We start from the raw sequence: 72,089 nt of genomic DNA, 5'->3' as shown, positions 1-72,089 counted from the left end.
TGGGCCGGCGTGATGGGGATGCGGAGAGGTGTGATCAGCCATGGCATGTTGGGATAGCCAGCGTCCCCTACATGGAAACCACATGGACATAAGTAGGACAGGAGAAGCAGTCGTGCTGGAAGTCTACGCAAAATACAGGACAGACAGAGTGTACCCACCAACAACACATGCTCGTTCGTTGCGCAGCTGCGTCATCATTTCAGGCACCCTGCTACGTCTCATGATGTAGGCATCGTGTGCTGATCCTGGAAAACGAGCACAGACATGTGAAATCACCATGTTGGACAGACACACCACAAGGGCATTGATGGAGTGGTAGTGCTTGCGATTCCTGTACGCTACCTCCTGTGCCTGTGGTGGTACCAAAGCCACATGTGTCCCATTTATGGACCCAATGACATGGGGCATCCCTCCCAGGGCATAGAATCCACGCTTGACCCCAGTCAACATTTCAGGAGTTGGGAAATGGATGAACTCATCCAGGTGAAGCAACATGGCCTCTAAGAAATCATGCAGCACACGGCTGAACATGCTCTGGGACATGCCACCAACATGAGCTATGGTATATTGAAAGGTACCCGTGGCAAGAAAATGTAGGGCTGCCATTACCTTCAGCTTGGGTGTCAGTGCCGTACGATACCTGTGCAGCGGTTGCAGGTGTGGTGCCAGCCTCGCCGTCAACTCCTCAATCAACGGTTGGGGGAAGCGGTAGCACCGGATACAGTCATTCTCCCGCATGTCAGCCAAGTCCGGAATTTGTCAGGGAAGAGGCAGCGCTCTGCAGTAATTTGGAAGTGACAAGGTAGAGTGAGTGCACTACAACAATTTATTTGTACTGAGCACATGTTAATCTGTCAATACACATATGCGACATACGGAGTCGGGTATGTGCCACATGCCCTGGACACGTATGGCTGCCAGGTGACACTCCTACCAAGACCCAGCTACACACGGAGATTGTGAACCTCCACATGCCATGGCATGGGATTAGCTGTGTCCCAGTGTAAGTGAACAGCCAGACGCAACACAGGAGTGACCTACATCAACACATCAGCAGAAGTAGGATGTCGATTTCAGAGACTGGTAGCGGAACACTCGAGCCACAGGTCACATGACATGACACTAGGACAGCCCACACACCTTGCCAATAATGTGTACATGTAATGACTCACCACACATTCATTGCGAGGATGCAGACATGTCCTTGTGACGCTACTCCGTGTCCCATGCATACATAAGCACCTCACATCCGATACCACATGTGGCCTGGTGTGCGTAACAGTGTGCCATGTCCGTCTACACACAGACACATGTTGGTTGCTGCAACAGCTGATGCTTTTGAGGGAGCACCAACATCAAGCTAATGGTAACACCCCACACATACATGACGTAGACACATCGTGCACCGTGTGTAGTCACATGTCTGGTATGGTAACCCCTGTAGCGGGCATCAGGGGACACTTGCGTGTGTTGACTGTGCCATGCCAGTGACGCTCATCCCAAGTGTGCAGTACGACATGCACGCATGTCAAAGGAGTTAAGGGCATGCCTGGCACACATTGCACCGTCACACATGACATCTGTACACATCTCATCATACATCTGGTGCCTTCTCGACTCAGGAGTAATGTGCCACATCACAGCCTTTCACACCTGTGCCCCACACATGTAGTACTACCCAGACAATGCCTTGATGTCCATCCATGGACAAGTATGTCAGCCCTATTCCTTCCTGTGTGCTGCCTGTCACCACTGTGTTGTGTGAAAGGCACCGTACATTCGCTCAGAGGGCCTGTGTACGTTCCCTATCACTATGGGAGTGCTGCCGTATGTGTACCCATAGTGATAGTGAGCATACGCACGCGTGTACGGTCCGTACCACTATGGGTGTGCTCGCGTATGCGTACCCATAGTGATAGTGAGCGTACAGGCGTGTGTACGGTCCGTACCACTATGGGTACGCATACGCGAGAACACCCATAGTGATAGTGAGCACACGCCTGTACGCTCATTATCACTATGGGTACACATACGCGAGCACACCCATAGTGATACGGACCGTACACACGCCTGTACGGGCCGTTGCTATGCTTTAGGGGTGCCCTAGGGCCCTGGTACGCACCGTACATGTGTGTGAAACTCCAAATTACATAGGGGACACATGAGGGACAAGTATAAAGGCCTACATGCATGCTGGTTGTCATGGAGACCAAGTTTAAAGTTTGAATTTTTTTCGGCAGGTGCACAGCAGAAGTCAGTTTGAATAAATCTACTTTGTTGCAATGTGGTTCTGGAGTTGACATCATGCTCAAGAAAAAAATACAATCAGAACCCACTGACTGTGCTAGGTTTGAAGGGATTGGAGGAAACATAGGATGCAAATGTGAGTGACCAATCACTCTGTACTCCTGTGCATGAAACAGGCCAGCAAGGCAGATATAAGGCAGCCAGGTCCCATGAGGGAGCACTTGCCTGCACATCTTTGGATTCTACGACCCAGCTGCTGCTACTGATTCCCTGGAACCATGTCAAGGTCTGTGGAGAGGTCACAGCCTTTCACCCTGGAGGAGAACCAGGCATTGCTGGATGTGATCCTCCCACCGTACCCCCTGCTGTATGGGCGACCAGGGTATCAGGTGAGTGCAGAGTCTACTAGCACAGACTGTGTCCCTTGTTTGTGACTGTGACTTCTGGCATTGTGTCCAGGTGTGACACACATGCTATGTACTGTAGGGGGGGTCCCAGGGGGGGGGAATGCCTGAGGTCTCCCAGCCAGAGCATGCTGTGGTGCATGTCTGCCGTCCTCACTTGCATTGTGTTTACTGTGACAATCACTGCATGGTGCATGCCACATTCTGCCTGTCTTGTCCTCCTGGGAATGTAGCCTCTACAGTCCTCATGCGATTATGTGGTCAGCCCAGTGTGACAGGTGACTGTACCCACATATGTGTGTTAGTTCTGTGTACCTGTGCTGAGTGTCCACATGGTGTTCGTACCCACACCTGTGAGCCCCCCCCCCCGTCTAGTGGCACATGTGCAGAGTGAGGTTTGTCGCTGCATTTGGCAATGGCAGGTGAATGTCCTGTGCCTGTGTGTGTCTGTGTACTCTGCTGAGGTAGCGTCAGTGGCCTGTGGCATGTGACTGCTTAGAGGTGCTGCATATTATCTTGGTGTAGCTTGTGATGCACAGTGTGAGCCTGGATCATTGATTGTGTCGTTGCCCTCATTCCACCTGTGTACTTTCAATGGCACGTACTGCTTTTGCCCTTCCCCAGAGGATCATGTCCCTATGACAAAAGTGCAATGCGTTGGATGCATACTATGCCTTGTTGTGAACAGCAAATTGGTTCTAATATGTGTCTCTGTGACATGTGCCAGGTGTATTGATGTAGTGTCACTTGTTCATCCTCACAGGTAGGCGCCTCTGCCAAGAAGCAGATCTGGATGAAAGCCGTCAGTGCCGTGAGGAGGATGGACGGTCGCAAGCGGCGCCTGGCCCAGGTGAGGAAACGCTGGCAGGATATCCGGTGCTGGACGCGGAGGATCGCACGGGTCCTGCTGGGGGACTCACCTGAGACCCATAAGAACCGCGGGCGCCGCCGTCTGACCCACATCCACAAGCGTGTGCTGGCGGTGGTATTTCCAGACTTGGACAGGTGCTTACAGGAGAAGCAGCAGCAGGAAGGGGGTAGGTACCTGTGTGTTTGTTGTGTGTCACCAGCATTTGTAAGTGCACAGTTGCATGGATACACTGCCAGGGTTTAAATGTGCTGTGCAGATCCTGTTACCCACAGTATAGCGGTGCTCTCCTGCCTCCCTTCCCCTCCTTGCAATGTGTTCCCTGGTCTGTGTGTAGTCACTCCTTCACAAGGTTATGTAGGCTGGCACTTTCTCCACGTGAACTATGCCTGTAGCATCATGTGTGGGGGTGGTGTGTAACAGGTTTTGGGACCTTGCCTGTGCCCTGTCCAGTTCAGTACTTGTGGGTTCCATGTCAGTTGGCACTGATGCTGAGTCCAGACATGGGAGTTAGTCTCCCAAGTGTCATGCCTTACAGCACGCATGTCCTATGTTGTAGCCTGTGACATGATGTGCATGAGTGTGCGATACGCATAGTGCAGGGATGGTGGCGTGTGTTGCAGTCATTCCCATTCAGGACCATGGAGTTGTGTGGCCACTACTGTCCCCTGGGGCATATTTTCATAGGTGTCATGTGTGTCATCACAAAATGTGGACACTCTCAGTGTCTACAGCATAGGTTGTGCTCTGTGCCATTATCCCCTGGCACCATGTATATTGACGTAATATGTAGTACAAGTGTCCACTGTACAGCCTGACCTGATTTTCCTTGTTCATACTCGTGGTGGCCAGTGCCTGTGTGTCTTGTTACAATCATCTGATGATGACCATTTGTACATGATTATTTGGACAGGCACACCTTGGGTATTTGGTGTCCAATCTTGCATTTATGCAGCCCCTGTGTATTTCACCCAGACTAAGAGATGTAAGTGCTTCCTGTGTCTCAACAAATTGTCTCATGTAGGGGGTGGTTGGTGCGGGCAAAGCCTACATGTCAAAACCTGATGTCTCCTTGCTAGGTCTGGCCAGTGTGTGATGTTTGTCTGGACATACACTCAATGTGCAGTGAGCCAGTCATGGTGGGCATGTTTTCAGTATTACCTATGCAGCATGTGCCTCAAGTTCATGGATATGGTCCCTGCTCATCCCTATTTTCGGCAACGCTGTGTGGTGCAGATGCAGTGCTGGATTGTCCCCAGGGCCTGGCTCCTCTGTCAAACTCCATTTCATGTCATTTGCTATTGTGTCATGCTCACCATGGTTTTTCAGTGGCATGGTGGGTCAACCAACTGTGTGTTGCATGCCCTACATCTGTACCTTGTTTCGTAGATGTTACTGATCTTTCTTTTTAGGCTATGCACTGTAACCTATGTAGATTGGACTCATGTGACATATGTATACAGGTGTATGATTAATTGCTGTCTCTTCACCTTGCCCACAGCATCGTCGGGGGACACGGAGGGAGACATGAGCACAGACGGAGCGGAGGGACCGAGCACCAGTGCCAGCGTTGACATCGTGGCTGGCACATTGAGTGGAACTGAGGCGGAGGAGAGTGAGGCCGAGGACCTGTCCACTGGCACGACAGAATATGAAGCTGACGGGTCCGAGGATGATCTCTCCGAGTGGGCGGAGGCTGCACCAGCAGCTGACAGCAGCACAACATCTCACCCCGCCCCCTCCATTGCCATCAGCCGCCTCCCACTTGCTCGTGTCCCTTCCCAGCGTGCCCGGTCACCACATGTCTCCTTCCTGCCAGGCACCGCACCCCCTGCCCCTGTCTCCACTGCTGCCGCCAATGCCGAGTCTGTGGACATCCAGCGGCAGTTGCAGGTTGGTCAGGCTGCGATGCTTAATGTCCTCCATGGCCACAGCCAAGTGCTGAACAACATGGAGGCATACTTGGAGGGCATTTTCTCATCGCAGGCTGACCAACGCAACTTGCTGAGGTCCATTGACTCAACACTGACTGCAGCAGTGGTTCTCCTGCAGCGCTACGTCCAACCCCCTACCCCTGACCCATCCACACTTCCCACTCCCATGCCTGTCCCACGTACACCCAGACGTCAGCATGCACCCACCACAACAGACACAGGCACCACACCAGCAGGGAAGGTCATACGCACACCTCCTGGCACGCGCACACAGGGTGAAGTAGGCACACCCACTGGGTGGGGGGGCAAACGTAAGCCACGCAGCCAGAGTGGGAGTCCGCATTCCACCCAATCCACTCCCTCCAAATCCCCTCCCCTCAGCTCTCCTGGACACATATCCGGCAAAGACTCCTTCATGGCCGCTCTGTCCCTGAGCCCCACTGTGACACCACCCCGCAAGCGGTCAAGGGAGTCCCCGGTCAGGGTGGTTGAGTCCCCCCCCCCTGTCCACACCCTCCCCCAGTGGCGCTGCGACCCATCCCTCCGCCTCCCCCCTCCTTGGGGCTTGTGGTTCCTTCGGGTGCAGGGGAGTCTCTGGAGGACCTTGCTAAGGTGTGCAGCGACATCCTGGCCTCCGCCTTTGGCCCTGCCCCACCCCCTGTGGTGGAGTCCTCCATCCCTGCACCCACAACGCCTACCCTTCGCCCTCATGTCCCTGCGGTGCCTGGTCCTTCCCCCCCCCCCCCCCACATGATGCCCTCCCCGCTCTGGAAGACAAAGGAGTCTGACTGCAGGCAAGCTAGGGGACACGCGTCCCACTGTGTCCCCCACCTGGATTCGAACTTTGGATTGCCCTATGGGCATTGTACATTTTGAACTTTCAAGGGACAAACTGATTTTTGGATGCTGAATAAAGCAATTTATTTTTCCTTAGTACACTACTGTCTGTCTGGTACTGCTGTTGGTCGACCTGCCCCATTATTTTGGGTGGTGATAATGTGTTGGGTGTGTGGGAATTGTAGTATTGTGCTGGTCATAGGGTGGATCCTGGTATCTGTGTGCCATCACAAGCTGTTGGCTACATAACTTTGTTCATGTAAGCAGTTACTGCATGGTGACATCATCCCAAGGTGTGTTCCTTCCTCTGTGTAACCTGACATCTTCCCTGCAGGGTCTTTCCAATATGTGGTGCTGAGCTGTGTCTACATTGGCTGGGTGTGTGACGGACTTGTTAGACTTGGTCCATGCATGCTGAGCGATGTCTCCACCTGCATCATTCGTGGCGTCCTTGGTGGTCACTGTACTTGTGTATGTAGACTTGTCATGACTTCATGTGTACATGTTTTATTTTTGGCGCTATGCATGTGTATACTCCCAGCCTCGCACACATATGGTACATGTACTGCAGGATCTTTGTGCACCTGACTGACATTTGTGGGCATTGGATCTGTGGGTACTCCACCCTTTTCTTTGCAGGGGCACTGCTGGGAGTGTTGGGCACCCACCCCTCCTGTGTCTGGGCACTGCTGGGAGGACTCTGCACACACCCCTCCTGTGTCTGGGCACTGCTGGGAGGACTCTGCACCCACCCCTCTTGTGACTGGGCACTGCTGGGAGGACTCTGCACCCACCCTTCCTGTGTCTGGGCACTGCTGGGAGGACTCTGCACCCACCCCTCTTGTGACTGGGCACTGCTGGGAGGACTCTGCACACACCCCTCTTGTGTCTGGGCACTGCTGGGAGGACTCTGCACCCACCCCTCCTGTGTCTGGGCACTGCTGGGAGGACTCTGCACCCACCCCTCCTGTGTCTGGGCACTGCTGGGAGGACTCTGCACCCACCCCTCCTGTGTCTGGGCACTGCTGGGAGGACTCTGCACCCACCCCTCCTGTGTCTGGGCACTGCTGGGAGGACTCTGCACCCACCCCTCCTGTGTCTGGGCACTGCTGGGAGGACTCTGCACCCACCCCTCCTGTGTCTGGGCACTGCTGGGAGGACTCTGCACCCACCCCTCCTGTGTCTGGGCACTGCTGGGAGGACTCTGCACCCACCCCTCCTGTGTCTGGGCACTGCTGGGAGGACTCTGCACCCACCCCTCTTGTGACTGGGCACTGCTGGGAGGACTCTGCACCCACCCCTCCTGTGTCTGGGAACTGCTGGGAGGACTCTGCACCCACCCCTCCTGTGTCTTGGCACTGCTGGGAGGACTCTGCACCCACCCCTCCTGTGACTGGGCACTGCTGGGAGGACTCTGCACCCACCCCTCCTGTGTCTGGGCACTGCTGGGAGGACTCTGCACCCACCCCTCCTGTGTCTGGGCACTGCTGGGAGGACTCTGCACCTACCCCTCCTGTGTCTGGGCACTGCTGGGAGGACTCTGCACCCACCCCTCCTGTGTCTGGGCACTGCTGGGAGGACTCTGCACCCACCCCTCCTGTGTCTGGGCACTGCTGGGAGTGTTAGGAACCCACCCCTCCTGTGTCTGGGCACTGCTGGGAGGACTCTGCACACACCCCTCCTGTGTCTGGGCACTGCTGGGAGGACTCTGCACCCACCCCTCCTGTGTCTGGGCACTGCTGGGAGGACTCTGCACCCACCCCTCCTGTGTCTGGGCACTGCTGGGAGGACTCTGCACCCACCCCTCCTGTGTCTGGGCACTGCTGGGAGGACTCTGCACACACCCCTCTTGTGACTGGGCACTGCTGGGAGGACTCTGCACACACCCCTCCTGTGTCTGGGAACTGCTGGGAGGACTCTGCACCCACCCCTCCTGTGTCTGGGCACTGCTGGGAGGACTCTGCACCCACCCCTCTTGTGACTGGGCACTGCTGGGAGGACTCTGCACCCACCCCTCCTGTGTCTGGGCACTGCTGGGAGGACTCTGCACCCACCCCTCCTGTGTCTGGGCACTGCTGGGAGGACTCTGCACCCACCCCTCCTGTGTCTGGGCACTGCTGGGAGGACTCTGCACCCACCCCTCCTGTGTCTGGGCACTGCTGGGAGGACTCTGCACCCACCCCTCTTGTGACTGGGCACTGCTGTGAGTGTTAGGCACCCACCCCTCCTGTGTCTGGGCACTGCTGGGAGGACTCTGCACCCAACCCTCCTATTTCACGATATGTACGCTTAGAACATACACGGGTGTGGGTTCGCTCCATGCATACGAGGTGGGGTTACGGTCCGTACGTACACTGTTGGCATGGGGGTACGCTCCATGCATACGTGGGTGAGGGTACGAGTCGTACTTGCACTGTTGGGGTGGGGGGTACGCTCCATACGTACGCGGGTGAGGGTACGGGTCGTACTTACACTGTTGGGGTGGGGGGTACGCTCCATACGTACGCGGGTGAGGGTACGGGTCGTACTTACACTGTTGGGGTGGGGGTACGCTCCATACGTACGCGGGTGAGGGTACGGGTCGTACATACACGGTTGGGGTGGGGGTACGCTCCATGCGTACGCGGGTGAGGGTACGGGTTGTACTTACACTGTTGGTGTGGGGGTACGCTCCATACGTACGCGGGTGAGGGTACGGGTCGTACTTGCACTGTTGGGGTGGGCGGTACGCTCCATACGTACGCGGGTGAGGGTACGGTTGGTACATACACGGTTGGGGTGGGGGTACGCTCCATACGTACGCGAGTGAGGGTACGGGTCGTACTTACACCGTTGGGGTGGGGGGTACGCTCCATACGTACGCGGGTGAGGGTACGGGTCGTATTTACACTGTTGGCATGGGGGGTATGCTCCATACATATGCGGGTGAGGGTACGGGTCGTACATACACGTTTGGGGTGGGGGTACGCTCCATGCGTACACGGGTGAGGGTACGAGTCGGACTTACACTGTTGGGGTGAGGGGTACGCTCCATGCATACGGGGGGTGGGGGTACGGTCCGTACATATCCGTACCCACGCTATGGAATGCTTGTGCGGGCCGTACCCAGGCCTTTGCCACGTGGGTACAGCCGTCCCGCCATTGTTGGCGTGACGTAGGTGTGGGCGGGGTACGACTCGTACCCACGCTCTTAAGGCGTGGGTACGGGACGTACCTGTATTGTTGTGTTGCCGGTTCGCGTCGTCAAGCACTTCCGTTGTGGCGGACGCTGGCTTTGCTGGACACGCCCCCACCCCCTCGTAGTGACCAGGGCCTGGGGGTCAGGTATGTCCAGGGCATGTGTGCTGTGTGACTTTGGTGGGGGTTTTGTGGCCTGCCCCTGGTCCTGCCCCCCCCTTTCCCCCCTCCCTTTGTTGTTCCACCGCTAACTTTTGAACTCTTCACTAAGATAGCTAGAGGGATTGTGTCTGGGTCCCCATTGGACCCAGTGCCGCCTACAATCTGGAAAGAATGCGAAGCTGAACTTTTCCCCCCGCTCCATTTAATCTGTCAGCAATCTCTGCTGACTGGCAGTGTCCCTGCCCTCTGGAAACAAGCTTTAGTCTCCCCGTTGCTGAAAAAGCCCTCCCTTGACCCTGACTGTTTGAAAAACTACAGGCCCATTTCACTATTGCCGTTCCCTGCTAAGATAGTGGAACGGGTGGTCAGTAAAACCCTTTCCTACCACCTGGAGCATCATCTATTACTGGACAGAGACCAATTCGGATTCCGGCCTGCGCATGGAACCGAAACAGCCCTTGTTATCGCCATGAACGAACTACAAAGGCGAGCAGACAGAAGCCAGGCATCATTTCTGATACTGCTCGATATGTCTGCCGCCTTTGACACGGTGAATCATGAGATTTTACTGAGACGCTTATGGGAGGCAGGAGTGAGGGATACGGCACTGCATTGGTTCCATTCTTTTTTGCAGGACAGGCAACAAGCAGTATCTCTACCTCCTTTTCAATCTGCTTTCTCTCCGGTAGCGCATGGTGTCCCACAGGGCTCTGCTATCAGCCCAATACTTTTTAATGTCTACCTTAGGCCACTAATTCTGTTGATCAAAAGCTTCGGCATTAAAACCATCAACTACGCAGATGACATGCAGATGATCCTCTCCCTGGAAGGAGAAGACTCTATCTCCATAGAGACCTTCCACAACTGCCTGCGGGAGACCTCAAGATGGCTGAAGAACAATTCTCTTCAGTTTAATGCAGGGAAAACGGAGGTGCTCTTTAATAGTGGCTCGAGGATTCCCTGTTCGTTTCCTAGCAACTTCTGGCCCCTGGAAACAGCCTCTAATGTACAGCCTGTAGACTCGGTCCGTAACTTGGGGGTCATGCTTGATCACAAGCTCAGCATGGAGACACATGTCCAGAAAACCTCTGCCTGCTGCTTTGCCATCCTGCGCTCCCTAAGGAAAGTTCTGCCCCTCTTGCCCACCCAGGCGCGCGCCCAAATAGTTAGATGCACCATCTTGAGCAGGTTGGACTACTGCAATGCCCTCCTGTTAGGGGCCCCGGAGTACCTATTAGACAGGCTCCAAAGAGTCCAATCTGCGGCTGCAAAACTAGCCCTGGGGCTTCCAAGGAGATCCCATGGACCATCCGCCTTGGCACAATTGCACTGGCTCCCTCTTAGACAGAGAGTGCAATTTAAGGCCCTCTGTATTGTTTTTAGGGCCCTCCATGGCTCTGGCCCAGTCCCTCTTCAATCTAAGTTTACGTGGTACGTCCCTACTAGACTACTCCGATCTTCGGATGCCAAACTGGTGGTCATTCCCAGTTTCAAGAAGGTCAGATCCGGAGGTAGATCTTTTGAGGTCACCGCCGCTAGACTTTGGAACACCCTTCCAAATGAGATCAGACACACTGATGAACTTTTACCTTTTAGAAAAAAGGTCAAAACTTGGCTTTTCCCTGGCTAGCCTTTCGTCCTCTTTGTTCCTCTTTCCTCCTCAGACTCTGTCAGCGCCAGGATGCCTGTAACTGGCGACAGTTCGTGCTCTATAAGATCTTAAATAAATAAATATAAATAAATTCTGCGGCGTCTGCGTCGTAACCTGTAGAGGAGGTCGACAGCTATGAGGGCCGGGATGACACGTAGGTTCGGGTCCATGTCTGTCCGTCGCGTGCAGGTACTCCTTGTTCGCGTCGTCCTGATTTCCCGGCAATTTTTGGCTGCCGGAAAATATTGTCCGTGCGGGATGACGTCGGTGCGAATCGTAATGCCTGGTTCGTGAATGGCAGGCTGCGTGCGTCCCGACGTCACGTCGGCGCTTTCCCGGATCACATTTGTATGTTTATTTTCGTCGGTCGGGGTTTTGTACGATTCGTACGGAAATGGTATTTCCGTGCGAATCGTACTTCCATGTTAGTATATTTTGACGACCGGGTACGCGTTGGACGGAGAATATGCTCTGTCCGACGGTTCGTACCCGGTTTTTACAGGATCGTGATCGGCACCTTAATTTGTTGCCATCAGATAGTATTAAATATGAATTGCTTTGTAACTCTATTCTTGACTCCTTCCCGAATGTTTTCCCTTCCATTGTGTTTTCTGATTTAGAAGTGTATCTCCAAACAATTGCATCTTTTTCTCATACAGTGTCATTATTATACACAAAGTTAAATATATCTGATGAGGATAATATCAATTTCCTTTATACCTTCTGGAACGCAGAATTAAAATTGTCCTTACCTTTAGATACATGGAGGAGGATTTTGCTAAATTCTATTTCGGGTTGGTTGCCTGTAACACTAAACCAGGCTAACCCCTATATTATACTTAATTGTTTTTAGACCCCTTTAAAATTATATAATGCCAATCTTAACTTCTTCCATTAGTTGGAATTGTTCTTCAGGAGTAGGATCATTAAAACATATATTATATGATTATCATTTTGTTAAGAGGTTTTGGGATGAAGTTTGACAACAGATCAATTGTATATTGAATATATTTGACACTTTATCATATGAGTTAGTTATTTGTAAAGCCTCTTCTCTCCCCACTAAGTTGCCCCTGTTTGATAATAAGCTTTTTGATTTTTTTAATCTCAGCTGCTGTAAGATTGATTACTGCTAATTGGAAAGATTCACCTTCTTTATCTGTTCATATGTGGTGGGTTTGAATTATTTTTACCAGAAAAGGTGCTAATTTGACTTTTATCGGGTATTCTTCATAATAATTCAAATTATTTAAAATTTTGGAAACCAATTGATGGCTATCTAATGTTGAATCCCTGGTTGATACAAGTTTAAGTATTTCTATTTATGAATCTATTTTTAGCTTAGTACCTCTGAATTTTATTTTATTATAGTATTGTCCTTTTTATTTTTCATTGCGGAGATATCATTTAGTTATGTAGATACTTTATAATATTTTATTGAAGTTCTTATTTTTAATACTAGAATGTTTATCTTAGCTCATATTGTATTTTATGGGTTAATGTTTGTACCTTTTCGAAACTCTTTTGTGTATGTCATTTATTATCAAAATTCTAATAAAATATTTTGAATGAGAATCATAAATAATAGACTAGAGTAGCAAGCTTCAAACCTCTTTACTCCAGCGGCTCCTTAATCATATAGTACAAGAAGATGATCACAACAGCTACTTTAACTAGAATAAAGTCCAACTAGAGCATTATCCAAAAATCATCCACAGAATAGCTAGGCCTATGTTAGAGTCCACTGTCCTATCAGAAGCCAGACAGTAGTGTTGCATGACCGTGCAGTCTGACTTTCAAGTGGCTGCTTTGCAGGTGTCTGATAACAGAATGTTTCTGAGACTGGTCGTACACCTCTTTTCTTCTAGAGGTATGAGCCAAGAGGTTCCCTGGCAACAGTTTATTGTCGAACTGATAACAAATAAAAATACAGGAAACAATCCAGTAAGAAAAAGATTGTTGATAGTACACAGGTAAGGTCCTGTACGTAAGGAAACATAGTTAATAAACAATTGGTTAGATGTTTGCAATTCTTTGGGTCCTGATCAAGGAAATATTGGGAGAATCCTGGTTTGGTTGAGATAAAATTCCAAAAGTTCAGTCAGAAGGAAAGACGGATGGGTCCTCGTGACTACCTTATTGGAGTGTAAAATGGTATAGGATCCACCACTGACAGTGGCTGAGTTTCACTAATATTACAAGCTGAAGTCATAGCAAATAAAGCAAGCTGCTTTTCATAACAGGTGCTGCAATGTAGCCTTCCAAATTGACTCAACTTGTGGACCCAAAAGTTTTGACAGACTGAAACTTTTGAGTCAAGGGCATTCTTATGGAGGAAAAACTTCCCAAGGAGGTGAGGGCATTTATTTAAGACAAAAAGCTTTCTTTGCTCCTTCCTGAAAGTCTTTAATCACAGGACTATTGAAAAAGGATGACTGATGAGGGTCTTTTCTATAGTTTATATTAGCTACAAGACAGACGTAGAGGAGAATTGCAGCTTGGCTTGAGACAAACAGCAAATCACTTCTTTCTGACAAGTGATAGGATTGTGACTTGCTGTAAGCCTCACAAGCAAAATCTTTTTCACTGAGGTCCGTTTGGATGGTCGTTTATTCTCTTTTAATATGTCCATACATGATTGAGGTAAATACATATGACTATATTGTCTGATTTCAGGAGCTATGCTGCCAACTTCATGGATGTTAAGTTTGGGTGAAACAACTGACCGTGTAATCTGGTCAACAAGTTTGGTTTGCATGGCAGCCTCTTTTGTAGTTTTAGGATTAAATCTGTTTCAGTGAGCCAACTCAATAGCAATCTTCATTACATTTTACAGTACTTAATTTCAACCTATTGCTTACCTGAAGATGACTTGTAAACTAAAGCGACTAACAACAATTCAACTTCCTCTGTAGAAACAAGGAGGAGGAGCAAAATCAATTGTGTTCGAACTGTGTCATTATCATCATTCGTTATTAAGTTATGGCAAGCAGTCGCCACCTCTTTCATCCCCTCCCTTTTTTCAGGACAACGCAGCTCAAAGGATTCTGTGACACATGCCTAACCATGTGGTATTTGCTCTGAACCCCAGGTCGCTCCGACATTTGGCCTCCAGGAAGTCTTGGGCTGTGTGTACCTGGGTGCACATGTAGGTTCTATCACCCTCAGTTACTCTCAACTTTACTGGGTACTAGAAAGAGGTCTCTCTTGATTGCCTTCCTGGTGTCTCCATATTGTAGTCCTGCTCAGTTCGTGGAATACAGTTTTGCTTACATTGGAATTGAAGATTCCTCTGTCCTGTAGCAGCCAGAGTAACCGTTTCTCGTTGAGTAGAACTACTCAATTCCACAAGAATTGTGCCCACTCCCTTGGCTCCAGAGATATTCCTTCCATTCCTCTTTTGGGAAATCACTCAACCTATATAATGGATATCTCAGTCTGCATTGCCTCTCAATAAAGGAAGTAACGGGGTTACCATATCCTCCCCTTGGAATCAGGTGGAATCCTAACACGGATATGAAAGGCTCTCATTCCGTTCTTGAATCTTTCTATCTCCGACTCCAATCTTTACAGGATTGTTACAGCAGTTCCTCTGAGTTTCAGTCTGACATTTCTCATATTGACACATCTGCTTCTGCATCTCTAACACAGCATTGTTCTGTTTTAGTGTTGACGCTCTGTTCCACCCCTGTAAGATGTGAGGTTCTCCAGACAAGCCTCCATTATCACTAGCTTAATGTCCTCTAAGTGTTCCTAATTCGGACCTTCCACTGAGGGGGGGCTCCCTTCCCGCTCCAGTTTCAGTCTGGACACTAGTAAACTTTGTTGCCCGAAGTAATTCTACTTAAGTTTAACCCCTTCGCTGCTAGGCCTCCCCCCCCCCCCCCCCCCCGTGCTAAGAATTTTTTGGGCTATTTGGCGTAGTTTGCGCTTAGGCCCCTGTTCCTTTTTGACCACAAAAGGAATCCACGCCAAATTTATGTCCTTTTCTTCCAACATCATGGGGAATTCTAAAGGTACCTGGGGTTTGTGGATTCCCCTGGAGGGGACCCAGAAATTAGCCAAAATACAGCTAAATGTTTGTTTTTTGGGGAAAAATGGGAAAAAAGTGCTGCAAATGAAAGTGTCTGGGGTTTTCCCTGCAAATGGTATCAAAAAAGGGTTTGTGGGGCTGAAATCACAATTTTCCCAGCTTTTAGGGAATGACAGACGTTTGTCAGAAAACCAACATTTTTTACAGTTTTGGCATTTTTCTGGGACATAACCTATTTTTGCTATTTTTTGTGCTTTCAACCTCCTTCCAGTTAATGGTAGAAATGGGTATGAAAACAATAATGGATCCTGGAAAGCTATAGATTTTTGAAAAGTAGGCAAAATTCTGAATTCAGCAAGGGGTCATTTGTGTAGATCCTTCAAGGTTTCATTATAGAAACTAACGGTTAAATATAGGAAAAATTTAAAATTAGTTGAAAAAAACAGCCTTTTGTGTCAACGTTTTCACCTGTAACTTCTAATTATGACAGCTCTTTAAAAGCAGTATACCGTTACATCCGCGAGACCTTACAGGTTGTGGGGATATACAAGACTTGTAGGTTCACCAAGAACCCGACGAACCCAGAGGCAAAAACTGAGCAGCGACTAGCAATGGTCTTTTATTATGTAGGGGGCATATAGCAATTATTCTGGGAAAATGTATACATGGAAAAATTGGTATGAAAGACACCTATGTATTTCTGAAATGGTAACAAAATATAGAGTTTAGAAACAGTAGATATTTGCACATTTCCGAAATGGGGAACACTCATACTAGCATGAGAATTATCGGTCATTTTTCAAAATGACTTATTTTTTACACATTGTCTTTCATTTGGAAGGCAGAAATGCATTGAAAGTCAATAGGTAATAACAATTGCTTTACAAATCTGAATTACCCTAAGTCTCCCGATAGAAATGGTACCTCACTTGTGTGGGTAGGCATAGTGCCCACGAAAGGAAACGGCTCAAAACACAACTTGAACACACCACATTTTCGCAATGAAAAATCGCCCTTTTTTTTGCAAAGTGCCTAGCTGTGGTTTTGTAACCCTAGCTCTGCCGGCACCTAGGGAAACCTAGCAAACCTATACATTTTTGAAAACTAGACACCAAGGGGAACACAGGATGGGGTGACTTGACTGCCTTTCACAAGGTTCTGTTACCCAGAATCCCTTGCAAACCAAATCAAAAGAATTGTAAAAACAAAACACATTTCCCTCACATTTCTGTGGTGGAAAGTTCTGGAATTTGCATGGATCCACAAATTTCCACCCACGCCGCGTTCCTCAAAGTCTTCTGAGAAAAATGCTACCTCACTTGTGTGGGTAGGCCTAGTGCCCGTGTCAGGAAACGGCGCAAAACGCACCGTGGACACACCATAATTTCACAGTGAAAAAGGACCCTTTTTTGGCAAAGTGCCTAGCTGTAGTTTTTGAACCCTAGCTCTGCTGGCACCTAGGGAAACCTATAATCCAACAAGGAGCTATAGAGGGGTAGTAAATGCCAGGCCACCCTCCACACACAATTATAAATCAGTCATTCTTTTCATGAACTCTGAAATGATCCCCCGTGCCTTACAGATGAATTTTTAATAAATCCCACAATGTGAAGAGAAACCAGCCAATAATTAAATCACTCAACCATCACCCATCTATTTCGAAAAGTGTAATATCACATAAATTATGATGTGCCAGAAAAAAGTGTGGAGAAATGAGAAAGTATCTCACGTGCGCACCACAAGAGGAGCTACTGGCAGGTACTCACCAATTTGCCCACGTACTTATCATTGAAAACTTCCTCATGAAAAGAAAAAATTTGTCCAGTGTAAGAGAAGTGTACAAGTAATTTGAAAAAAAATAAGCAAAAACCCCAAAAGAAAGAAGAGACGGATATAGTCTCAGATAAAATTGGGTTCAACTCGCGTACATACTTTCAACGTCTTTATTTCACTACGTGAATTATCCCCAAGGTTAAAAACACAGCATGTTAACCACATCAAGGATGGCCAACATGTTGCGTTGCCTATTTCAAAAGTAATGGCAAATTCATCGGGGCATCTGAGGTCAGCATACATGAGTATGTGTGACGTTATGTTGTGGCTCGGCAGGGTTGTGTGTATGCTTAAGCTACGGGCAGAGATTTGTGCACTTTCCACAGTAAATGGAGATAATTGATTTTGGACTTCAGAGAGTAAATGAAATAGAAATTGGGTTGAACTGAATGGGAGTTTTAAACAGTTTAGGATGGTTGGCAATTCTCTGTTTGGCCATTCATAAACTCAATCCTACACGCTGTTGTGACGTAAGGTATGAAAGATGGATTTGTGACGACTGTATGGAATTTCAGTTTGTCGCATTCTTTGTTTTAGTGTGTGTGTCTGTCTCCACAGATGGTGTGAGCAACAGAGGTGCTTGCAGAAGGGGAGAAAAGTATACATAATACACCCCCCGCAACTAAGTGAGAGCTGGTATGTGGGCCTGTGGCTCTCGCTAGGTAAATGTTTAGTAACCTTATGTCATATGGTTACCATTTTAATTCAGCTTGTTGATATGACTTGCTGTTACGACCACGTGTCTTGAATTACTGGGCATGAATGGACGGTGTCTCTTATGAATTCCCAGCCTTGTTTTTTCTGTCTGTTCGCAGTCACTCTTTTAAGTAGAAATGTCCAGGGAGGTGAATGCTGACCTCAGAAGCCCTGATGAATTTGCCGTTACTTTTGAAATAGGCAGTGAAACATGTTGGCCATCCTTGATGTGGTTAACAACATGCTGTTTTTTTAACCTTAGTATAATTCACGTAGTGAAATAAAGATGTTGAAAGTATATACGTGAGTTGAACCCAATTTTATCTGACACTATCTGTCTCTTCTTTCTTTTGGGGTTTTTGCTTATTTTTTCAAATTACTTATACACTTCTCTTACACGGGACACATATTTTCTTTTCATGAGAAAGTTATCAATGATAAGTACGTGGGCAAATTGGTGAGTACTTGCCAGTAGCTCCTCTTGTGGTGCGCACGTGAGATACTTTCTCATTTCTCCACACTTTTTTCTGGCACATCATAATTTCTGTGATATTACACTTTTCGAAATTGATGGGTGCTGGTTGAGTGATTTAATTCTTGGCTGGTTTCTCTTCACATTGTGGGATTTATTAAAAATTAATCTGTAAGGCTAAGTGGATCATTTCAGAGTTAATGTAAAGAATGACTGATTTAGGGGAAATGGATACATACATTACCCTTTGAGCGATCCTACGTATTTATAGTTAGAATTGATGAAAAGTGCCGCCTTTTGCCAGGTCTTTGTTGCTGGATTATAACCTAGGGAAACCTACCAAACCCACACATTTCTGAAAACTAGACACCCGGGGGTTTCCAGGGAGGTATGGCTTGCGTGGAGCTCCCAACGTTTCCCTACCCATAATCCCCTGCAAACCTCGATTTTAGCTGAAAAAATCACTTTTTTCACACATTTTTGTGTGGGAAAGTTGTGGCATCACCGGGCTGACACAAATTTCCTACCACCCAGCGTCCCCCAGGGTCTCCCGATGAAAATGGTGCCTCACTCGTGTGGGAGGCCCAAGTACCCGTGACAGGCGAGGACCCAAAACGTAGCGAGGCGACATCAAAATTGCCTATCACAAAACAACCTGGTTTTGCAAGGGGGGGGGTCGCCTGGGTTTTTGGCCCCTTGCTCGGTGGCCATCTAGGGAAAACTACCAAACCCACACATTTCTGAAAACAAGACACACTGGGGATTCCAGGGAGGCATGGCTTGCGTGGATCTCCCTACGTTTCCTTACCCAGAATCCCCTGCAAACCTCAATTTTAGCTGAAACTTGGGCCTTGTCACTGGTACTTGGGCCTCCCACACGAGTGAGGCACCATTTTTATCGGGAGACCCTGGGGAACGCTGGGTGGTAGGAAATTTGTGCCAGCCCGGTGATGCCACAACTTCCCCACACAAAAAGGTGTGAAAAGGTGATTTCTTTTTTTTTTCCAGCTAAAATTGAGGTTTGCAGGGGATTCTGGGTAAGGAAACGTTGGGGGATCCACGCAAGCCATACCTCGCTGGAATTCCCCGGGTGTCTAGTTTTAAGAAATGTGTGGGTTTGGTAGGTTTCCCTAGATGGCCGCCGAGCACGGGGCCAAAAACTCTTATGACCCCCCTTGCAAAACCAGGCAATTTTGATGTCTCTTCACTACGTTTTGGGCCTTTGCCTGTCGCGGGAACTTGGGCCTCCCACACGAGTGAGGTACCATTTCTATTGAAATACTTGGAGAAAGGCAGGGGATAAGAAAGTTGTTGTTTCTTTCTGCATCGTGAAAATGTTTGGCACAATAATGTAAGGAAAATGTGACATTTTGAGGTTTGCAGGACATTGTGGGTAAGATAACGTGTTGGTATCCACAAGAGAGACATCGCCATGTACTCCCATGGGCGTTTAGTTTAGGACGAGATCTACAGTTGGTAGGTTATTCTTAGATGGAATGTACACCTTGGCAGAGAGACTAAAAAGTCAAAGATTCCTACACAGCCATCTATTCCTCAGGCACACACACAATACTGGTTGGATTTGGCACGAGCGCGAGTAATGGTTCAGTATATAAAATTTAATTGACAAGAGATTTCACAAAAATGAAATGCACTGTCAATAATTAAACAGACAAACAACTGAACCAGTGACTTGCAGCTCGTGAGCTGTAAAGCCACGGCAAGTCACCAACCGCTTTACAGGCCATTCACACACCTTTCATACGTGATACACACAAGACCATTCACACCACCAGGCACGAAACCAACACATTACAACACTCTCAAAAAAGGACAAGGTACACCCTGCTTGAGAAAGACAAAAAAGACTAATTTCTGCACAACTACCTATTCTTCAAGTACACAGACATACTGGTTGGATTTGGCACGAGGGTGAGTGATGGTTCAGTATATACAGTTGTATTAACCAGAGATTTCACAAAAATGAAATGCACGGTTAATAATTGAAAGGACGAGACCATTGACTCACAGCTCGTGAGCTGTAAAGCCACGATAAGGCACCAACGGCTTTACAGGCCATTCATACACCTTTCATAAGTGTGACACATACAAAACCATTAACATCGCCAGCCGCGGGCCCAGCACATTACAACACTCACAACAGCAGACCGCACCATTCAAGGGCCCATCACTTTCACACGCCCACATTCCTGACACGGCAACCACACCAGCTCACGGATTGCGTGGAGTGGTGTTTGGCTAGCAGTGTGTGTAGTGACCAGCAGCTAGTCACTACTCACACACTGCCAGCCGAGTGCCAGTCCACGCACACTGCCAGCCGAGTGCCAGTCCACGCACACTGCCAGCCGAGTGCCAGTCCACGCACACTGCCAGCCGAGTGCCAGTCCACGCACACTGCCAGCCGAGTGCCAGTCCACGCACACTGCCAGCCGAGTGCCAGTCCACGCACACTGCCAGCCGAGTGCCAGTCCACGCACACTGCCAGCCGAGTGCCAGTCCACGCACACTGCCAGCCGAGTGCCAGTCCACGCACACTGCCAGCCGAGTGCCAGTCCACGCACACTGCCAGCCGAGTGCCAGTCCACGCACACCGCCAGCCAAGCACCAGTCCACGCACACCGCCAGCCAAGCGCCACTCCACACACACCGCCATCACATTTAGGATTTTTTAATACAAATAAGAAAACACAAACAAATTGCAAATAGATACAAATCTACTAACACAAAATCTGAAACGAAATACACTACACAAATGCCAACCTTGAAACTGAACAAAAAATATTAAACAATAGAGGCCAGGCAGTTCACTTTACCACTCATGCATGCTCCCAAAAATTATTTTGCGTGTGGTACATTCTAAAACAAGCAGGCAGCCCAGGGTTAGAAGGACACTCTGGGTAGTACATACGAGTCTCCTTCCGCGTACCTCTTTGCCAACAGACTCTACATCTCCTACTGGGAAAGTCTTTTGAGGGTGTGGGGGGAATGTGATCAAGAAAGTGGTGATCTTTCAATCTAGCCAGATCCTCCACCACTTGCCTGTTCCACTAAAACAAGGCTGCCTATTAGACTCCTGAAACTTAGCAAAACTCATCTTTGACTCCGGACAAGAAACCTTGAAAACAACAAAATCATTAACGGTTGCCAAGTGGAAAAAATGGATAGCCAACTTTTTATACCAAATGTAAGCCTTACGAAGAGCAGCGTTAGGTTCCAACCTCTGATCTACTGTCAACACCATCCATGTGCCTATTGTAGTCTAAAATGCACACAGGTTTGCGCACTTCAGCATCCTGACCCCAAACAGTCACAGGTAAAGTGCTTTCATCATGGATGGTAGTCAGCATGTAGACATCTCTCCTGTCTGAAAACTTCACAGCTAGACGTTCCTTGCAACGCCACGCATTGTCCCCGCACAAGCTTTTGACAAACAAGTTATTTTGGGAAACCTTTACGGTTAGAGCGGATTGTGCCACAAGCAACAGTGTCCACTTTGGCCAATTCCCTGAACAATCGTACACCAGTGTAGAAGTTATCTACATATAAATGGTGACCTTTGTTAAAAAGTCTTCTACCAAGTTCCCACACTATTTTCTCAGTCACTCCAAATGTGGACGGACAACCAGGGGGGTTAATCCTGGATTCCTTACCAGTGTACACCCTGAAATTAGAGACATATCCAGTCCTACTGTCACACAGCATATACAGCTTAATTCCATAGCGTGCCCTCTTATTAGGAATGTATTGCCTAAAAACCAAGGGGCCCTTGAACAAGACCAAAGAGTCATCCACTGCTATTTCTTTCCCTGGAGCATAGATCTCAGAAAATTGATCTACAAAGTGATCAATGACAGGCCGAATCTTAAAAAGACAGTCACACAGGACCGGAGTGGGGGGGAGGGTGGTGTGTGGTGTGTGGAGAGGTGGCCCCACGAAACTAAGTTCCCTGGTGACTAGTCTTGACTGGGTCAATGTCTGGCGGTGGACCCACGGGGATAGGTGGGAATACACGTACCTTTCGTCCGTTCACGCCACCTTCTCGAGACTGGATTACCTATTTCTTCCCCGGGCGCGGACTAGTGGAGTGGTGCTCACGGAGATCCTCCCCCGCGGCCTATCTTATCATTCTCCAGTGTCTCTTGAGTTGGCTATGGGCAGAGGGCAGCAGTCATTTCGATGGCGCCTGTCGCCGTGGCACCTACAGAATGCAGCCTATACTACTCATATGAGGGAAGCTATTGCTCATTACTTTGCTTCAAATGAGGGATCGGTGTCGAGCGTGGGGTCCCTGTGGGAGGCCTTGAAGCCAACTCTACGTGGGGTGGACATCTCCTGGTGTTCGGCGGCCCGCAACAAGCGTAGGGAAGAGCTGACGTGAGCGGAGGCCTCAGTTGAGGCACTCGATCGGCAGGCTAGGGACGAGGGAGGAGGACTGCGGGTGAGGCAATTGCTCCAGGCCCAACAGTCTTGCGCAGCCCTTCTCATGGATGAAGCTCGCCAGACATGGCTGGCGACACGTAGCAGGATCTATCAGTGGGGGGGCAAGTCCAGGAAAATGATCTACAGGCTCTGCCAGGGCGCCTTCCACGCTCGGGCCCTTCCGGGCTTAGTGGATGATACAGGAGCTCCGATCACTGATCAGCTCCTTATAGCCGAAAGCTTTGCTGCCTTTTTCGCGGAACTTTATGCCCCCCGGGAGTGCCTGCCAGCGGCCACCGTCGAGCAATTCCTAGCTGATCTACCACCTAAACCGGTATCGGATGAAGTGCGGGATCGTCTGGAGCTTCCGTTGACAGAGGAGGAGCTCAGCACAGCCTTGGGGGAACATAATTCAGGGAAGGTGCCTGGGCCCAATGGGTTCCCGAGCAAATTTTTCAAACGCTATAACACACAACTGGCCCCCTTCTATCGAGCCGTAGTGGAGGAGGCAAGGGAGAGGGGCATGCTGCCCTCAGACTGGAGGCACGCAGAGGTGGTGGCATTCCTCAAACCCGGCCGCCCCCCGGATCAATGGGCCTCGTATCGTCCTATCTCCCTCCTCAATGTGGAGGCGAAGGTCCTGGCCAAAGCATTGGCCAACCACCTTCTGCCCCACATATCGGCTCTTATCCATCCTGATCAGGCAGGATTCATGCCAAAGAGGGCCACCAGACACAACATAAGGCCAGCGCACGTAGCGGTGGTTCGACAGACCGGGGAGCAGGCGGCACTACTGTTGGCAGACATGGATAGGGCCTTTGATTCCTTGAGCTGGGTATATCTGTTTGCCTTACTGCGCCGACTCAATCTGGGCCCGAGCTTCCTTTCCTATCTCCGGCTCCTCTATACAGACTTGCCGGCGGCGGTGCGGGTGGCGGGGGTGACATCTACTGTGTTTCCCATACAACGGGGCACGCGACAGGGATGCCCCCTGTCCCCACACTGTTTGCATTGGCAATGGAACCGCTGGCGGCGTGGGTGCATATGGATGTGCAGGTCCGGGGCTTTGAGTGGTCTCCGGAGGTGTCGGACAGAATCGCATTATATGCAGACGACGTCCTGTTCTTCCTTACGGAGTTAGACGTGTCGGGGCCGCGACTCCTACAGATCATGCAGGTCTTTGGGGAGACATCGGGACTATATATGAATCCTTCCAAATCCACACTGTGGATGCTGGGGGATTGCCCGAGGCCCGGGGCGTGGGCAAAGGATATTCAGCTGGCGGTGGGAGGACTGAAATACTTGGGGGTGTTCCCCTCGGAGTCTCCGGATCTTTCTTGGGACCGCAATATAGCGCCGGTGTGGGAGGAGATCCGCTCGGATCTCAAGACCTGGTCTCGAATGCCATTGACACTGTATGGCAGGTCCGCAATATTTAAGATGGTGGCACTGCCTAAGTTACTATATCAACTGCAAAACTATCCATATCCGATCCCGCCTCGATGGTTCCGGCAGGTGAATTCAGTACTGGGGCAGTTTCTGTGGGAGGGGGGTAAAGTGCGAGTGGCCCTTAGAACATGTTTTATATTCTCGTATTGCGGGGGACTTGCGTCTTCGGATGTCTTACTACCAGGCCTCGCTTCTCCTTGTTCTTAACGAGTGGTGGTATGGGGATAGGAGAGATCTGGCGTACGCATTGGAGAGGCTACTTATGGGAACTAATACACTACACACTATCCTGTACTCGGCGCCAATGCGTAGCAGCCTGCCGTCGGCCACGCGAGTGGTTTTTTTGATCTGGCGGCAGACACTGCGTCGGATGGGTTGGTGGAATGTCCTAACCGAAGAGACCCCCCCTCTGGAATAATGGGCGCCTCCCAGACTTGATGGCGCTAAGAGGCTTCCGCGGATGGGATGACATAGGCATCTCGACATTGGGAGACGTTATGAGCGGCACGACGCTTAAATCATTTCAGGACTTACAAAGAGAATTCTCTATGCCCCAATCACAGTTCTACAGATATCTGCAGTTACGGCATGCGCTATCCCCCAGTTTGGAGGGGCTGACATCTCTCCCAGAGTTTAGTCCGTTGGAAGCGAGACTTTTTATGGGGGATCTGGAGACCAAAAAGATCTCCAGGATCTATCAGGCCCTGGTGATCCATTGCTCTACGAAGCTCCAGAAGTTGCGGAGGGATTGGGAATCTGACGTAGGTGCCCTAGATGAGGATGACTGGAGGGAGGCCCTGGCAGCTCCGAGGGAAGCGGCTATAGCGATGCGACTGTGCCTCATACAATTTAAATATCTGCATAGGGTTTATTTTACCCGGGCCAGACTGTTCCGAGCGGGCTTGATTGCTGCGCCGGACTGCCTTAGGTGTGGTCAGGAGGAAGGGACATTTATTCACACTATTTGGCACTGCCCTGCGCTGGACCGGTTCTGGAGGGGGTAACTCCCTGTCTGTCCGAGGTGCTGGGGTGGGCGATCCCGCGCACACCACGATTTGCATTACTACATGTCATGGAGGGCATTGGGGGCAACATATATAAGCGCCACCTGCTACGGCTGGGCCTTACGCTAGCAAAGCGGGATATCGCTAGAGCGTGGAGGGTGCCTAGAGCACCGGTAACCGCATGGAAAAATCGCCTAGACTTTTGTATGGGGCCGGAACAGCCCATATTTGTAGCCCGGGGATGTCCACGCAAGCATTATAAAATATGGAAAAGGTGGGCGGATTACCGGGGGCTGTGGCTGGAGCAACCAGTAGAAGAAGAGGATTATTTATGGGGATGACTCGGGAGACTGGTCGGGCAGGGGGGGCGCCAGGCAGGGGGGGGAAGACAGGGGGATCCATCTTATCATAATATGACGTAGCTGTGGGACCTTAAGGCTGTGGTGGGGAATCTGTGGACATGGTGCGACGCAGGGGACGGGGTGGGGGGAGTTTGGGGGGGGGTTGTTATTGTTCAGGATATACTTCAGTGGCATTGCTGGTTGGCAAGCGTACAAATAGATTGCTATGGTGTTATGCTGCAATATGATTTTGTTGATGACTCTGATATTCAGGGTCCTGTAACATCTGTGCAATCGACAAATAAAACATGTTTTTAAAAAAAAAGACAGTCACACTCAGGGTGATCTCGTGGCAATGCTAAATCATTATCGACAAAATGCTGCATCCAAAGCAGAAGTAAATACCTATCACGACTCATGCCTGCCGGAAATATAGCCGTTGCCATCAAGGGACTAGTAGACCAATATGAAGATATTGTTGGCTTCCTTAGCAAACCCATCAAAAAAGTTAAACCCAAGAACTTCTTCATCTCTTCCAGATTTGTGGGAGTCAACCGGGTAGCTCTAGAATGGGGCTTAAGGCTGGCACTGTTGTCCCTCAAAAACTGTTCGGCATACAAATTAGTCTGCTCAATAATCTCTGCCAAAAACACATCGTCCGTAAACAACTGGAAAAAAATGTATCTGCAAAAAGTTTTCTGTATTCACTCTACACCCTGGAACACCAGTAAAGTCTGGCAATGCCGGCTGTACCATGCCTGGGGCAACCCAGAGGTCATCACTTCCAACTGAAAGCCTTGCAGCCCCAGGCTGCAACCTAGATGCCTCTTGCCGCACTATACCAACGGGAAGCCTTGCAGCCCCAGGCTGCAGCCCAGATGCCTCTTGGCGCACTATCGGCACATCAATGTCCTCCTCTAACACAGGCACTTCATCCGCACTAAGAGTAGCTTCATCTGCACAGAGAGTAGCTTCATCATCCGATGATGCCATGTGGAGAGAAAACTCACTGCCTGAATCTTCCCCTACCACCTCTGCCTCAGAATCAGTCAGTCTCTGAACCATGGTCAGAGGAAGACTCAAAAAGCATACTAACAAGCTGCTGAGCAGTAATCCTCCGGCTAGCCATTATCCTTAATAAGAAAGGAGACTGCACAAACAAGTCAACAACAACCAACACTGTGCAAAATAAGTAAGTAAAACAAATGTGTGCCTTTATCACAAAGATCTATATACTCAAACTATATGATGCACTTGCAAGAGACCGCTACACTCACCTGCACCTACTCTGCAGAGAGACAGCAAAAACAATATCCCACTAGAAAGAAAAAAAAAAACAATTACTTACAAAACAACAAAATACACATCTAGCACAAATGCAAAAAGTTTTTGACACTCAAAAAACAGAAGCCAAACATTCTGCAATTATTACAACATTTGCAAAAAACACATTCATGCAGAGAAATGAAAAACATTTACATTGTACAAAAAAGTGTCTTTCCACTACACAAACAGCAGAACCAAAAGTAACGAAACCGCAACCTTTAACAGTCTAAAGAGCAAAAGCTTTCAACTAGAACAAAAAGGGAGCAATAAAGCATTACAATTGCAATTCACAAGAAATAAAAGAATTAACATTATAACACACTATGTCACTACCCAATTGGTCAATCTGCCAGATGGGCATTCAAATAAGGCTGTGCAAAAATGGGGGGTGAACTTGCCCAAGGGATCGGGTGAGCTTGTCTGAGGGCGGGGCAGAAAACAGCAGACAGTAATGTGCCCCCCTTGCAAAATAAATAAATCCCTGGTGCCTAGTAGGGTTTTCTGCCTCCCCCCTCCCGCCTAGGGTTAAAAGGCCAATAAAAAGGGGCAAATCTGTCCCCAGGAGGGGCAGAAAAAACATTAACCAAATTTATAAAAAAATCTGCCCCCTGAAAGCGACCCTTGCCCAAGGAGTCGCTTCCATTTTAATTTCAAATACGTCCCTGGTGTCTAGTGGGGTATTCAGGCCCCCTGGGGGCAGAAAGGCCAAATACATGGGCCCATCTGCCCCCAGGGGGGTCAGAATACGCATTTTAAAAAAATGAGACCCTGGAAGTGACCCTTCCCCAAGGGGTCGCTTCCATTTTTCTTAAAAAAAGATCCCTGGCTCTAGTGGGCTTTTCTGCCCCCACTGGGGTCAGAAACATCAAAAAACCAAGGCAAACAGTCCCCAGGGGAGGCAAAAAAGTATTTTTAAAAATGTGCCCCCCTAAGGAAGCGACCCTTGCCCAAGGGGTCGCTTCCTTTACATAATAAAAGGACTCCCTGGTGTCTAGTGGGCTGTTCTGCCCGCCAAATACAAGGGCCAATCTACCCCCGGGGGTGCAGAATACACATTTTAAAAAAATGAGAGGCCTGGAAGCGACCATTCCCCAAGGGGTCACTTCCTTTTACTGTAAAAAACATCCCTGGTGCCTAGTGGGGGCATCCCGATCGCGACACTGTGCATGATTGTGCTGCAGGAATGCCCTGTATTGAGACCTTAGGGGAGAGGAAATACTCTTTCCTCTCCCCCAATGCCTCAGTACATTAAAAAATCCCCCCGCCCCACTGGAGCACACCAACTTACCTGCGCTGGAAACAAATGGTTTCCAGCGTGTCCAGCACTTCCTGATGACGTCGGCACGAGCTGTGTGCGCTGACGTCATGGGATTGCGTGGGGGGGCAGCAGAAACTCTTCCGCTGCCATCACCCTTTGTAGGGGCTAGATGGGCTGCCCATGGGGGGAGCGCCAGCGCTTCCCCCCCACCCATGGGTGGGTGCCATGACGGAGCGGTTCTGTCATGAGCACAGCCCAACCGATGCTCATGACGGAATCGCTCCGTCATGAGCATCGAAGGGGTTAAGACTGTTTGGCCAGCATATTTCATCCCCTTCATCTATGTTCACTTCGTCTGAGTGAGTAGGATCACCAGGGAATACCATTTTTTTTTTTTTTATATAGCGCAAACTAGACCCGAGACATCCAGTATCAAAGCGCTTTACACGAGCACCAGTTTCGTTACAGAAGAATACATTAATTTTTGTTAAGCACGGGGAGATTAAGTGATTTGCCCAGAATCACAGGATGTTGAGCGTTATTGCCGAGACTCTAACCCAGTTCCTCAGCTTCCAGGTCGACCGCTCTAGCCATAAGGCAACATCCTCTCCGCTTGTAACCTCTCAGATTCACCTCTGCACTTATTCACCAGGATCAGCAGCAGCAGCTATCTTTTTTTAGCGCCCTCTCTGCCGTTTATCTTGTGCCAGATGTGCACCTTCCTGTGCCTTCCATCAAAATCGCAGGCAGTCCAATGCAGGTATCCTGACAGTGCTGGTCAACAGCAGGAAACTCTTGGTGCAGTGTGCTTGCTAAATACTTCTCTGCTCACCAGTTTCAACAGATCAGGAAAGTCCTTGACCTCTTGTCAATGTTTCTGCGTGCTTTTCGTTACTGCTGCTCATTTTGCATCTTAAAGTCAGCAGTGGCCACCAGCCTTGCAGACTCCCTAGTTTACATCTGTGGCAGAGGCGGGCCAATACATAGAATTGCTCCTCCTCACAGGTCACTGAACCTAGAGTTCACGATGCCCTTCCCGGGCTCCTACATACCCGTCTCGATCGTACCCGAATGCAAAAGTAGAGCGATGCACTGGAGAAGCACATCGCTCAGCTCCAGGGCACGAGTCGGGGGTACACGCAGGTACACAGCGTCCACCCACTATTTTCACAGGGTGGACGTCGTACCCCCCCCCCGCCCCTGCCAAGAAGTTGGGTCCCACAGAAATATGTTGAACTTGTCCCATCAGCGACTTGCAAGTAGCAGGGGCTTTTTTCACCTGCAGCTAGGCGGAAGTTAATGGGCCATCAGGCCTCCTTTTTAGGTCTCGCAGACCCGCATTGCAGCGCACCTGCGCTGCTCGCTCTGCGAGGCTTCTTGTAATTGAGTAGACTTCAGAAGGGGACTTGAAGCCCCGCCCATCATTCCTATTGGCTGGCGTCATCGTTTATGCTACACGCTGGCTTCGGATTCAAAATGAGGCTTCTTTGTTACCGCCCTGTCTTCTTCTCGGACGGCCCATCCGGACTGGATCTTTCACTTGCGGCGTTAATGTCTGCTTGGTAAGCGCTGTTTTTTCAGTCTGCTTTGGCAATGGCAGCCCCGTGTTTATTTTTGCTTCGCGCTGTCACTTAAAGCGAAAGCGCGATGCAAATATAAACAAGTGGCTGCCTTTGCGCAATGGCAACAGCTTGTTTTAATTCACTGCGTGTTAAATATTTTGTCGTGCTTTTATTTTAGTATTTATTTTGATTGAGTACGTATTATTTTTCGCTACTATCCATTTCAGCTGGTCCTCTGCCCAGGCTTCGGGTCCCGGCGTCCGGCGCACCCGGATCCCGGAATTCCTGCTCCGCATCTTGCTGGCTTCCCTTCGCCCTACCTCCCTGCCACCCCTGCTCCCTCCCTTCCCGCTGAACTCGCCCGCTTTTATTTTACTTATTAATCGCGGTCCCCTTGAACTATAGCGGCGGCATTTATTTATTTATTTAACCTACTAATGTCGGTCCGCTTTTAGCATAGCGGCCGCATTTACTTTTTTTTTTTTTACTTTATTTTGTTCTGTAGCGCCCATGCAGCACTTTCACATTTATGGATGCCGCATTCCCTTCTTTAGACAAACTGTGTCTAATAGCGGCTGCGCACCCTTCTTTAAAGTGAAAGTGCGGCATGGGCGCTTTTACCCCAAAAAATCTGTTTGTCAAATTGACACAGATGCTTTTTTTTTTATTTTTTTTTTATAAAAGCACCGCATGCAACGGTTTCACTTTAATAGTGACTGCGCCCCTTTCTTTAGACGCCGTTTGTCTAAATTAGGGGACGCGGCACACATAAATGTAAAAGCGCCGCATGGGCGCTAGTGAACAAAAAAACATTTGTAATGCAATATGCGAGACCTATTGCATTGCAAATGCTTATTTCTAGGTCTCGCCTGAGCCAGCGCATGCGCTGCTCTGCGAGACATTTAGTTAGTGGATTTTTAAAGTGCTACCAGAGTTTTTTCCTGGCCTCAAGCTTGCGTTCACAAGCGCGTGCATGCGCGCAGCCGCCATCTGTCTTTCCTCTGTCTGGCCCATCATGGCTCATAAAGCCTTACAGCGCTCTCCCAAGTGCCGCGCTCTCCCAAGTGCCTCGCTCTGCCCCTACCGCACCACAGAGCACGTCTCTGCGATCACTTTCACAGACGCGCGCCCGCTCACTTTTATTTTCTTTCCTGTTCTTCGTCTTTTCTTTTATTTTTGTTTGTCTTTTCTCTCTTCTCTTCCCCTGCAACAGAAACTTTCCTGATCCCTCCTAAGCAAAGCTTCCAAGTCAGTGGGCAGCCTGGGCCGCTGGTTACAAGTCAGAATGACGGCGCTAGAATTAAATGGTCTGTGGGCTTTAAGAAAGGCATTGTTAACTAAACAACAACTTACTACGCAAGGCAGAGATAATGGCTTTGTAAATTCTTGTTTATAGCGCAAACGAGACCCAAAGGTATCGGGACGCATTATGAGCACCAGTTACATTATGAGCAGACACAATCATTTTTAGGCATGGGGAGATTTAGTGATGTGTCCAGAGTCCCCAGCTTCAAGGTCTGCCTTGGATCAGAAGGATTCCGCTATCCGCTTCCGCTTTAACATATTCCTTTTGATCGCTGTGTGCCAGTCTCTCCCCATTCTACCCTCCAGAAGGTGCTATCTTTCAGTTATGTCATTCACTTCCAGGGTCGTGCTCCTGTGGCATGTTTCACTCCCGGAACACCGTTCCCCTGCATGCTACATGAACTTGCATGCACAGTTCCAGCACTGCGAGCTGCCGCTACCTCTGTCTTGCCCCAGTGCTGCTTTGGTCAAATGCCTTTAACACAACAGACCGGGCTTTGTAGTCTCCGACCACCCACGGCAGACCGAGTTATACACCGCCATGCCACAATTCAGGACACAGATTTTTGGCGTCTCAAAGAGACTGGACAAGAAGTTTATATTTAGTGTACTGGGATGTAAATGTGATTTAGCAGTTAAATCGGTAATTGTGCAACTTGAGGCCTGTGGCTGTAACCCTGGGTTACCCTCTGACTCAAACAATATAATCACGGGACAACTCAAACACTTCTCTCCGTGAAGCCCAGGTCCATTCTGTGCCGACCTGGGGGCGCTCAGTGATGTGTGCACTTCGCGACAGTCGCTGTGACCTCTAGGTGGGTCACTAAGCAGCTGACATTGTACCGCACACTTTACCAGCAAGATGTCTCAAGGCGCTGATTAATTATCCCATTGGCTTCAATAGCCACTTTAGCATGTGACACCTGCGTTCATTGATGGAACCAAGAAGAGGGTACTTGAGTAGTTCACTCGGCTTGCTGTGATTCCTGTCTTTGCATTCTTCTGTCGTGTTGCAATTATAACGGGAGAAAGGGAAGTGTCTGTACATGCCTGTCACGGGATGTACCACTTCCATACATTTCATGGGGCAGCGTGCGATCTTCGGACCGACATAGATGTGCATCTGATTCCCACTCGGCACCAGGTGTCTAAAGAAGGCAGGAGGAAGGGCTTAAAGTGGGATGAAAAAACTGGGGGGGGTCTCAAAGGGGCGTGGCCAGTGTAATTAAGGGCGTGGCTTAAAACACATAAACTAAGAATCTATGTTTACCATAGTGTGCTGCCCAACTTGTATTTTGCGGTTTCTGTCATTGCATTCAGATATGTGATACATAAACATCATACCTACAAGAAGGCAGGATTATTGGCTTTGTCAATGGTTGTTAGTTGCATAAGACAAATAAGCAGCAACTATCAGCGTAGGATTGGTAACGCAATTGCCCGAGGGGCCGTGTCCAGTTTCAGTTGTGGGCTGCTTTTTTTAGCAGTCTGGGGGACGATTTTGGCCATTTCTGCATTGTTTGATGCCGCCAGCAACCCAGTGGGTGCCTGAGTGGCCTTTACAGAAGCAGATAGGTGGAGGTATCACCCCCTTTCTCTCGCTGGGCCGGCCCATTAGTGTATGCATATTGTCGCGGGGAGGGGGCCTGAGCAAAAGTAGCCTCACATGTTTTCAGGTGTGTTGCACCAGTGTAAACTAATCCGTGCATTTTATTTAACCCCCCCCCTTTTTTTTTTAATAAAGTTACGCAGAAACAGTGTTTTGCAGAAAGGCAATATGCAAATGAGGGCCACTTTTTTTTAGCATGCCCGGGACGATTTTTAATCCCAATCCAACCCTGGCAACTATGGCTTGTTGTATATAATATTGAAAAAGCTTCCACTTAAAACCCTGCTGACACCATGACGATGTTGCTGCTCCTGAGTTTCAAAAAGAGAATGGAAATCCAGAGAGACAATGACTCTCTTTAAAGGATTTCCCTTCTCCTACAAAGCTCACCTTGCATGACATCCTGCCTCATGCCGTAACATCTCCACTAGTGAGAAGTGAGCAGTGTGAGCAGCACACATCGATGTGCCTGCGGTCACTGCAGTCCGGAAAAAACGGACTGCCTGTGCCAAGGCACAAAACAGAGACCCGTTTCGAGGCCTCCTTAAAACAAGCATTGGCATAGCCAATAGGTCTCGTCTTTGGGACCTTATAAGTGTTTAGCCAGGCAACAATTAATGTTGTTGCAGTAAGGATATTGTGCTGCATAACTAAATACTTATAAGGTCCCAAAGGCGAGACCTATTGGCTATGCCAATGCTTGTCTAAGGATCTAATTGTTGGCTTCACGCATGCGCGGTCCAAGCAGTGCTTATAGTGTGTTTCGTCGACGTTCAGTGTTTTGGTGGTTGTGAGCCGATGTTGCACGGGCCATGAGGGAGGCAAGGCAAAGTGCAAAGACCACACAGGGGGTAATGGATGTGTGGGAGATGGGCTTCAAGTGGTAGAACGTGTAAGTGTGATTTCGAGAGCAACACATTACCAGTGCATTTGTGCTGTGCTGATTGCTGGGAAACACAAAGACACATGGCGTCATCAAGGAAAGTTAGACTTAGTTCGATCGCTTCCCTAGCACACATGCTGTTCCTCATTTGTTTTGCTCACTGTAACAATGAGGTTTTTTTCACAAAAGATAAATATATATTGAACCAGGGCAGTTTGCTTTTCATTTTCTTGCCTTCAAACTCCTTAGTTTCGATTAACGGAATGATGATTTAAAGTTTGCTTTTGCTTTCACAAAACAATCTTCTATGGTGTTGCTGTAAATGGTGATATATAGAAGAAACACACCTAGACATCAACTAGCACGCATGGTTATAAAGATTATATAAGATAATTTTTTTTTATTTAAATGTTGATGTTGCAAAAAGGGCAGATCTGTGTGGTTCCTTCACATGAGTGTCTGTTGTATTGAGATTTTAAAGCTATGCTAACCTTAAGCCTTGAGAAAGCCCTGTGCCTCCATTCCATGATAGGGTAAAACACGTTGGCTGGCAAAAAGGCACATCACAAGCCACTATGGAAAAACGTACGTTAACAAAGAAACTTGAAAAACAGAATAAAATGGGCTGTAAATAACCACTTTTAACTGATTAAAGCTATATGACCTAGAAACATGAATGAAATGAAAATGAGCAGCTCTTATGAGTGAATAATGCCTCTTGCCTACAAACAGAGCTTTATGGCCCTCTTACAGGGAATGTTGACTGTGGATTACTTTCAGTTGCCCATACACAGATTGTCATTCAGGACCGGATTCCAATCACATACTACTTCCACTCCGTTGTTACTCTCATAACAAGCATTTGCAATGCAATAGGTCTCACATTTAAAAAAATTTGACCTATTGGTATTGTAAATGACAATGCCTTTTATTATTGCAGGTTTTTTAAACACACAAATAAAAAGCATTGTCATTTACAATGCCAATAGCTCAAAATCTCCCAATTACAAGACCTATTGCATTGCAAATGCTTGTTTTTAATATCTTGACTGGAGGAGGCCTGGAACCTCACACTCAAATGTAAATGCCATAGAGGGAAACAAAGGAACACAGCTTGCAATCTCTTCACAGGTACTTAGGAGAGGCATGCTTTTGCCTTTGTTCTGTCCCTGTATATACGTGCAGACCCTGTAAGACTGTCAGATGGGGTGGTCTGTCCCAGTATTTACACAAATAATTTAAATAGCAGTATGTGTTTTTTTTTTTTTTTTTTTATAGTGCTACGTCGTGACGCCATGCACTGAGATGGCACGTATCCTGCTCCCTCTTGTGGCTTACAATTACATCTGTGGCAAATCTGGGAACCCCCACGTGGTCAATGAGGACCAAAGTTGCTTAGGGATTCTGAGATTTAAAGATGACCGCTGTAATAATTACAATTGATGAATAGGCGTACAGTAATGTCCTTGACCAACTTAGCATTTCCTGGATGCGAAGTTTATGTTTAGCAAAGTAGCAGAAAGATCAGTTGTTGGATCACCTGATTTGGCAAAGAATTTGCTCCTTAAAACCCCACTTTTGATTTTAATAGGAAATTATGCTGAAGAATTCTGCTAGGTAGTGTTGCACCCCTCGCAAGTGAGCTGCTTGCTGTTAATGTGAAACTCTTGGTTAGGGCACATGACCAAATTTGCTGAACAAGGGTCTGGATCCCATTCTCCCTTGTTTGTTTAAATAATGCATGGTTGTGTTGTCGGTCTAATTGAGGATGATGTTCATCAGCATAGGTTGCAGGAAGGCCTAGAGCGCTAGACAGACTGCTTTGATTTCCAAAAAGTTAATGTGATATCAGCTTTTCTTTTCGAACAGGCCTTGTACAGAAAGATCACCTCCCCTTGCAGATTTTGTAGAGGTTTGTTCCTTTTATGCCCCCTCAAGACAGAATGCTTTGTTGGTATTGAGAGATGAAGTGTATCATCCCACGTGTTCCTCAATGGACACCATTGATCCTCTAAGCATTGTTAAAGTGGTCTCAAGAACAGTATTGCATTCGGTCCAAAGAAAATAGAGAAAGACATGCAGCCCATTAAGAAAGGAAATTTTACGAGCTGTTGGATTGGGAGATTTGAAGAGGAGCAGACACATCTCCTCGGGTGAAAGTACTATCTACACCCGAAGGGAACACTTTTCCTTGTGCTGTGACTACTGTTGCTTACCAATATGATATGACCTTCGCGTGTTATCATTGACTTCTGGAGATATACCTACAATATTGTTGTCAGCAAGTCTTGTACCACTTTCTGCAGATCATTGGCTTTTATCAGCAAATCGTTTAGATATGAATAGAATAATATTTTGTAATGATGGCGAAGAACTTCTACAGCTGCCATGCATTTAGAGAAAGTCCAAGGGGTGGACTTCAGACCAAAGGTAGACCTGCTGGTGGGAAGTGGGAATGACCCGTTACAATTAGCACAAACGTTCTGTCTTTTGGGTACTGGACTGTGTGAGTAGGCATCATGTGGTCTACAGCGCACATCCAATCTCCTTGTTCAAAATGTGGAACAATTTGAAGATGTGATAACATATGGAATGTCTGTCTTTTGAATCACTTGTTTGTATTAGGCAAATATCTGATTGACCTGAACTCATTTTTTGGTCCTTGTTTTGAATAACATAAAACACAAAGATGATGGATGGAATGCAGAGCTAATAAAACATTCACCCCCAGTCAAGAGATCTGGGTTAAATCCATCGTTATTTTGCTCACCATGCCACCCCAGTTTAGACCCAGCCATATGTAAATCAGTCTTGACCCTGTTCCTCATGGGAACAGTCCAGCCCGAACTGCCAAGCCAGTTCCTCCTTATTCCACAAACAAGCATCCTGGGACCAGTTTCGGGGCATCACCCCTCATCAGCCAGGCCAGCTTGAATCTAGTGGCACAGTGAGCCCGGATCCCATGTCTGGGCATACCTGGCACACTTGGGGAAAGAAAGCAAAAGACACACAGATGATTGACGGAATGCAGTGCAAATTAAACATTCACCCCCAGTTCATCGTTCTTTTGCTCACCATGCCACCCCAGTTTAGACACAGCCTATGGCTGAGTCTGAACTGGAATGGCACCAGGAGCAAAAAAACGATAGATTTAGGCCCAGATCTCTGTATTGGGGTGAATGTTTGACATTGTGCAGCATTCTGTCCATCAATTGTTCGCTTTGCATTTGTCACCCCGAGTAGGACAGGTATGCCCAAACGTAGGTCAGGTGCTCTCCATGCCACTGGAGTCAAGCTGTCCTGGCTGATGAGGGGGTGATGCCCCGAAACCGGTCCCAGAATGTTTATTTCCAGTCCAGGGAAGAGCTGGCTTGGCAGTTCGGGCTGGACTTTTCCCATGGGGAATAGGGTCAAGACTGATTTGCATATGGCAGAACTGGAATGGCATGGGGAGCAAAACAAAGATGGATTTAGGACCCGATCTCTGTAGTGGGGTGAGTGTTTGACATTGAGCAGCATTCTCTCCATCAATTGTTCTCTTTGCATCTTTTCTGAATAAGGTAATATCTTAAGCAGCTGCCTTTCCTCTGCAGACAAAGGAGACTGATCCTATTGATTTATTTTTATATTAACGACATAGTCTCCTTGCAAATTTCAGCTAGGTAGAATTTTTAAGATGACTTTGGTGGACTAGCCGGTGTATGTGTTGAAACACAATGAGTAACAGTTGTAGAGAGGGTCAGTACCCATCCGTTTGGTAAATTAAGATATTTATTAAGAACAAGAGTCGGGCAGGACTTCTGCTCTGTGCTGGCTGGAAGCAACTGCAGCAGATCGAATGTCGCTTCCCTAACAGTAACCAGGGAAAATACAGAACACTCCAATCCCCCTGGTACCGTATGTCAACATATAAATGCATTTACAACATCTCCTCACTTCATATGACAAACAAATTTACAATACAACCAAATAAATACATTTTCAACTGCTCCCACCCCCCAAATCAAAAAATTAAGTATAAACTGAACCTTAACATAATCTTGTAAATCCAATGGAACTCTCCTTGTCCCCTGATTTTTGTTTTTTTTTTTTTCTGCACCAGCACCCTCTGTACCTACAATCTCACTATCCTGAGTAGATGCCTCCATGGACAGTGGAGCAAAAACAGACGAGTCAGAAGTACATAAAGGAGTTGACAAATTGGATTTCTGAGCAGAACAGGTGGAACAGAAGTGGGCAGAACTGGAGCAGGCATCTCACCAGCACTAGATAAAGGAACTGCACTGTTCTCTCCTCCCACTGGGAAGAACGCACTCTTTCTCACAGCATCTGTGCAAGTTGTCTCTCAAATCAAACTTTGGCACTCTCCTGTAATTACACTTCTCACCATTGTTAATCCCCACGTGCCACCTGGGAACTTGTCTAACCTGATAAGGCCCCCGAAACGTATTCAGCCCTCTGACCATTTGTCCAGACTTGATCTTTACCCAATCACCTGGTACAATTTTGTTTCTCACATTATTATGATTCACAGTAGCCTCTGACTCACTCTCCATGCCCCCATAAAAGCAAATTTCCTCATCTCCCTTTAACAAACTCTTGAGCCAAAACGGAGTTAACCTGGTATTAGGCTTCCAACCGCGCATCAACAAAAATTGTGAGGCTTTCACAATGGTGTTCTCCTTAGTGCGATATGCCCATACACGATCAACAACAGTCCTATCCACACTTAACATGTTGTCTAACACCAGCTGATTGGCCCCTTTGACCATCCTGTTAGCCCTCTCTACAATGTCATTAGACTGGGGATTGTACATAACAGTGCAAGAACGTGTCCTCACACACGCCCCTAAAAACTCCTTCATCTCAAGAGAAACCAGCGGTGTCCCATTGTCAGTTATAAGACATTCCGGATAACCTTCATCCTTAATAAATTCTGAAAGAACATCAATAGTAGAAGCTGTTGTTACTTCCAACATGAACTTGCCTACTAGCCATCTTGAATGTACATCAAGTAATACAAATGTAAACCTTTTAGCATGTCTCAATACATCCTTGGGACCTATAAAATCTCTAAAGTGAAGGAACAGGAACTGAAACGAAAATCTCCAAGAGTGAGTTAGTTGGACCTGAATCTACCAACAGAGGTGAAAGTATAGAAAACAGGAACAAAGACCAGTCATTTGGATTTCCATCAACTGCCAAGAGAGGCCAGTGTCATCACTTGGTCATCCTTAGGTCTCGTAACTACTCCTCTAAGCCTAGAGGCAAGCGTAGTAGCCGAGAGTGGAAAAAGGCAAACAAGAACCAGCCAGAAAGAGAAATCGACCAAGGTCGGTCATGTATATCTCTAGTGATGGAGAAATGCAGTGCAGGTGAAAGTTAAAACGGGAGTTGGGAGGGAGAAAAATTTGTTTAATGCATATCTCTCTGCCACTCCGATTAAAAAGCGTGTAGCAGCAACTTTGAACAAATAGGTTGCTTTTATAGAAGGGTCAACTAGTTTCAGCCTTACGGGATTAGGTTTCCGGCTTTCTTCAGGACCAGATAGTAATAGCTACTGCACAAACAGTGAAAAACAGGGAAAAGTGTGACATATTGTCTCACAATACAACCTGATAAAGTTGGTTCTCTGGACAAGTAGGGTGTATTTCACTCCTGTTGGAGAAAATAAAAATAAGTATATACACAACACACTAGATGTATACACTAAATTCAGTTCAGTTACTCCTCACTATAACATTCATCATTTCTCTATATATAAGTACCAAATAATATTTTATGTGGAGTGCATGAAACTCTCCTTACTTGTGAGTATCAAACCTCACCTCACCCAGTAACAAACTCAGGTAAAGGAGACCCCGCCCTGAAAGTGTTAATCAGACATAGCACGTCAGTCATAAAGTACGAAGAACGACAAGGTATATAAGCATTGCTGACATCTTGTATTGATTAAAAACCGCGGTCATTGCCAGAGTCTCAGTCACAAGTTTAATTATAAGGTGACCCATAAGATGTTCACAAGGGCACCTAATGTTGTAGGATAGGCAGCAGGACAGGTAGAACTGAGTAGCTCATGTTAGTTAACTTGTCAGTGTTCTACCATCAAGGAATATGCTTGTCTAGGATATACCCCGCTGATAAAAGGGGCACGACATTGTGGGCAAGTCACAGGGAAATGACAGTGTGTATCTCATACTGAGCCTCAAGTGGAAGGTGCGCTAGCACAAATCCACGCAAATTGTTGTTCTGAGAGTAATGTATAGATGTTATATGCAAACAAACGCTTGAAAAATTTCAGCTGATCTCTTGTAAAGTTACGTTTTGCGCAGGCGGAGCGAGATGGAACAGAGCTGAGCTCGGACTGCTCGGCTGCTCACGCCGGACGCGTAACGCTCGGCTAGCTGCCCTGCGCAATCGCTCGTGATGCCAGAACGCTGTGCTTTTGGCTTTCTCTGTGTTTTCGGCTCCGCAACGCTTCTATCAAACCCGCTACTCTTGGAAAAGAGACTCTTGTTGGGGACCTCATCTTGGCCGTCGTGCAGCCGGCTTTTCCTTACCCGGTGTAAGAGGCAGGCTAGGAAAGCACTTGTCGTGCTATTTACAGCTGGAGATTTGACCGGGAGCTCTTCTGCCTTTACGACCTCTGCTGTTGCTGCCGGAGCTGACACCCAAGACCCCCTGACCGCTCTTCAAAGAGACTCCTGCGAGGCAGATCCACTGAAACCCAGCAGGGTTACCATGAATACACGTGGGGGTCGGAGAGGCTCCAAACAAAAGACTTCTGCTTTTACACCGGACCCTAAAGATGTAAAGGCTTCAAAAGATGCCACCGTCACTGCTACCGAGGGAGCTACAAAACCAAAAAACGAGGTCAGTGGGGATAAGAAACTGCAGGGAAAACAGGGGGGCAAAATAGGGGGGGGCGTTATCTCTCGAGACAAAAATGCTGAGACCCCCTCCCCCCCCCCTCCCTGCTAAGATTTTTTTGGGACTTAAAAAAAACATTTTAAACCCCAACACGAAACCTCTATCCTCCCTTGCCACCCTGCCGGCAGATAACGCAGAGCCTGGGACACCCCAAACAGGGAATGAAGCCGACCCCGCTGCCCTAAATCCTTTGCTTGAAAACGACTTGACAGCAACTAAGGAGCCCCCAGGGATTCAGGATGGGCTCTTTCCTGTTCAAGCGCCGTCACTACCTCTCATAGACAATAGACTCTCTTTGTCGCAGCCCTTTCAAAAGTCAGAGGAACCCGGAAACACACTCAACAAAGACAACCCGGAGGTTTCCCGGCCTATTTCTGACCCTGACCTCGGAGTAGGGGTCTACAAGGTAATCCAAAACTTGTCGGTACCCCCTGGGTCCCAGACACCTTGGACTCCTGAAGCAGGGGTGGAAGATTTCTACTCTGTATCAGACAGTACTCCAAACTCCTCTAATGAAGACGTCTCTGGAGAAGCCAGCGAAGAGGACAGTGAGACCCCACTCCAAACCACAGGCACAGTGCAGCGCCAGAAAAAACCCGCCAGCAAAAACCGGCGTCGTAGTCCTCTAAAATGAGACTACTCTGACTCTCAAGTATCATATCCCCTAGATGAAGATGACCTAAATCCTAATCAGTGGGGCAGCTCCAAGAGCCTACATGATGAAACGGCCGAACCCTCTTTAGCTTCTATCCTTGCTTCCATTAAGGAGTTCCATGAAGAAGTTCGGGCGGACAATCGAATCGCCAAGAATGCTGCCAAAAAACTGCAGGGAGGGCTGAGGCGTCTGAGCAAAACCTGTGTAGACATTAGCGAGCGGGTTTCCATGGCAGAAACACGAATTGATCATCTGGAAACTGATGTGGTAATCACCAAAGAACAGGGAGCTTCTAATACCGCCTGCTTGATAGACCTGATGACAAAGGTGGAGGACCAGGAAAATCGTCAGCGTCGGAACAATCTCCGCCTTCTTGGAATTCCTGAGGGGAAGGAGGGTGATGACCCCCGGCGCTTTATAGTCCAACTATTAAAAGACTCCTTTCCAGATCATACAGGCTGGGATTGGGACTACGAAGTACAAAGGGCACACCGATTCCCCTTCTACCAAAAGCGACAACATAGCGGTGCCAACACGCCAGGGGGACAGCCCAGAGTGTTCCTCGTTTACTTTGGGAACTTTCGTCTTAGGCAGATGATTTATGACCAGGCCCGCTTTAATTCCAAGAAGGGAGCAAATGGTGTAACATTTTTTGCCAAACCAGACTTTTGCCACCAGACTGTTGAACGAAGATGGCGTATGAGGCAATTAATCCCCCCTTTTCAACAGCTGGGGGCAGAAGTGTTTCTTATGGTCCCCTCGAGGCTCAAAGTAACATCAAATGGATACACTAAGGTTTTTCTCTCGGAGATCAAGGCAGGGGAGTATCTGAAGGAACTGAAAGGCAAAAACAAATGACACTTGCTCAATAGGGGTCAAGAACGAAGTTAGATTTAAAAAATAACTTCTTTATCTTTATCCTCTGTTCTTCCTTTTTTCGTTTCTGGTATTATTCTTTTTCTTTTTCCCTTCTTTTTTTTCTCCACTACCCTAATCCGCTATTTCACCATATTCTTCACCATATGGGATCTTTTTTCTATCTTTTATCACTTCACTTCATTATGTCACTATAGAAGATAGCTAAGATAACAGGGCTTGTGGCTGATCTTATTAGACTAGAGTCATAGATCATATCAGTCCGGCGTGACCAGCAGCCAGAGCTCAAGCGGATTTCCATCATTCAGGCATTGCCTGATCGCTCAAAGAAGGGGGGGGGTGGGGGGTGGGATGGGAAAGGCACAGCAAGGGAGAAGTTTCACACAGATAAATTCATCATGGGTTTTTGTAATTTCTTTTGTATTTATATACGCACACCTAAGATGTACTTGCCATGGCATAAGCTAGGACATCAGGAACATCAGGAAACTAAAGGGTCTTTATCACTTGCTGGCATTTTTTTCTTTGTTTTTTTCTTGTTTTTCTTTTTGAAGAAATGGACATGCTAAATCCTCTGAGAATTGTCTCTGTTAATATTTGTGGGTTAAACGATCGATCCAAAAGACAGAACGTTGTGCTGGGACTTCGCTCTCTGGGGGGGGACATTAACTGCATCCAGGAAACCCACATCGAGGGCTCCCAGAGACACTTACTAGACTCAATGGGCTTTCAAGTTCTAGGGGCCACGACGCAGGGTTCAAAAAATAAGGGAGTGGGTATCTTGGCTGAAAAAAAACTCTCTATGCTCTCACCTAGGGCCAAGGCTGACCCCTTAGGCAGATGGGTGATCACTGAGTGCCATGTCGCAAATAACCCACCCTTTACCCTGTGCTCAATTTACGGGAGCAACTTAGATGACCCAGGAGTTCTAAATTTGGTCTCCGGGGAGCTGGCACACTGGCCCACCCCTATTGTTCTTTGTGGCGACCTGAACCTACATCTACCCTCCAATTGGGACAGTGTTAGCCACTGGAAATATAGGGGCAGGAAACCTCAGGTATATCAGGCACTGATCGACCTAGCCCAGGTACATGGTTTTAGAGATTGCTGGGCAAGCTTAAACCCCTCCTTGCCAGGATACACTTATTATTCCGCCCCGCACCACACTCTTGTTAGACTAGATTATTTTTTTCTCTCATCCTCGATTATTAATAACTGCACCATTGAATTGGCCCCACGCTTTATGTCCGATCATAATCCCCTTATCAATATCACAGGTCTAGGGAAAGCCAAAGCGGTTTCTACTTGGACCTTTGAAAAAGCTCTACTTCAGGATCAGCTGTACAAAACACATATGCAAAGGTGGATAGAGGAATTCCTAGAATTTAATGTTGGCTCAGCCCCTCTTATGATAGTTTGGGAAACACTAAAAGCTGGGGTCAGGGGGGAAACCCTGGGTTTCTCAATACGCAAAAACAAAAAAGAGAAAGCGGTGCTAAACCATCTACAAGGAAAGCTTAGTGTGGCTGAAACTCAGCTAACCAACCACATTCAGACCGGACAAAACATCGAACTAGCTCAGAAGGAGGTAGTGCTGGCCAGAGCCGAAATTGGGGCAATTTTTGCAGAAAAGGTTGCCTCAAAATGGGCAAGCACTCGGGAGAGAAATTATGAGTGTAGTGACAACATTGGGCACTATTTGGCTGTCAGGACTAGGCAACAGGTCTCCTATAACGAGATTCGCACGATCAAACTAACATCAGGGGTTGAGACTAACAACTCAGACCATATTCGAAATGGCTTTCAGGATTTCTACTCCAAGCTTTATACTGAAGAGATCCGTGGCCCTTGGGACTTAATCGCCCTTGAGACCACCAATTATCTTAGTGAGGTTAATCTCAAATCTCTTCCTTTAGAAGACATGAATAGACTAGATACAACTCCCACATGGGATGAGATTTTGGAGGCCCTTAACAGCTTGCCCGACGGGAAAGCCACTGGGCCAGATGGCATCCCAGTCAAATTTTACAAGTTCTTTGCTCCTCAGATCAAGTCTATCTTCACAGAAGTAATAATCTCTACATTTAATGGAACCTCACCACCTGCATCCTGGTCCATGGCCAGAATAGCCATCTTCCTAAAGAAGGATAAACCTCCTATAGAAATGAGCTCATATCGACCAATAACACTCATCAACTGTGACTCAAAAATTTTCTCCAAAATAATAGCTATTAGAATCTCCTCTGTGGTTGAATCGCTGGTCTCAGAGTGGCAGCACGGGTTTATCCCGACAAAAGGGACAACAGAACACGTTAGAAGGGCTATTACCATATTCGACGCCGCACAGGCCTCTGGAGACCCGATGTCCCTCACACTTTTGGATGCTGAGAAGGCCTTTGACCGGGTCTCCTGGCAATATCTGTGGGCAGTAATAAAGAGAATGGGATTTGGACCTAGGCTCACGCAGGCAGTACAAGCTCTCTATGTTAAACCAACAGCCTGTGTCTCGGTCAACGGACAATTAACCGGACAATTTAAGATCTCCCGAGGCACCAGGCAAGGCTGCCCATGCTCCCCATTACTGTTTGCCCTCTACCTTGACCCCTTTATCAAACAAATAGAGAGGAACAGCGAGATCCTTCCAGCCAACCTCCAAGGAATCCGCATCAAGATCATGGCTTATGCCGACGACCTGGCCATCATTTCACCTGACCCTTCTAACTCCATAGCAGCTCTTGAAAGTGAGGCGACAAAATTTGGGAGGCTTTCTGGCTATGCTCTGAATCAAAACAAAACCCAAATAATAATAAACAGCCAAGTTCTATTGACAGACTTTCGAGTTGTCTCTAAGGCCAAATACCTGGGAGTTTCTATTTCATCAAACTTAGACGAAATTGTCTCTGACAACTTAGCCCCTTTGGCATTACATACAAAAAAGGCCCTGAAACAAATTAATAATTTGCATTTAACCCTTGTAGGCAGATGCAATGTCATAAAAATGACATATTCCAACAAATTTTCACACAGTTTATCTGGGCCTACTCCCAACCCAGAAGGGCACTAAGGCAGCTCTGTCTACCAAAGGAGCGTGGGGGTTGGTCCTTTCCTAATATCACACTCTATAACTGGGCCTCGGTTCTACAATACAGTACAGAACTGCTAAAAGAGACTCCACCTTCTCAGATTACGGGCCTCCCCACGCCCTTTCAGCTATTGTTGGGAGAACAGACTTGGGGTTGTCTACTTCGGGAGACCACTTACGGATACTACAAAAGGGTGAGGTTTAAGACACTACTAAATTCTTTTAAAACCTTTCGTAGTATCCGTAAAATGTTTGGGCTCGGTAGATTTAACTTTTACACTCCTACATTAAACAACCCTAACCTACCTGCCATATTCGGCAGGGACTACTTCTCAGAGTGGCATAAGGCGGGTCTACTGAAATTAGGAGACCTTGTTACCTATGAAGGGATGGTCCCTTTTTCGGAACTATTGATCAGGTTCAAACTTAAAGATGAAGATGCTTTTAAATATTACTGTGTATCTGATTTTCTGTCTAGGAAGGCAGGCGGGTCTTCTGGCTTCAGGGAAATTGACATTCTGAACATCATGCGCAAGCCAGTCCCGCCACGAATTGGCCTACTATATAACACAATAAATAAACAGTCCCCAGACGACCTACAGAATATAGCCGATAAATGGTCCAGCAAAATTGATACTTCTAACACTACTTTTTTAACTCACTATCCCTCTCACAGAATATTCTAATTTCAGCTAAATTGCAGTCGCAACATTTTAAAACCATTTTCTTTCTATATCTCACCCCTAGCAAGATTGCTAAGTGGGGCTCCGGTCAAGGTACCCTTTGTCCAAGATGTGCGGAATATGGGGCCAATTCTATTCATATCTTCGCCACATGTTTAAAACTTCACATTACTTTAAACAGAATACAGGAATTCTTAAGGGAAGTTACTGCTCAGCCCTTCACTCTTAATCCTACTATTATCTTGCTAGGAACACAGACCGAGTCCTCCCTCCTGAAAAGGGATGGCTTAATCTTTATTGCTATGGCTGTTTGGAGGCTCTGTGTGGCTTCCTCCTGGCTAGATCCGGAGCCCCCATCGTTCTCACAATGGCTAGCCCGCTTCATTGCCATATACTACTTAGAAATCGCCATATATGCAAAGAAAGGAAGAAGGGGACGTAAGAAGGGAATAGAGCTTTGGGAACAAATGAGTCTTTGGCTTGTACAGTCATGATAATCTCTGTTTTTTCTTTTTTTTCTTTTCTCGTCTACTGTTTTCTGTGTTTTTCTTTTCTCGCAATTATACGCAAGTTTTTTGCTTCTTTTGTGGGGTGGGGGAGGGGTGCCATCTGGTAAATACTTATGTAATTTCTTCTTCTTTTTATTGTACTGGCATCAAAATAAAAAAAAAAAAAAAAAATAAAAAAAGTAAAGTTACGTTTTGATAGCATGTTAGACCAAGCGCTTTCATTACCGTAGATGCCACGGCCCTTCCTGGACTAGTGGGAGGTGCCGTGGAAGCGAACGGCTCGCGTTTGAGGCGCACCATTTCAAGAGTATGGTAAAGGCGAATGAGAGGCCAGAAAATAAAAGAGCCAGCTCATTATTTCCAGAGTGAGATGGTGCGTTAAGGTATAAAAACTGCTACAGGTTCGCACAATATAGCTCAAAACAGTGTAAAGTTACGTTATAGACTTTAACAGCCAGCCTTTTTTAGGGGTAGGCCAAGGCAGAACCAGAGGCAGAACCAGAGGCAGGCGAAGAAATCGGCAAGCCCAAGTTCACTGGAACGAATCACCGCATCCGACTGCCCCACAAATCAACACCCGGAGCAGGTCCAGACAGAATCTACAGCTATCCGAACAGAACCCCGAGGAGACTTGATCGTGAATCTGAGCAACAAAACTCTGACCCAAGCTGAAGAAGCAGTTTTGAACAAAGGACTCGGCTTTGTGGTGACATCAGGAGGCGACAATTGTCAGGTCCAATGCGAACTTGCGAAATTTTTTCGCAAAATTCGCCTTCATCATTTCTTCAAAGACAAAGTTGAAGAAGGGCCTGTTATGGACAGCACCAATACGGGTCTTAGAAAACGCTCTACTTTTAACCCTCCAACAAACACTGTCCCACCTCAAGTTCTTGCTTTCGAGAGAGCTGTCCAAGATGAGATCAGCATTTTATGTGACAAACATAGAAAAAACTACACTAATCTACCCAAGGCTGAACAAATTGCACTCCGAAACTTGACAGAGGATAGAAGCATTACCATCAAACCTGCTGATAAGGGCGGAGCCACAGTGATACTAGACACTCAAACATATCGCGCAGAATGTCTCAAACAACTAGATGACAGGAGATTTTACCAACCACTGAAAGAAGATCACACAGAAAGAATTGGCAAAATCATCACTGAGTTGGTCGAGGAAGCACTAAACGAAGGGTGGATTATGTCTCATGAGAAGGCTTTTCTACTAACCTCCCACCCGGTCATGCCATACTTTTACACACTGCCCAAGATACATAAGACACAAAGACCACCTCCTGGTAGGACGATTATCTCAGGGATCGGGTCCCTGTTGGAGCCTCTCTCCACGTTTGTAGACTTTTTCCTCAGACCTTTGGTAAGCCTGATGCCGACCTATCTTCAAGACACGAAAGACGTACTACGTCTCCTTCCCACAGTTGACTTCGACCCAGTTCTGGACCTTCTGGTCTCATTTGACGTCGAATCATTGTATACTTCTATCCCACAGGATGAAACACTGGACACCATCCCTTCCATTCTAAGAGAAACTGAACTCGATTCCATCACTCCTGTGAACTTTATCATGGCCCTGGCACGCATGGCCATGAAAGAGAATTTCTTCAGGTTCGAAGATAAGATCTTTTTACAAGTCTCCGGTACCAGCATGGGAAGCGTTTTTGCACCGTCCCTAGCGAACCTCTATGTTCATAAGTTCGAACAGCATCATATCCTTACAGAAGAGAATCCCTTCCATGAGTGTATTAGACTCTGGAAGAGGTATATTGACGACATTCTGGTGGTGTGGCGGCCTAGAATCTGTCCAGCGATTCCAAGTATGGCTCAACACTCGGAACACATACTTAAAGTTTACATTGGAGGCACATAAATCTAGAATAGCCTTTTTGGATTTATCGATCTTTGTAACAGATACAGGATTGGGCAGTGAACTGTACCGAAAACCTATGGCCCGCAATTCCTTACTTAGGTATGACAGTCAACATCCCAAGGCATTACGCGATAATCTGCCGTATGGCCAATTTTTGCGTTTAAGACGCAACTGCTCTACAACGGATCTTTATAAACATCACGCGAGTGTCTTATCTGACCAACTCATGGATAGACTCTAACCCAAAAATCTTGTTAAGAATGCACGTAAACATGCCCTCAACAATCACAGAGAAGCACTATTGGAAAATAGAGTAGACAAACCACAATCAGGTCGTCTTACTTTTGTCAACACATTTAGTACTCTCACTAATGGGATTCAGAAGAGCATCCGCAAGAACTGGCGTTTTTTGAACACTTGTATATCTAAGATCCCCCTGCCCTTATTTGCCTTTAAACGGGGACCCAATCTGAAGGACAAATTAGTGCATACACGCACTAAGGAACCTGAACCCAGGACAATAGGCACCCTATGGGATCTTCCACCGGTCCAGGGACACTTTCCGTGTGGCAATTGTGCAATCTGCCCACAAACCAGACAGTCTAAATCCTTAGATTTAGGCATGACCAAACCTTGGATCCAGAAGACCTTTTCGAACTGCAACAGTGATCACCTAATCTACTTGCTACAATGCCCATGTCATTTATATTACGTGGGCATGACAACCCGCAAGGTCAAAACAAGGATGCTCGAGCACAAGAGCACCTTTCGATGCAGGAAGACAAACACAAGACTTACAAAGCACTTTGTGGAGTTTAATCACCAGGCCGATGATTTCTCCTGGACTGTATTGGAGAAGCCTTTTATACCCTCTCACTAAAGTGACAAGGCAAGATTTCTATTCATTAGAGAAAAACGCTGGGTCTTTAGATTACAAAGCGATACGAAGGGTTTGAATGACTCCATTCCCTGGACCCTCCTGTAGGATTCTTGATAAAGCTTCATGTATTGAGAGACAATACTAGAGGGTAATCTCACTCCTCTTCATCATGTGTTATTAACTTACTGCTGTGGGATTACTAGTGTCTATACCATTCTAGATCTTAAATGTTCCACAGCTACATAAAGAGTTAACACACTTAGCACATACATCTGAGGAACGACTCCTATACACATATATATATAGAGAGATACTTGGAGTAGCCTCGACCATCCAGTCCTTTCCTGTCCTGGCTTGGCTCGTTTTTGTTAGCTCAAATACGAGACTACTTTAGAACTACCACTTCCTGCACAGGTGATGCATCTTTGTAGTCCATATTTCAATCTGTCCATATTTGTCACGTTATTGGTCGATTAAAGCACGGGACCATTTCTAGAACTACAACTTCCAGCTCTGATGACACAATTCTGTAGTTCAATCGCGTCACCATCTGGCACATACGAGATGCGTAGTACGCGTCTAATTGCCACGTACTGACGCTTAAAACCCTAGCCGGTCGTCTCCTCGGCACCTCCCACCAACCCAGGAGGGACCGAGGCACCGACAGAGGTAGGCGTTTGATCTGGCTTATCTTTTGATGGTTCTTTTACGTACTCGTGAAATGAAACTTAGCTATTTAGTAGCGAGCGCATTGAGCTGGTGTAGCACGATTGCTAGTATGACCACAGGTTCATATTTTGGAATAACGTAACTTTACACTGTTTTGAGCTATATTGTGCAAACCTGTAGCAGTTTTTATACCTTAACACACCATCTCACTCTGGAAATAATGAGCTGGCTCTTTTATTTTCTGGCCTCTCATTCGCCTTTACCATACTCTTGAAATGGTGCGCCTCAAACGCGAGCCGTTCGCTTCCACGGCACCTCCCACTAGTCCAGGAAGGGCCGTGGCATCTACGGTAATGAAGGCGCTTGGTCTAACATGCTAGCAAAACGTAACTTTACAAGAGATCTGCTGAAATTTTTCAAGTGTTTGTTTGCATATAACATCTATACATTACTCTCAGAACAACAATTTACGTGGATTTGTGCTAGCGCACCTTCCACTTGAGACTCAGTATGAGATACACACTGTCATTTCCCTGTGACTTGCCCACAATGTCGTGCCCCTTTTATCAGCGGGGTATATCCTAGACAAGCATATTCCTTGATGGTAGAACACTGACAAGTTAACTAACATGAGCTACTCAGTTCTACCTGTCCTGCTGCCTATCCTACAACATTAGGTGCCCTTGTGAACATCTTATGGGTCACCTTATAATTAAACTTGTGACTGAGACTCTGGCAATGACCGCGGTTTTTAATCAATACAAGATGTCAGCAATGCTTATATACCTTGTCGTTCTTCGTACTTTATGACTGACGTGCTATGTCTGATTAACACTTTCAGGGCGGGGTCTCCTTTACCTGAGTTTGTTACTGGGTGAGGTGAGGTTTGATACTCACACAAGTAAGGAGAGTTTCATGCACTCCACATAAAATATTATTTGGTACTTATATATAGAGAAATGATGAATGTTATAGTGAGGAGTAACTGAACTGAATTTAGTGTATACATCTAGTGTGTTGTGTATATACTTATTTTTATTTTCTCCAACAGGAGTGAAATACACCCTACTTGTCCAGAGAACCAACTTTATCAGGTTGTATTGTGAGACAATATATCACACTTTTCCCTGTTTTTCACTGTTTGTGCAGTAGCTATTACTATCTGGTCCTGAAGAAAGCCGGAAACCTAATCCCGTAAGGCTGAAACTAGTTGACCCTTCTATAAAAGCAACCTATTTGTTCAAAGTTGCTGCTAGACGCTTTTTAATCGGAGTGGCAGAGAGATATGCATTAAACAAATTTTTCTCCCTCCCAACTCCCGTTTTAACTTTCACCTGCACTGCATTTCTCCATCACTAGAGATATACATGACCGACCTTGGTCGATTTCTCTTTCTGGCTGGTTCTTGTTTGCCTTTTTCCACTCTCGGCTACTACGCTTGCCTCTAGGCTTAGAGGAGTAGTTACGAGACCTAAGGATGACCAAGTGATGACACTGGCCTCTCTTGGCAGTTGATGGAAATCCAAATGACTGGTCTTTGTTCCTGTTTTCTATACTTTCACCTCTGTTGGTAGATTCAGGTCCAACTAACTCACTCTTGGAGATTTTCGTTTCAGTTCCTGTTCCCTCACTTTAGATTCTCTATTTTTCCTCTGTGACCACCAGTTTATTATTTGTTCTTTCCAATTGAATGATATAGGGGAATTGAACTGTTGTTGGTTGATAAACTGTTCCCTTTGACCCTTTTCCCTTGTGGAAGTTATTGCTGACCTATAAAATCTCCACAAACCATGTGCCACACCTGAACAGGATCAACCTGACACCCCACCTTCAACCTATTCTCACACTCAATGCAATCTGCGCATCACTCTACCCATTGGACCACATCTTTATCAATTCCTGGCCAACAAAATTCAGCCCTGATCCTTTTCTTTGTCATTGTCTGCCCTAGATGTCCCTCGTGAGCAACAGAAAATAGTTTACTCCTCACACCCACTGGTGGTATGATATTTTTACCTCGTACTAAAACCTTGTCACCTATTAAAGATAGTTCATCCAACACTTTCCCATACGATGGTGCCCTAAGCAAGGTACTCTCACTACGTCCACCTCTCAACACCATCGTGACCACCATTCTTAACATTTTATCTTGTAACATAGCCTCATTCCACTCCTCACTACTCACAGCACCCAAAGACCATTGCACAACATCACCCACACATGCCACTGCACCCTCTTTCATTCCTCATCCCCGCCTCCTTGTCCACCAGTTCCCAGTCCAACGGCAAGTGCAAAAGGCAATCTGCTTGTACATTCTTCCAACAAGGTATAAATCCTAGCGCATTATTGTACTCTTGAAACCTGTCTGCCAATCTAGCAATCTTGAGACCTGGCTGACACTTTACCCCAGAGGTCTCCAACCTTCTCTGTACTGAACACAACTTGCGTTCATTTAAACGCATTAACAGCTACTGATATTAGTGCTGTATAATTTAAAACATTGTATCTGTATAATAATTCAACCAAGCACAAACTTTCCAATTTAATAAGCTGAGCTGCACATATGTGAGCTACTCAGAGGTAGTTTGAGAGCTACAGTAGCTCACAAACTACTGGTTGGAAATCCCCCTGCTTTACTTGCTCCACCAGGAGAGAAGATCTTCATTAATGGCTTGTGGTCTGTATGCAATTTCACCTGACCACCCCATACATAGGTTCTGAAGTGTAGAGGCAAAGTTCTTTACAAGCTTGGAATATAACTCAATCAAACCTAAGAAAGATCACAGCTGATCTTTGTCTTGAGGCGGCGGTGACAACCTAAAGGCATCCAACATGTCTTTCTTAGGTTTGATTCCATTCACTGACAACGTATGCAACACATATTCAATCTCCTTAGCAAGAAAGACACACTTCTCTTTTCTCAGTTAAACCAGCCTTTGAGATCCTGTCTATAATCTGTTTCAATGTGAAATTGTGACCCTCTTTAGTGTCTCTAAAGACCAATATATCGTCTTGGAAACATAGTCATACCCTCTAACACCTCTGACATAACCCTCTGAAAGACACTTGCTGCAGAGCAATGACCGAACGGCATGCAGGTAAATTGGAAAGTGCCCTCTATAGTTATAAATGCTGTCAGTGGTTTGGAGTCATCATGCAACTTAACCTGATGGTAAGCGTGTTTTAGGTCTAGTTTTGTGAAAAAACCTCCCACCTCTGAGCAATGAAACAAGCTCATTGATATTTGGACGGGGAAAATTGTCCGCTACAACATTCAGATTCAAACTTCTCAAGTAGACACAAAGCCTAAGCTTACCATCAGATTTTCAGGTAATGACTACTAGTGAGATCCAATTTGATCGTTCAACAGGTTCTATGATCCCACTCTCCAGCATTTCATCCAACAATTTTTTTATTTCACCTCTAACCATTATGGGAAACCTTCTAACTTTGTGTTGAATAGGAATCGCATCTAGTTTTAACCTGATCTTATATATGTAACCTTTCAAATGTCCCATCTCATCCCAAAACACATTCTCAGCATCCCTGATAATATCATCCAAAGTCATCACCTCAACCACTATAATTTGAATGAGAGCATGAGGGTCTATAACAATTTGAAGGTCGTATTGATGGACCCAACCTAAAACTGGTGGTCCTGACCCAGCCACATACACCTTCGCACTAGTGTTCGTGCCCCCATAGACAATGTCAGATAACATATAACCTATGATATCAATCTTCTCTCCTTGATACCTGCCTGGGTTGATGTCCCTAGGAAGCAATTTTACATTCAGCCATTGTTACAAGAACATATCCTTAGGAATAATCGTGTATAGGGATCCTCAATCAACCTTTAGATCTATTTGTTTCCCCCCCTACTTCAAATTATGCCTTCGGTCGTTGCGTTCTACCTGGACAATCTTCTCTGACATAAAAGATCCTCTCAGTCACAACTCACATTCCCAGAGGCTGATTGTTCAGAAAGCACAGCCTCTTTACCTTTCCCCACGCCCAACACATATGGGTGAAGTGTCCTACCTCCCACACATCCGTTAGAGGATTTGCCAATCTGAAATTCTTTGCTTGGTTTAAAGGCTACACCACCTGCCTTGGTCATTGCTGCTATCTTATTTGTTGGAGAATATGCAGCTGCTACTTCTCCTTTCACTTCCCTCTTTTTCATCTCTTTCATGCAGTACTCTGATTCTTCTACTAATTTCATTATGGCTATTGCATCCTTCAAAGTTGGGTTCTTTGCAGCTCATAACCTTTCTTGCATTTTCCGACTTCTACACGTTATACGTTGGTCACAAATCATCTCCTCAGCCATTGGACCAAACTGACACCTTGTAGATCAACCCCCTCAACCTAGAGACAAAATCATCTATGGATTTGCCAGTCCGTTGAGGCAGAGTTTAGAATTTGCGCCTCCTCATCACTACATCTTTCTTTAACAAATCTGACTAACAATTTCTTTCGTGCCTCTTCATATACATCTAAATCATGTTGACTCCCCAATGCAGGTAAGTATCTAAAAATGTGATGTCCCTCTTTCCCCAAAGCTTTCAATTATATTGCCCTCTTGAGGCTGGTTCAAAATGACAAACCATCCAAAGCTTCTAGATAATTATCAAAAATATCCAACCATTCTTCGAATTCGATTGGTGGGTCATCTGGTTGAGACAACAGTGGTTTTGGTGATATTGAAGACACATTCATTATGAAATAATACTGTTACCTTACCCTCACAATTTCCCTGCAAAAGAACAAAAAATAGACTCCAGTGACTAGAGAATTGCGTAGAAGGAAATGCTACAGTACAGTAATAGAGCCTGTACTAAAATATAGGGCTTTTCCTCTAATCTTCTAACTTGATTCGAAAGTACACCAGTTCCCAGCTTGTATAAAACAAGCATTGAAAATGCAATAGGTCTCGCCTTTTATTAAGTTAAAGCCATTTGCTTTGCTATACAATACCATTAGCAAAGCAAAAGGCTTTAAGTTAATCAAAGGTGAGACCTATTGCATTTTCAATGCTACATATATATGTACATACGTATACGTATATGAATATATGTGCATATAGTTTTGCATTTTTATAGTTTACTCGGTGTGTGTGTATGTATGTATATATATATATATGTGCACTTATATATGTATGTGTACGGATATATGTACATGTATATTTAGAAACATTTATATACAAATATATGTATGCATATATGCATATTTATATGAATATATATTTATTTTTATGTGCATACATATGCCCATGTATGTGTGTGTGTATGTATATGTGTATATATATATATATATATATATATATATATATATATATATATATATATATATATATATTACCTACTGGCGGTCGCCAGTAGGTAGTTATAGTTAGGACCACGTTTCCATAGGAAATCCTCAACATTCTATTTTGAATAACTTTGGCGCCGGTCGACGAATCTTCGCGAATTTTTCAAAATAGGTGGGGCGCTACGCTCCGCTCCTACCCTGAAAGTCTCGGGGTGATTCGTCAAGCGGGGGCTGAGAAAAAAGGGGGGTCCCAAAACGCGTTTTCCCCATGCATTTTTCCATAGGACCTTTAGTCCGAGCTACAGCCCGAACGGCTGAACAGAATTACTTGTAATTTGGCAGAGAGGTAGTCCGCAGGTCAAGGATGTGCCTTTTGTAGGTCTGGTGTAAATCTGTTCAGTAGTTCCTGAGAAAATAGCATTTAAATCAATATATATATCTGTAAGCGCGCTCTGTGTGCTTACGGTAAGGTTACCGTACGCGTACGGTGCCGTGCACAAGCTCAAATCTGATTGGTTGTCACATGACTGTAAACATTCGAATCGGACGAAATCAGGAAGTGTCGGCCGCCATTTCGTGTGTTTCACACAGAAAAAAAAAGGGAGATAACGTGAAAAGGGGGCAAGGAAGAGAGTTACAGACCCCCTAACATTTGAAAGGGGGTCAAAGAAGGACACAAGTACGAAAAAAACATTTATTAATTTTAAAAAAAAATCGCGGAGTACGCGTACGGTAAGCTTACCGTACGCGTACGGTAGAAAAAAAAAAAAAAAAAAGAAATAAAATTCAGATTTAAGTGTTTAGATATTAGGGGGCTCGAAAAAGAGCCGTTGTGTTTATGAAGTGATTTTTTTAGTGGTACCTACAAGTAAGTACCGACGCAGAGTCTAAGGTTCAAGAGGAAGACTCTGTTCCCTTCATCAGTGAAGTGTACACCATCTCCTCTATAAATGTCTTGCATGTTGTAACGCAAGTTGTTGTGGTAAATGGAACCCATACCATAGTCTCGGAGGAAAGCAGAAACGGATTTGTTGACGTGCTTTCTTGCTTTGTCAATCTGTGGACAAAAATGATTGGACCAGTTCCATTTTTGCCTTTGGCATATGTTAGAATACGCAAAGGCAGTTTTAGGGAAAAGTGAAAATAGTTGTGCAAAGGTCTCCTTCATAAGCATTTCCAGACCTACCCCAGTCAAAGTGCCTAGGTCATTGCCACCACAGTGCACTATTATGAGGTCAGGGTGTTGGATTTGCATGAAGGATTTCACCAATGGCATCAATTGGTGCCACTTTAACCCTCTCTGACCAATCCATTTAATGTCTACATTTGGCAAAGCAAGGTCTCTCACCATACCTGTTTTCTCTGCATACTTTTCACTCCAGAAGACGTAGCTGTGCCCTACAATCCACACTGTGAACATCTTCAAAGGAGATCTGGATGCACTCAGGAGGTGTATTTCAGTAGAATGGGAAAAAGAAATGAAAAACTAGGCTGCATGTGTAAATTTATAGAAGCATGTTTTGTATTGGTACAGAAAAATGTGTTACCAAAGAACATTACTATGGATTTGCTGTTAGGTTTGAAAAGTCAAGCACTCTTGTACTTTGAAAATGAAACATTGTCTGCTGAACTTCTGACCTGACTCCACACAGCAGTGTTCCATGAGCTGTTGCTATGGTAGCAGGCAGTCAAGTTGGGGGAAGGGTACTTTTGGAAAAGGGTTGGTTTTCAACCAATAGAAATGTGTGATTTCATTTGAAAAAAAGGGGGAAGCAATGAGATTTGTAATTAACATGTATATGTGTGGAAAAAGAGAGGGAAACATTGCCATTATCTGGTTCTGGTGAGAGGAGAGAGGTGTACAGAACAGAGATCCTGGCTCTGATAATCTGCTGTTTGAGTGCCACATTTCTTTCACAACTAACTAATTTTAAAGGTGAGTTAAGAGTTTGAGAGGGGATGTATGTGGTAAATTTAGAAATGAATAATAGAATTGGAATTCCTTTTGTTGAAGTTGTGTTTTTCAATTTGTGTTTTGGGAGAAATTTAAATGTAAGGAACATGTAAAATATTATGGACTATGTTTTCACCATGTGCAAAGAGGAATTGTTGACAGATTTATTGCGTATTACTCTGGTAATTTTAGATTTGCATTAGTAGGAAAGGGGCAGCTATTTTTCTGCAGAAGCAGACTCTTAGCACACACCCAGCTGCTTATCCTGTAGAATCATGCATAGTATTCACAACCGAGTGGGGTTTGAGGTTGCAGTGAGTAATGCAAATACATTCAACATCACTAAGGCTGGTTGCCTTTGCTGGAGTGTAGTCATTCACCCAGGTTACACATGTTCCTGGTCTCAAAAAGCTGTTTGGACATGTGCTGTTTTCAGAATCTGAAAAGTGGATTGAAAATGTGTCAGACTGTAAAAGTACTTATCACTTGCCAAAAAAGAGTAGTAAGTGTGCTTTCAAATAGGCAAAGAAATTTCGTTTTCTGCTTAATATCAAACCATGACTCTGTGTGCACACAGGAATTGTTTTTAGATATTTAATTTGTGATGGTTTTATTGTGATTTTCACTTGTAGGAAAGGGGTACATAGTATTTTAAGATTTGAAAAGATCATACAATATATAGTAATATATTTAAATAAAATAAAGGAATTTTTTTTTAGTTTTTTTCAGGTATTGCTGAAGAGCAGTGAACAAAATTTAAGATGCCTACAAAATCCAGACTAAGGAAAAACCAGAAAAAAAATCTATATTTGAAGACAACTGGAGGACCTAAGTTAGTTGGAGATGCTCATGTTGGGAAAAAGATAGTCTTCTGGTAAGCAGACAAAAGATTTTTTTTTAAATATCTTCAAAAAAAGGAAAAATGTACAAAATGTCTGTACTGGAAATAATGTTTTAAATAGAAAACAACAGGAAAAAATTGAGCATTTAGTTAATGCAAATATACCTTCAGAAACAATAAAGATTAACTTAAAAAGAAAAAGAGATTCGTAGAAAAATGTTTCAGAGAAGAGTTATGTCCAATTTGATAAAGGATGTGAAGAAATATAAGAAAAAAGCAAAATTTTATAAGAGAAAAAAAGAAATTGAAGCCATTGTAGCAAAGGCTTTAGAATTAAAAAGGAAACTATTCATTTTAATTTTGAACAGGATGCGTACATTAGATAAAATGGTCAATGTACTGAAATCACAAAGCAAAAGGAAAAGACTAGTGAAAAGAACAAACTTTTGTAGTGAACCTTTTTTTAATGAAGAGAGTTATCTTCAAAGTAATAGTTTGCTGCATGCAGTTGACACCAGAGGTCATGCTTATGAAGTGAAAAATGGTTGTATAATGGAGAAGAAGAAAATGGTTCCAAGAGATGAGGAACAAGTGATGGCGGATGAGGTTATGGGGAGACGTCCCAAAGCCCCAGTGTATACTTGGAATTGTAGTAGTATTTGCACTGTGCGTCAGGAATCTATTGATAAATTTCGTGAGTTTCTAAGAGAATATAGTAAAAAAAGTGTTAAACAGAAGATTAAGGTGCTTCAAAGTCTAGATCCATGCAGAGTGAGAGAGAATACTGGTTTGCAGGGACATTCTCTGGCTTGTCTATCTAGAAAAGTGTGTAAAAGTGTTTTTCATCATTTTAGGATGCTGGCTGTTCATCATACTGAAATGAGAAAGTTTGTGAGACGATTGTATTTTGCTAAAAGTCCAGCAATAAAGTTAGATGAATTGAATAGGGCTCTGTTCCGTGGATCGGTATCAGATGTAGAGAAGGTTACTGATGAAATTCAGTTTAGTTACTTTGGTCCAGAACAAGACAGTGCAGGTAATGACACAGTTATTGAGGAAGATGTGGAAGAGCATGTAGAACCCTCTGTAAGTAAGAAATTTGATGATCAAATGACAACATTTGCAATAATCTCTAATGAAAGACCAAATATTACTTGTATTTGTTGCCGCAGAACTCATTATAGAAATCAAACCAGGAATGTTGATCTCTACAGAAAAAGTGAAAATGAAGATAATTATAAGTGGAAGGATTTTGCAACATATATATTTCTTGAAAATGGTTTTGAATTGGGTGAAGATCAGCGTATTTGTAAATACTGTTATAATAAGTTAGAAGAAAATAGAATGCCGACCAGAGCTGTACATAATAATTTAGAATTGGATGCTATTCCTGCCGAACTTTCTGAATTAAATACATATGAGTCTATACTCATTCAATGTGTTCATCCGTTCCAGACCATAGTACGTATGGAGCCCAAAACTGGTAAATTACCTCCTTCAGATTTACTGAGAGGTTTAAAAGGTAGAGTGGTGTATTTGCCCTTGGATTTGAAAACAAATATGGAAACTATTGATGCAGATACTTTGGAAACTGAACCATTAGTTATTCTGGTTAATGGTGTACCTACAAAGAATAAGAAGATTTGGCAGGAGCTGGTAGATGTACGGAAAGTACAAAGAGCAAATTTGTATTTGAAAAGGAATAACAAATGGTATGAATCAATTTATATAGAAGAAGAAGAAGATTTACAAGAAGACACAAACACCAACTGGACAAATTGAAAAAGTGGACAAGTCAAAGGAAGAAGAAATTTATGAACATTTTAGCATACATCCTCTTCATTCAAAAGAAGTTATGGGAGACACTATTGATCTGTTTCAGATGAAGAAAGCAAAAGGAACTCCCGTGAGTGTATGGGAGGAGAGCTTGGAAGCTCGATGTTTTCCCCAGCTGTTTCCTACAGGAAAAGGAGGACGATACGATGAACGTCCAGAACAGATTCCAGCTTCTGAGTATCGGACTATAAGACTATATGCAGAAGATCCAAGATTTCGACAAAGTATTCCTTATTTGTTCCATCTTTTATTTGAAAGCGACTTGTCTGCATTATCTTATGTAGTAAATCACATTTTAAAAAGTGGAGTACATTTACAAAATGTGTCTGCTAAGGATTTTATGGAGAAAGTGTTGCACCGAGATGATCATTTGGAAACACAACTGATCAATCTGATGGCTTGTCAGCGTGGGACAAATGAATATTGGTACCGACGCCATGGTGAATTAAAATGCATGTTACGGAATTTAGGAACTCCAACATGGTTCCTTACCCTAAGCTGTGCCGAGTACGCTTGGGATGATTTACTGGATTTTCTACGAGAGGCCAATTCAAACATTAAAAACATCGAATACAAGACAGCAGGAGAACTGTGCTCATTGGATCCGGTTAATGTTTGCAGATATTTCAATCATAGATTTGAGGCCATGATGTGCTTCATCTGCAATAAAAAAAAATCCACCTCTTGGAGAAGTTGTGGATTTCTTTTGGAGAAAAGAGTACCAAGCAAGAGGTGCTCCTCATATTCATATATTGTTGTGGATCAAGGATGCCCCAAAGTTTGGAACAGATACTGATGAAGCAGTGTTATCTTTCATTGAAGAATATGCAACATGTGCTATACCAAAAAGCACAGAAGAGAAAAAGTTAAAGGAGCAAGTTTTACGTTTCCAAAGTCATCGGTTTGGAAAATACTGTCGACGGAAATACAAGAGCAAAGATAAATTCTACACTAAATGTCGATTTGGATTTCCTAGACCTGTTCTTTCAAAAGTAAGAGTAAACAGTTTTATGTCAGCTGTGAGACATACTATTACAAGAAAATCACCTAAGAATACCTACAACCTAAAAAGAAAAGAAGAATCAAAAAATATAAATGACTACAACCCAGTCATTTTATCCATGTGGAATGCTAACATGGATATACAGTATGTAGCTGACAATTCCATTGCTGTTGCTCGATATGTAACGTCTTACATTACTAAATCAGAAAAAACTGAATTGAAAGAAATGTGGGAAGAGATTTCTCACGAGAAGACTGTCCGTAAGAAGCTATACAGTTTCAGTTTAAAGATGTTATCGCATCGAGAAATTGGATCCTACGAATGTTCAGATAGGTTATCTTCTGCAAGTCTCTACTCGAAATCCAGAAGAATAATTTGGGCAAGTGTAGGCCTTGCAGCAATGAGAAATCGGGTACTGAAATCTGTTGAAGAAATTGAATATTTGGCCGAGAATGACCCAGAAAGTACAGATATTTTGAAATCAAACATGTTGGACACATATTACCCAAAGAGAAGTCATCATCTTGAGAACATGTGTCTCTATGAAGTGCTGCAGAACTACATTTATTCACGGAAAGCCACAGAAGACATCAACAATGGAAAATATAAAGTCATTGGTGAGGAAGGATGTTTGGTGAAGCAAACAAAAGGAAGTTTGATAAATCACAGGAAGCTCAGTTGCGAAACTACTGACAAAAAGGAATTTTACTACTTGGCTCTTTTACAGCTGTTTAAACCATGGCGTTCAGAGGACGAACTACTGGGAGAATTTCAAAGCTATGAAGATTCCTTTAATGCTTGCAAAGACAGCATAGAATGCAGTACTTTCATAACTTCTGTCCAAATGTTAAATGAAGAAATTGAACAGGAAACTACAATTGCAGCTGAAGTAGCTAGAGACAGTTCTCAAGACAGCCAAAGTTCTGGAACGCTCAGTCAAGATCCCCTAGGACAACCAATCGTAGAAAATGAAGCTGCAATAGCTAGGACTGAAGTGGAAACGGCTATGAATCAAGCTCAAGAAGAATTAATAGACTTACCAAATTTGGAAGGACAACTGAATGAAGAGCAGCAACAAATTTATGAAGAGATCAGAAACAAAATTGATCACGGATTACTACATGAAAAAAAAGAGTGCTCATGCACATCATTTCAACCAATCAGGATGTATGTAAGCGGACAAGCTGGAACTGGAAAAAGTTTCTTAATAAAAGTCATCAGAAGCTACCTACAGCAAAAAACTGATTCAACTTTGTCTTGTGTGGTTACTGCTCCAACTGGGTTAGCAGCATATAACATAAAAGGAATCACCTTACATCGTTTGCTAATGTTACCAGTGGAGCATGAGAACAAAATACAATACAACAAGCTAACTGGAGAAGCATGCTTGGAAGTTTCAAGAGTATTGAAGAAGATGCAAGTTCTCATTATTGATGAGGTGAGCATGGTATCAAACTTAATGCTTGCCTTTGTGCATTTAAGAATGCAGCAAATTCTAAGGAGAGACTATGACGTGTTATTTGGTGGAAAACATGTCATAGTTTTTGGGGATCTTCTACAGCTTACTCCAGTTAAAGGACAACCAGTGTTTAATACTGTGACACATGAAGACACAAAGAAGTCATTGGGAAGCATTGGTAATGCAAATATTTGGTCCTTCTTTGAGTACAAGGAACTTACTACTAATATGAGGCAAGCAAACGATGAAGAATATGGAAGTATTCTGAAAGATATCAGGATTGGACTACTCACTGAAGCAGGCACAAAAGCATTACAGAGTCGGTTGCTACATAATTTATTCCCAAAGGAAGAAATAGTTGCAGAGAAAATATACAAGAACATTGCAGAAAAGAAAAGTGTAATCTGCTTAATGCCAACTCTACGTGAATGCTCAATATTCAATGAGGAACTTTTGAAAGTGGAAAAGGAAGAGATTAGGAAATTGGAAGCAGTGGAAAAAATTCAGCATGAAAGAATTACTATTACATTAACAGGCAAACTGAAAAATAAATTGGATTCACTAGAGAAGAACATTTCCAAAACAGCTGGATTAGAAAAAAATCTATATGTTTGCATGAACTGTAGAGTATTTTTAAGGAGAAATTTGGATGTTGAAAAAGGTTTAGTGAATGGAGCTGTGGGAAGAGTTGTGGGTTATATTAATTACCAGAAAAAAGATGGAATTGAATGTTTAAAAATAAAATTTGATCAGATAGAAGAAGTTATAGACATTTGTCGTTGTACAGTTCGTTTCATGCTTGTGAAAGACTTATATGTACGTAGGAAGCAGTTTCCGTTTTCTCTAGCATATGCTGTAACTATTCACAAGTCTCAAGGATTGACTGTAGATTGTGCTTTTGTGAACATTGGTTCAACTGTGTTCAAAGAAGGTATGGCTTATGTTGCTTTGTCACGAGTGAAAAAATGATCTGGTTTATTCATGATAGACTTTGATGACTCAAAAGTTAGTGCTGATGCAAATTGTGTAAAGGAGTATAATAGATTAAGAAGAACCTATGCTCCTCATTTAGGTCAGTATCCTGTGTTGGAAAAACGTGTTGTTTCTCGAAAAAGGAGAATTGAGAATATCTGTAATGAGGATGTAGAGAGGAGAAAAAAAAAAAGAAGAGTGATGTAATTGCAAGCAAAAAGAAAAAGGAAAATGTTGAAGAGGTTGTTGGTTGTCATTTTGAAAATAGCTCTGGTGTCAACTGCTACGCTAATGTAGTGCTGAATGTTGTATTTTATCTTGAAAGTTTGCAAGAGCAGATAATAGTAAATCAGAGAAAAAGATTCTGTTCTGAGTTGAGTCTCCTTTTTGAAAAGCTGAGTAATGATAAAACTAAAATAGAAAGTGCTACTGAAATTAGAAAACTTTTAGATGTATGTTCAGGATGTACAGTTTTCTCAAAATGTACAGCAGGACGCACAGGAATTCTTGATGTATTTTCTTCAGGTTCTGGAAGAAGAAGGGGTACAAATTGAAAATATGTTTGGTCTCTTATAAATGGGAACATAGTTGTGAAAACTGTTTCAATACATGTGGCTCTAATGTTGATTCTGAAAGGTTTATTTATTTAACATTGCCAGAGAGTAAATCAGTCACTTTTGCTAAATTAGTTAAAGATGCTAATCATAGCATGGAATGCGGTGAGTGTAAATCTGACATGTTTTCAACGTTAATTTTAAAGGAATACGGACAGTATGTAATTTTAATGATGCAACGATGTAGAGCTGATGGTTCAAAATTGGATACTTTAATAAAGAAGTTTACAGGACAGCAATTATCAATTTCAGGAAAAACTTTTGTAACAGTTGCAATAATTTTCCATGATGGACCTACTGTAACTTCTGGTCATTACACAGTTTATCTAAAATGTAAAAAAGGCTGGACAATGTGTAATGATTGTCAATTGGTTTTTAAGCAACGTTTGCCTTTTGAATTAGCAAATTCCTATCTAATCTTCCTGAAACCTAAATTTTAGAGAGAATTGGCAACATCTGTACAAAACAATTTTACCATTTTATTGGATTACCATTGGAATTTTCAAATAAAAAGATTTTTAAAATTACCATTTGGCCTAAAGGAAACTTAACCAATTGTATTGTGGACTTATTTAATTCCTAATTAATCTTTCGGAAACCAAAATTTTAGAGAGAATCTGTAACATCTGTACAATTTAAATTTTGGAATTTTATTGGATTACCATTGGAAATTTAATCAAAAAAGAATTTTAAAATTACCATTTGGCCTAAAGGAAAGGTAACCAGATGTATTGTGGAGTTATTTGAGATATAATATTTTTGTGATTATGCTTCTGTAACAAAATTGTCAGACGGTATTTTTTAGAAATAGTTATTATTAGATGATATTTTTTTGGAATATTTTGCATTTCTATAATGTTATGTTTAAGTGAGAAGAGATTCTGGGCTTTTTTAAAACCATCTTTGAGATTATTTTTTTTTTTGCCCGCTGTTAAGTGATGAATGCAATTGCTTTCACGATTTATAGTGAAATGTAATATATTCTGAAAACAGCAAAAAAATGGCAAAAAATTGTTTTTGGAAAATATGTAAATACGTGTACTGTATTATAAAATGTTTTATTAAATATTAATACTTTTTTCTTTTTTTTCAGATTGAGAAAGAACATTTTTGAAAAATAAAACCATTTTTTCAAGCAATTTCAATAAAATTTAAATTGATAATTACATTTTTGGGTGGGTCAGGTAAGTCAGAAATTTGATGGTCCCTTTTTTCCACTTCTCCTCAAACAGATTTTCAGTATTTCGTTATTAATCCCTCAAGGACCTTGTAATGTGGTAATTGTTTTTTAGTGTTTTTAAAAAAAAAAAAAAAAAATACGCTTACGGTAAAAAATAAAAAAAATAAAAAGTTTAGAGGTAAGGTTGGCTCTTAAAAGAGCCGTTGTGTTCATGCAGGGACAGAGGAAAGAAAGAATGGGAATATTAGCTGGTAGGACAAATGTGCTGGTCTATTCTGTTGTTAATTAGGGGAACACTGGTCTCCCCACGAACAATTAGACCATGGCAATTTGAGCACCGCATTGTAACCCTCGCAAATCGATGGTTAGTTTCCAGAGGACCAGAAAAAGGTGAATCTCCCCCCACAGATGAAGGGCTCAGCTGAGCTGCCGAAGATGGACTCGGCTGAGCTGCTGTGGATGTGCTTGGTTGACTTACTGAAGGGTTTCCTCCAGTATGTCGAGCATGTGTCCTAGCGTGTACATCCTCAAGGTGTCTTAACATAGTGTGATTCCCGAGGGAATACTTCTTGTTACGATTACCTCTAGAAAGTACACGCTGGCAAAGCTTGCAAGTCACTAAAGCAGCATTTACTTTTTTCTGGCCCTCAGGAAACGTAAAATACTCCCATATAAAAGAGCTCTTCTGTTTCCTCCTTCTCTGCCTGATGGTGGTGCTGCTAGCCTCACTCTCAGAAGAGGAGTGCTGGTCTGCCATCGTATCCCAAAGACAACTCAGCTCCTTCTCCTAAGGGATCACAAGCAGAAATGAGGGGAATGGGTGTGGTGTAGGAGAGTTCTAGAACTGAAAGTACTTTAAACCAATCAAAACTTTTGTTTCTTGATCACATGACCCACCGTGCGCGTACGTTACGCTTACGGAGCGCTTACGGAGCGCTTACGGTAAAAGTACACATGCGCGTTTAAAAGACACGCGCATGCGCATAACAGGCACGCCCCAACACTTCCGCGTAACGTGCGCGTGTAACGTATGCGCTTATGCGCCGCGTACGCAGTACGCACGTCTACATAAATTGCGTAACCATACGCAAAAAGAGTAGAAATATTACGTACATTACGCAAAACGTACGCTTACCGTAAGCTTACCGTACGCGCATGTAAAAAAAAAAAAACATTTGGAAAAAAGAATCACTATGTTATACTAATATATCTTACCTGTTTGGTAAAAAAAAAAATGAGAAAAAATAATATATTAGCATGAGTGACTGTGTGTGAGTAAATCTATGGATGAGTGGCATTGTGTAACAGGATGTATAGGTGTATGAGTACATATGATGAGTGAGTACATGTATGAGTGACTGTATAGGACCGTTGGTGAATGAGTGGATGTGTATGTGGATCTTCGAATTACTGAAGAGGTTGTTGTAACTGGTATTGGTATGTCCATTGTTTTGAAAATATTAGTCTCTATTTTTGAATGTGTGTATCAAAGGTTATATTAGGGTGAGAGGAGGTCTGCCACTCTATCACAAGGATGATGTCATCAGTGATGTCATTTGAGATGTCATCAGTGATGTCATGAGTGATGTCACTGACCATGTCATGAGTGATGTAATATGTGACGTCATCAGCAGTGCATTGCGGGCGCGCGAGTTATAGTTAGCTGAACTAACTATAACGGGGGAATTTCAATGGTTTTGTACAAGTGAAAAGTCCAGCTAACTATAACACCCCTGAAACCTATGGTTTTTTCAGTGAATTTCAAAGGTTTTTTAAATGCTAATTCCTAACTATAACGTGCCTGAAACCTATGGTTTTTACTGTGAATTTCAAAGGTTTTTTAAATGCTAATTTCTAGCTATGCCTACAGAGATAGGACATGTGAAGAAAGAAGAAAAAATGCACAGAAAGAAAAAAACAGAAGTGCAGAAAGAAGCAACAGAAGTCCTCAAAGACGAAGAAAAGTGCAGGAAGAAGGATAACGTGCAGAAAGAACAAAAAGAAGAGCAGAAAGAAGCCTTGTTGCAAAATCATCCTGTACTCTCAACTTTTTCAGACAGATACTGGTGGTAACTGAGTCTGACTAACCAGTCCTAGAGCCAGTGCTATGTTAAAAGACACTTGGAATACAGTGAAAACACCTACATATACTAGGGAACATTATGCGTTGGGGTCCCCCTGTGAATAGCATGACCTCCTCTGTAAGCCCCTAGTATAATAGGGCATGGGGATTAAAACTACCTCTTAAAACAGGCCACAGGGCGTTTTTGCACACGTTAACTCAGGCCCCGTCCCCTCCCTTCACCACTGTGTAAACACGCCCTGTGTCCGTTTTTAGTTGGGAGATTAAGTTCATTTGAATCCTGAGGGTCCCTAGGGTCAAACTAGCCCACCAGGTACCTCCAGTAAGTGCCACAGAGCTGCGTTGCAGAGGTGTAAAAAGTGGCACGGCCTGGACCACCTCTCTGCAATGCAGCTCAGTGGCGCTTACTGGAAGCACTTGGTGGGCTAGTTAGCCCCCAGGGGCCCTCAGTATTGAAGGGAAATTATTTCCCCAATTTAAAATGTGCCATAGTGCGTGTTTGCACACGTCACCTCAGGCCCCGTCCCCTCCCTTCACCACTGTGTAAACGCGCCCTGTGGCTGTTCTAAGTTGAGAGATTAAGTCCCCTTGAATCCTAAGGGTCCCTAGGGTCAAACTAGACCACTAGGTACCTCCAGTAAGCGCCACAGAGCTGCGTTGCAGAGAGGTGTAAAAAGGGGCTTGGCCTCAGAACACCTGTCTGCAGCGCAGCTCCCTGGCGCATACTGGAGATGCCTGTTGGGGGCGAGTTTGCAGAGTGCTGCACAGAGGGGGCATGGCCTCCGGCACGATGCCAGTCTTTTATTTATTTTAATTTTTTAAGAAGGGGGGCTGTGTGGTTCCCCTTCTTATTCTAATTTATTGGCCCTGATGACCCCATCCCCCAGGGCCTGTCTCCTAATTATATTTTTTTGACCCTAATCCCCAGGGCCGGCCACTGTTTTTTATTATTTTTAAAAAATATATATTTATAGACACACCTAGGACATGCTGGACAAACCGTACGTACCTATCACCATGACGATTTGCGTGATATTCATTAAAAGGCGACTATGCATGCAATGAATCCACGTGGAATGTATTTACACCACTAGTGAAGCTCTGACATGTCTGATGCCCTACCGTGCCTAATCCCGGTAGACACCCTTGTCGTTTATTTATACAAACATGGGTAGCTATTGACGGGCACATTTAATACACATGCACACCAAGCCATTCAAAGGGGATTCGACAAAAATTCGACCAAAACCATGCAAGAAACCCCCCTCACGGTTAATAAAACACACATCCACTGCCGGATGTGTAATACTTTTTATTTTACTCTCTGGAAAGGGGGCGAACATCACTTGAGAGTCACAGCGCGCTCCTGGCAGAGCCCACTGCTGTGTTACACCCACCATTGCCTGCCGAGTGCCACACACCTCTGTGTTGTATTCCACTAGCTAGTGCATATGCTATGACACTCTCTAGCCCATGTGCACTGTAACACAACCCCGTGAATATGTCATGCCACACTTGTCTTCGCACGGGTTATATTGCCCCATCTAACGTGCCTTCCTCGATGCCTATGTTATAACGCACAGTGCTATGCCATACATATTACAATCTGGGATCCATATCTTTGTCACAGTGCATATGCAACGTTACACTCCCCAGCACATATTTTATATTACAACTTTAGAGACTAGTTAGGTTACACAACACTGCCCTGTGCATATTACACTCCAAGGCGCATATCGCATAGCACGCGCTAGTGCCTGTGCTATCTCGCGCTCTCCAATGAATCTGTCATTGCGCACAATGTATTGCATATTATATTTCACGCCCGGTTCATCTTATATCACACTTTTTGGTGCATAGTTTATACCATACACTATATCTAGTTTTCATTTTCAATCGTTCTCTCAGGACTATGTTCTATATAACACTGTTCACCTACCCTTTTCACGGGCATTACATTTTGCGATAGGGGGTGGAGGGTCAGGGGGTGTTTCTGCCAAGTGAGCCCGGAGTCAGTCACAAACGTCCTCTTCTTCCTGAATAAAAGTGAGATTATGCTGCATACTTGTTCATATTTTAAGTAGTTCGCACAGACACAATGTTTTAAAAACAATAAAGTTCCTAATACCCGCCTTCTCTGAACAGTTAGCTTGCTGCCCCATCCCCCTCCTCCCTATCCTCTGTTGTGTGAATCCATGGACTAGCCTCCTCCCTCCTGCCATGCATGGTCTGATGTGCTGCCACTGCCCTCAATTTAGTATGATGTACCAGTCCACTCCTCCTGCCCTCCATTGCCCAATTCTATGCCCCATCATTGACCTCCTGCTTAAACTCTGTGCTTAGCTTGCTGCCCCTATTCTCCTTCCCCCTGCCCTCCGATGTCTTTGTGCATGCCCCTGCTCCATCCTTTTTGCCCACCATGTTCCATGGACCTGCCACTCCTATCTACTCTGAGTGTTCTGTTGAGCTGCCACTCCCCTCCCACCTGCCTAGCATTGTCAGATGACTGTAACCTGTCCCTGCCACCTCCACCCTGCCTGTCCACATGCCATGCCCCTATCCTCTTCCTCCTGTCCTACATGGTCCATTGTACTGCCACACCCTTCTGCCCTCCCTGGTCTGTTGTGCTGCAACTGCTCTTCCTGCCTGCCCCGTGCGGTCTGTTGTGAGGCCCCTTCCCCTGAGCTTTCTTGTCTGTGCACAGGTCCTGACCCTCCCTTCTATCCTCCATCGTCCTTTGTGCATGCCCCTGCACCCTCCTTCTTGCCCATCATAGCCATTGTGCTGCCACTAACCCTCCCACTTGCCATGCATGGTCTTCTGTGCTGCCATGGCCCCTCCCACCTTCCCTGTGTGGTCAGTTAGCTGCCCCTGACCCCCTCCCACCTTCCCTCCATGGTCTGTGTGTATGCCATCACAGTCTCACTGTTGCTCTTCATGGTGTGTCTTGCTTCTAGTGCCCATCCTGCCTGACCTCCATGGCTATCTTGCTGCTCCTGCCCTACCCCCTTGCCCCCAGCCCTATGTTTACATGTGCAGACCCCTACTCCCTCCCTCCTGGCTTGTCTGTTCCATTGTAATGCCCCTGATCCGTCCCTCCTGCCCTTTATGGTCTGTTATGCTGCAGCTTTCTCTCCTGTCTGTCCATTATGGTCCTGCCTCTTGCCCCTCTGTTCTCTGTTGTCCATGTGCATGGTCCTGTCCCCTCCCTCTTGCTTTCTATGGATTGTTGTGCTGCACTCCCGTCCTGCATGCCCTGTGTGGTGTATTGTGATGCTGCAAACCCTGATACCTGCCCTGCAGGGTCAGTTTGGTGCACCTCTCCATGTCCCTCCTGTCCTCTGTTATCCAAGTCCATGTCCCTATCCCATTTCCTTCCATGATCCAATGTACCATACTTGCGAACATTTTGAATTTGGTAAGAGGGAGATTTTGAAAAAAAACTGGGGTATTGATTTTCCCCTTTGAGTTACATTGAAAAAGAGGAGATATTAGACAGGAGACAGATCAAATAAAGCCCATTTGAGCTTAAAAACATTGGACGTTTCCTGGCTGAATCGGGTCTGTTGGCATGTATGGTTGTACTACCATTGCCTCTTCCTTCTGCCCACAATGGTCTATTACATTGCCACAGCCTCTCTTGCAAGTCCTGTATTGTTGGTTTGTTGCCCCTGCCCCCCTTTCCACTGCCCTCCATAGTCTGTTGTGCTTCCACGGCCCTTCCTGCCTGCTCAGTGTGGTTAAATTGTTGCCTTTGCACCCTCCTACCTGCCTTCAATTTTCAGAGTTCGTGCCCCTGGCCTCTGCCTCTCAACAGTATCATAATGAACAACTAGATTGCTAACATTCTATATTTATTACAAAAGTGTAGAACGCCTGACATCATCTTGATGTAATCAAAACTGGAATACCTAGAGCATTTCCTTTAGAAATTACATATATGAGAGGGTCTTATTGGCATCAAAATTATGGTTAGTGCTCTAAAAGACTAAAATAAGGACATATTTTCTGAGTTTTCAAATAGCGACAAAGCACTTTTAAATTATTTGTTATCTTTATGTTTTTTATCCAGTTGACCACTTGATTAAATGTTTCACTTAGGGGAGAGGATGTGGACTTACTTCCAGAGCTGCAGACTTTGCAACTGGGGAACCAGGTTGAAGTTTCTGCTTCAGCTCGACATTCTGTGATTCTGGTCAAATCATTTAATCTCCCCATGTCTACAACCAAAATGAATTTGTTCTTGTGTGATGTAACCAATGCTCATGTAAAGCACTCCAATACCTGACAAGTCTGCACTATATAACACTGCAAAAATACAAAATAATAAGTGTTTCGCACACTTGTGTCATTGGGCTATATTTGGGCTACATCTGGGTCATTTTGGGCTACATTTGGGCTCTTTTGTCTCCGGTGGCCATCTTGGGAGATTTATTTGTTATGAAGTTTCCTAATTTCCTCATGTACTGCAGTGTCCTCAGTAGGAAATGCTTTCAGTTTTTTACTTTGATTCCATCATGAAGGTATTCAGATATGCCACACATTTGCCATAAATTCTGAATGTTAGCACTCTAGTTGCTCATTAGATGACTGTAGTAAAACTACTGTTCACCATGGAAGTCTGCTCCTGGTATTAAAAGTGCATGTTTCAGTCTGCATGTCAGAATTTTTTAATGAAATAGAAGACGTTTGAGAAGTCACTCAAAATGTGCCCTCATTTTCTTTCTTCAGCATTAATCATAATTTCTATGGCAAAATGAACCCCCTCATTGTGTTCCTTTTTAAATTAAATGTTTTAAGTGTTACCAGTTTTTTCCAATTAAGATGGCTTCAGGTGTGCCATACTTTTGTCATAATGAAAACAGTAAGCGCTCTAGTTGTTTTTAAGAACATTCTGTCATTGGGCTATACTTGGGCTACATCTGGGTGATATTTGGGCTACATTTGGGCTCTTTTGTCTCTGGTGGCCATCTTGGGAGACTTATTTGTTATGAAGTTTCCTAATTCCCTCATTTACTGCAGTCTCCTCAGTAGGAAATACTTTCAGTTTTTTACTTTGATTCCATCAAGAAGGCATTCAGATGTGTCACACATTTGCCATAAATTCAGAATGTTAGCACTCTTTTTGCTCATTAGATCACTGTAGTACTGCTCACCAGGGAAAACTGCTGCTGGTA

This window comes from Triturus cristatus, chromosome 1_1 (assembly GCF_964204655.1).
Source record: "Triturus cristatus chromosome 1_1, aTriCri1.1, whole genome shotgun sequence".
Taxonomy (NCBI): Eukaryota; Metazoa; Chordata; class Amphibia; order Caudata; family Salamandridae; genus Triturus; species Triturus cristatus.
This window is presented reverse-complemented; position numbering follows the sequence as displayed.